The sequence below is a fragment of the Dromiciops gliroides genome, chromosome 3 (assembly GCF_019393635.1).
Source record: "Dromiciops gliroides isolate mDroGli1 chromosome 3, mDroGli1.pri, whole genome shotgun sequence".
NCBI classification, from domain to species: domain Eukaryota; kingdom Metazoa; phylum Chordata; class Mammalia; order Microbiotheria; family Microbiotheriidae; genus Dromiciops; species Dromiciops gliroides.
The window spans coordinates 662,059,553-662,131,323 of NC_057863.1; the positions used below are offsets into that span (position 1 = coordinate 662,059,553).

Here is a 71,771-nt window from a genome sequence, read left to right on the forward strand (position 1 = left end):
TTTCAGTCTTGGTCTGATTGCTCAAGGGTTACAATCTACACACAAAAACTAGCTAATCTGAATGCTGTAATGATTGGAATGACGCCACCTGCTGGAGACTTACAGTAGAAAAGCTCTACCATGAAGTGAAGGTCTTTGAGGACAAGACCAGGAATCTTTTCTTTGGTGTCACATTTGCTTGTGAGAGGAAGAAGAGGGGAGCCTGGCACTCTGACTAGGGGCTTTTTCCTGGGGACTGTGGAGGAGAGCGGAGCTAGAAATGTGCTCTCCCTTTAACAGATGGATGAATGTAGGCCTTTCTCTCTCTCTTTACCAAATTCTTATTCTCCTTAATAAATGCTTAAAAGTCTAACTCTTGCTAAAGCTTAAAATTTATTGGCGACCACTCAGATATTTTAGACCGACTAGCTAGAATTTTAGCCCTTAACATTGCAGTATTCCCATCCCTCTTCCTTATTCAGGCATAACTCAGGAGCAGACCTTATTGAGACCAGGGATCCTTGAACCATGTGATTTTGTAAGCCAGAGGGGGAGGAGGGGATCTGAGACCTTTGTCCTAAACACAGGCCAGGAGGAGTGTGATTGACATATCCTGATTGAGACAATGACCCATTTTCTCACACCTGACAATGAGAACAGCAGCATAAAGACAAAGCCTGGGGAAGGAGCATCACAAAGGAGAAGCCAAGAGGCCAGTTTGGCTGCTCAGGGCTGGGTGAAGAGGACTGTGTGTCCCCACCTTGGATGGTAGCTGGGGCCAGGTTCTGAAAAGCTTTCAAACAGCATCCAGAGGCATCCAGAATTGCTCACTGATTCTTCTCACCAATGCAATGGTACAGCAGAGTTCCAGGGGACTCATGATGGAAAGGGATCTCCAAATGCAGAAAAAACAAACTGTGGAGTATGGATCCTGATTGAGCCAGACTATTTCTTTTGTTTTTGGTGCTGTTGTTTTTATTTTTTAAGGTTTTTCCTTTTTGATCTGATTCTTCTCTTATGACTAATGCCAAACTATGTTTGATGTTATTATATAAAACTTATATCTAGGGGAGGGGGGAAGGGAGGGGATGGAGGAAGAAAATTTTGAAATTGGAAATCTTATAAAAAATGGTGAAAACTATTTCTACATGTAACTGGAAAATAATAAAATACTTTTATTTTTTAAAAAAAGGAAATGAGGGGAAAAAACGACAACAAAGAAAAAATGAAAGGCAAAAATAGTCAGTGAAACTGTGTAATACTTAGAGATAACAAAAGGCCACTATCAGACAAAAATTAAATGGATAAACAAGAAGCCTGAGAACCTAATTTGCAATGGGGACTTGGTGACAAGACAGAGGGAAGACTCAGGGATGGTTTCTAGGTTGCTAATGTGGAGGAAATCAACTGAATTTGGGGAAACAGCTTCTCCCCTGAAAGAGTTAGCCTGGCTGGCAAAGAAACTGAACTAACAGGACTATGTAAACAGAGACAGACCTCAGGGAAGCCTCCAATAACTGGGGAGTCACCAATAAGATCTTCTGAGGGCATTTACTAGAGACCCAGCTCCTCTGGCCCCACCAGATAGTCTGAGCAAGAGAAAACATCCCCATTGAAACAACCTCTGCAACTCCTGAGAGGAAGGTTAACATTCTCCCCAAATCACCTGACATCCTGTCTCTATACCCAACCATCCTGACTGGGATATGGTGGACTTGAGTCAGTTCAGACTCTGAGGCTGGGGTCTGGAAAGGTCCCAGCCCCCAGTCCCTGTCATTGTTAGACCATTCTGTCCATATTCCATCCCACTGCTAAAACACAAATTGACCACCCCCACCTTGCTCTGTGGCCAAGCAGGAGAGCTGTGTCCTGTTAGTGCAGACCCACCCTGATACCACCTCTCCCTTCTTCCATTCCTAAGCCCTAGCTCCAGGTAACATCTCTCCCTTCTTCCCCCACCCCCTTCCTTACACCTGTGGAGTGGTTTCACCCTGTCCCCTTCCTCTCCTCCCCAGCTCTCAGACCTAGTTGACCATGCCTCCACACTATGATAACAGGTATACTGGGTGAGACAGAATTGGACGTTAGGACGCGAGCTCACCCTGTGCATGAAGGGAGACCCCTCAAACTTCAATAAAAACCCAACTCATGAGCTCATCAGCATGCTTTTTTTTTTGTTTGTTTTTTGTTTTTTAGTGAGGCAATTGGGGTTAAGTGACTTGCCCAGGGTCACACAGCTAGTAAGTGTTATGTGTCTAAGGCCGGATTTGAACTCAGGTATTCCTGACTCCAGGGCTGGTGCTCTATCCACTGCGCCACCTAGCTGCCCCCAGCACGCTTTTCATCTCTTGCATGGGGTCACCCATTCTCATGAAAATGAAATAAATCTGGCTCTGATTGACTTGGTGGTCTCCTCAAATTATTTGGGTAAACTGAGATAATTGTGCCATACACACCCCAATGAGCAAAGTGGCTGCCCAGCCTCCCCAGATGGACTAAGGCTGTGTAAACCCCTATTTATGCTTCTACTTCCCTTTATTCTCTTGAGAAGCTCCCCACAGGGCAGCTGCCAGGGAGCTGATGCTAAGATGGGCCTGGAGGCAGGAAGAACTGAGTTCAAATTTGACCTCAGACATCTTCTGTGACTCTGGGCAAGTCACTGGACCTGCTTGTTTCACTTTCCTCAAGTATACAATAAAGAGAATAACTCCATCTACCCCAAAGGCTGCTGTGAGGATCCCATTTCCCAAGTGCTCAGCAGTGCCTGGCACCTGGGTGCTAGAGGAAGGCCAGGTCTTATTTTTTCTAATTTTTTGGTGGGATGAGGGTTAAGTGACTTCCCCAAGGTCACACAGCTAGTAAGCGTCAAATGTCTGAGGCCAAATTTGAACTCACATGTTCCTGAATCCAGGGCCAGTGTACCACCTAGCTATTATTATTCTTATTACTGTCCAGCTAGTTCCTTTCAGAGAGAAGACTGAGAACTACTTCAGAAATGCAGGCCCAGGACTGAGGGAGTTACCCCCATATGGAGGGAGGTAGGGCAGGGAGAAAAGGGAACTGAATCAGATCAGAGGGAGGACTTATGGATCCCCTGGTCATCAGTCCAAAAGGCAGGAGGAGAACCAGGACTGGTGACAATCTTCAAGGACAAGTGTTTATCCAATGGGGGGGCATGGTTGACAAGAACTATTGTTACAGAGAAGTCAGGAAAAAGCTAATGAAAGGAGTGGGGTCTTTACCAAAGAGACCATAATAATAATAACATAAAATAAAAAGACTTTGGGGCTACAAAAGCCACGGGGGGAAAAATTGCTGTTTTTCTCATAAGTTTCTACGGTATGGATGGACATCTCGGGTCTTTAAAAGAAAGTAATAAAGAAATTACAAACATTAACTGGAAAACTCACCACTTTATAAAAATGCACTATGTGAATTTACAGATAAGTTTTTTTCTTTTAAAGTGCTAAAAGTATTAGGCCTTAGAAAATTAAAATGTTCCATTTATTGTCTGCTAAGGCATGATAGAACCATCCCCCCCCCCCACCCAGTTTCAGGAAGCATGTGATTTTAAGGTTTCTGTGTAAAAGCATATACAACTGAATTAAGAACACCTGATTCGTAATTAATTGGTTTGGTTTAAAATTTTTTAAGAAATCCAAATATTGTTTGAAGGTATTACATTTGTAAAAATCCTTATGGGAGGCAGCTAGATGGTGCAGTGGATAAAGCACCCGCCCTGGATTCAGGAGTACCTGAGTTCAAATCCAGCCTCAGACACTTAACACTTACTAGCTGTGTGACCCTGGGCAAGTCACTTAACCCCAATTGCCTCACCAAAAACAAAAAAAATTTATGGTATAATTGTTGAATGATTGTATCAGCTATGGCAGAAAAGCAATTTCTCTTATATCTGGATGTCAAACAAAAATTCTGTTAAAATGGGAAATCTGAGTTTACCTATGTTTGATATTTAATCACCTTAAAAATGTTCCCACTGTTTTAAGGAATTCTGAAGGCACTACACCTATCCCAATTCTTCCATTTGTTATTAAGCATCTTATAGCAAAATCCATTTGTGTAATATTAACTTAAGGATGAAAAGCACGACACTATGGGACTCATGTTATTCTGAGTCTAACTCCAAGCATGATCATTGAGGAATACAACTTATTTGACATGCACTCTTGTCCCCTTAAGTTCTTTTATGTGTGCTTGTGTGTGAGGCAATTGGGGTTAAGTGACTTGCCCAGGGTCACACAGCTAGTAAGTGTTAAGTGTCTGAGCTTGTATTTGAACTCAGTTCCTTCTGACTCCAGAGCTGGTGCTCTATCCACTTCGCCACCTAGCTGCCCCACCCTTAAGTTCTTTTGGATTCTTGCCCTTGCCACTTTAAGCTCTCGTTAAAGTCTGTTCAATCCAGGCTCATGGCTTCAACAACATGGCAAAGCCATGATTTTCTTATACTATACAATAGGAATTCTCAGATGGGAAGTAAGAGATGGTTATTGCCCGAAGGTTTGACCACATTAATTATGTTCCTAAGATTTCTTTGTGGTGTGGATTCCCTTTTGTGCACAGCAAGAGTGGAGCTGCATCTGAACTTCTTTCCACACTGATTGCATTCAAAAGGTTCTCTCCAGTGTGGATTCTCTTATGCTTATGAAGACTGGAACTCTGTGTGAAAGCCTTTCCACACTGATCACATTCATAAGGTTTCTCTCCAGCATGGATTCTCTGATGTGCAGCAAGATTAGAGCTCATTGTGAAAGCCTTTCCACACTGATTACATTCATAATGTTTCTCTCCACTGTGGATTCTCTGATGTCAACAAGAGTGGACTTCATTGTGAAAGCCTTCCCACACTGATAAGGTCTCTCTCCAGTGTGGATTCTCTGATGTGCAGCATGACTAGAGCTGTGTGTGAAAGTCTTTCCACACTGATTACATTCATAAGGTCTCTCTCCAGTGTGGATTCTCTTATGCTTAGCAAGATTGGAACTCTTGTTGAAAGTCTTTCCACACTGATTACACTCATAAGGTTTCTCACCAGTGTGGACTCTCTTATGCTTAGCAAGATTGGAACTCTTGGTGAAAGTCTTTCCACACTGATTACACTCATAAGGTTTCTCTCCAGTGTGGATTCTCTGATGTGCAGCACGACTAGAGCTCTGTGTGAAAGCCTTTCCACACTGATTACATTCATAAGGTTTCTCTCCAGTGTGGATTCTCTTATGCTTAGCAAGATTGGAACTCTCTGTGAAAGTCTTTCCACACTGATAACATTCATAAGGTTTCTCTCCAGTATGTATTCTCTGATGTACAGCAAGACTGGAGCTCTGTGCAAAAGCCTTTCCACACTGATTACAATCATAAGGTTTCTCTCCAGTGTGGATTCTCTTATGCTTAGCAAGAGTGGACCTCTCTGAGAAAGACTTCCCACAGTGATTACACTCAAAAGCTTTCTCTCTAATGCGGGCTTTGTGATGGTTAGAAAGACCAGAAATCTGTGCAAAAGCCCTTCCACACTGATTATACTCATAAGGTTTCTCTCCAGTGTGGATTCTCTGATGTACAACAAGATGTGATTCCTGTGTGAAAGTCTTTCCACACTCATTACATTCATAAAACTTTTTTCCAGTGTGAATGTTCTGATGACTAATAAGATCTGAGTTTGAAGCAAAGGCCTTTCCACAATGATGACATGCATATCTTTTCATTCCATGGTCAAATCCAGCATGGCAAGGAAGAGATGAGTGAAGGGAGATGGTTGCTTTACATTCATTGTATTCAACAGGCTCCTTTCTACTGTGAATTTTCTGAAGAGTAATGAGCTTAGAGCTCTGACTGAAGGCCTTCCCATGTTTGTCAGCTACATAAGGCATTTCTCCAGTGTCACTTTTCTGATGTCTAATGAGATCAGAATTTAAATTCAAGGCCATTTCCAGATGATTACCTTGATCCATTTGCATTTGTAGAGACTTCTCATGAGCATTTAGTTGTTTAGGAAACCATTTATTATCTTCACTGTCCTGAACACCTTCATTCCATGAAGTCCTTCTCTTACTGTTATTTAAGACTGAAGACTGTGTGAAGGCCTCTCCAATTTCACCAAACTCCCAGATACTCTTAGTATTTTTATCCACCTTGGTATTAGAGCCACAGATGTCTCTCAAACTGAAGTCACAGGCACCATCACTCAGAAATTTATGCTGGCCAAGTTCTTCCACAAGAATGTCCACCTTTGTAGTCATCTCCTTCACTTCAAACCTGGTCTCTGCACCTGAAGGAATCAATTATGTATTAACAGAAAGACAGATACACCTAAATATGTTCTGTTCTCTAATGGCATAATGGAAACTCATACATATTCTACTTCCTCAGTCAAAATGAAGAATTTTCCATTTAAAACAAGCAAAATCAATCTTTGGAAACACCTGCAAGATAGCTTATTTTATTTTGTAAATAGTATTTTCTTTTTTTCCAATTACATGTAAAGGTAGCTTTCAAAATTTATTTCCCATTCAATTTTGAGCTTCCAATTTTTTCTCCCTCCCTCTTTTTCCTTTCCCCTCCTGAAGATGGCAATCAATCTGATAGAACTTATACATGTGGAACCATGCATATACATTTCCACATTGGTTATGTTGTGAAAGACACAGGACAAAAGGGAAAAACCACTGTTGGGAAAATTTCAAAGTCCCAGGGTTAGACAAAGAAAGTGAAAAGAAAATAGGTTTATTGAAAGAGGGATCCTTCCTCACAGTAAAGCTGGAGCTATCAAGACTTTCCACCATATTGGTTAGGCTTGGCTTTCCGACTTCTCCCCAGGTCTGATGGGTCTCTTATACCTCAGAAGTTACTATTTTAGCTATCTGACCTTTAAGCTGATTGGTTTCTATACTTAACCACAACTGGAAGTCAGGTAGTTGAATATTTGGTTTAAGTTTGTAGAATAGGCAAGTTAGCATTTGCCTTAGTTCCTTTCTATCTTCTTTTTTTTGATTCCTTTTTTTTTGGGGGGGGGGCAATGAGGGTTAAGTGACTTGCCCAGGGTCACAAAGCTAGTAGGTATCAAGTGTCTCAGGCCAGATTTGAACTCAGGTCCTCCTGAATTCAAGGCCAGTGCTTTATCCATTGTGCCACCTAGCTGCCCCCCTTAGCTCCTTTTAAAATCTATCTTACTTCATTATCATTTTACACTACTAAAGAATATCTAGGTCTTTTAAATCACATGTAGTAGTGTATAAACTGATTAGTACTACTGGTTTTTTGGGGGGTTGTTGTTTTTTTTTTTGCAGGGCAATGGGAGTTAAGTGACTTGCCCAGGGTCACACAGCTTGTGTCAAGTGTTTGAAGATGGATTTGAACTCAGGTCCTCCTGAATCCAGGGACGATGCTTTATACACTGCTCCATCTAGCTGCCCAGTACTACTGTTAAATCACTTATACTTAAGGGGTGGGGGAAAATCTCACACCATGAGAAAGAAAAAACAGGAAAAAAAAGTCAAAATAGTATGCCTCAAACTTTTTTCAGACTGCATATTTTTTTTCTGTGGAAGTAGAGAGGGGGCAGCTAGGTGGAGGAGTGGATAAAGTCACTTAACTGTCATTGCCCCACCCCCAAAAAAAGAAAAGAAAAGGAGGTGGAGAGTATTTTCCATGATGAGTCCTTTGCAGTTGTCTAAGAGCATAGTATTGCTGAGAACAGCTAAGTCTATCATAGTTGATCATAGCACAAGGTTGCTGTTACGTGTACAATGTTCTCCTGGTTATGCTCACTTCACTCACACTTAAGTATTTCCAGGGTTTTCTGAAATCTGCCCGTTCATCATTTTTAAAAATATGATAGGATTTTATTACATTTATATTTCACAATTCATTCAGCCATTCCCTAATCAATGGGCATTCCTTCCCTTTCCAGTTATTTGCAACAGCAAAAAAAGCATCTACAAATATTTTTGTACATGTAGGTTTCTTTTTTATGATCTTGTTGGCATACAGATTTAGTAGTGCTATTGCTGGATCAAAGACTGTGGAGTTTTATTGCCCTTTGGGCATATTTACAAATTGCTCTGCACAACTGTTGTGTCATGAAAATTTCTAAGTCTGAAGAAGAAAAGAAACAGTGAAGTCTCCAAGCTGTAGAAATATAGATTTATTGAGAGGGGGATCCTGTCTCACAATAAAGCCAGTGTCAGCTTTAGGACCCAGAGACATAGAGCAGTACTGGTCTAAGATTTTTACACCATTATGAGGCTTAAATGCTTATATACCTTAGTATTTTTAGACAATCTCCTCCCATTTTACAGTTCACCAAGAAACATAATAAAGTCGATCAAAATAATATACATCTCTGGGGCAGCTAGATGGTGCAGTGGATAGAGCACCGACCCTGGAGTCAGGAGTACCTGAGTTCAAATCCGGCCTCAGACACTTAACACTTACTAGCTGTGTGACCCTGGGCAAGTCACTTAACCCCAATTGCCTCACTAAAAAAAATAAATAAATAAAATAAAAATAATAATGTATGTCTTGACTATCAACTTTCTTGACATATTTCCATGAAAATGGGCAGTCTGACTTTTTAATGTCTAAAAAGACAATCAGAGAATCAAACAATTGTCTACAATAAATATTGTCAACGCTGTAGTCAATCTTGTCTTCATCTAACATTTTATAAGCACTGCTGCCTTATTTGCTCTATAAGGAATACTTAAACAGGTTAAATCACAATTTATACATTATATGAGGATTATTAAATCATAACTTGTAATATAAAATATTGATTAAGTCACTTATACCTTAAAAAAAATCCTATAACAAAGGATTGGGAAAAATTTCACTCAGTTGGATCAGTTCACAACCCCACCAACAATGCATTAGTGTTTTAATTTTCCCACATCTCCAACAGTTATTTTCCTTTTCTGTCCTATTAGTCAATCTGAGAGGTGTCAGGTGGTGCTTCAGAGTTCTTTGAATTGTTATCTCTCTAATCAAAAGTGATTCAGAGCACTTCTTCATAAGGGTATTTTTGAATCGCATTTCAGGATGTTCTCTATCTGTTTGGTCCTAAATTCTTCCTCTGTCCACAAATCTGAGAAATAACCTCTTCGCTCTCCTAACTGTTTGTGCTACCACCTTTATATCTAAATCCTGTGCCCATTTTGGCGGAATCTCGGTGTAAGTTGTGAGATGTTGGTCTGTGTCCAGTTTCTGCCACATCATTTTCCATGCTAACCAGCAGTTTTGGTCAAATAGGGAGTTCTTATTCTAGAAGCTGGAATCTCTTGGTTTCTCAGCCTGTAGATGACTAGATATAATCATTTACTCCTCCTTCTTGGATACCTAACCTATTCCCCGGATCCTGTACTGTACTTCTTAGCTATTACCGGATAGCTTTGATGACTCCTGCTTTTCCAATACAGTTTTAGTTCTGGTACGGCTAGGCCAGCTTCCTTTGAAATTCTTTATTGCTTCTCTTCCTACTCTTGACCTTCTCTTCTTCCAGATAAATTTTATATATTTCTCTATATATGTAGCATAATTATTTTTCTCATAGTTTGTTGTTGAAGATGACCAAGACATTGGGGAGATGATGTCATGTCTTACAATGAATTGGATTTAAGTGAGGAAAGACTATGCAAAGGTCACCAACCTAACCCTCTCCTCCAGAGCCACCTGGGTCCAGTGGATAGATATTCATCAGCACAACCGGAGATGGCCCCAAATGCAGTGAGGGCTCTTGGCCTTTACAATTAAAGTCTTTCTCAGGTCTCAGTTTGTCTGAGGCAATGCCTATTCAGTGGTTAAGGTTAGGTTGTTGTTTGTCCTTCATTCTCAAGAGGGCCATGACATCAGGTTAATGTCATGGGTCCAGTGGCAAGGCATATATCAACACCACTGGAGATGACCCAGGATATTCAAGGCTACTGGGGTTGAGTGACTTGCCCAAGGCCACACACTTAGTCAAAAAATAGAAGAGACAAGATTAGGGAGTGAAACCAGCAAGCTGCCTGAGCTCTCCCAAATTTCCCTCAGAAACAATGTTAAATTAAGCCTCTCAACACATTCTAGAGCTGCAAAGTCTGCCAAAATGATGGAGTGAAACAATCTTTGGGCTTAAGGTAACCTTAAGGAAAGGTCTACCTCACCAGGATAAAAGGGGAGCTCAACCCAGCTCAGAGGCTGTCTGGGCAAGCCTGCAAAAGGCTCTTAGCCTCAGCACAGATCAGCAGCTGGACCCTCAGTCTAAGCTCAGCAAGCTAGTGGCACAACAGGCCAGCTGTGACAGCCCTGGCTTCAATGCTGAAGGCCATTTGTCAGCTTGGGTATCTGCTCCCCCACAGGCCCAACAAGGCTGAGCCACTAGAGTACAGTCAGCAACTGCAGGGAACTGAGGCCTCAGAGCAAAATGCCAGTGACTGGGCCCATGGCCTCCAGCAAAAGAAGCTAGGGACAGTGCATATTCTACCCCAGAAGCAGAACTCTACCTTAAAAGGCACAAAAGAGGTTAAATGTGAATAACAGAAGAGAACCCTCACCATGAACAATTACTATCCTGACAGGGAAGATCAAAAGAGAAACTCAGGAGCACAACAGTGATAAAATACCTGCATGTGAAGCCTTAAAGGGGAAGAATTGTTCTTGATACCAAAAATCCCTCTTGGAAGAGCTCAAAAAGTTTTTATAATCTAAGTAAGAGATATAGAAGAGGGGCAGCTAGGTTGTGCAGTGGAGAAAGCACTGGCCCTGGAGTCAGGAGTACCTGAGTTCAAATCCAGCCTCAGACACTTAACACTTACTAGCTGTATGACCCTGGGCAAATCACTTAAACCCAATTGCCTCACTAAAAAAAAAAAAAAAAGAGAGATATAGAAGAACAATTGGGAAAAGAAATGAGAATTATTCCAGAGAAAAGTCAATAGCTTGGAAAAAGAAAATCATGCCTTGAAAAATATGGTTGGACAAATGGAAAAGAAGGTGTAAAAGCTGAGTGAGAAAAATAATTCCCTAAGAATCAGAATTGGGCATATGGAAGCTAATGATTCAATGAGACAATAGGAAGAAATAAAGCAGAATGAAAAGAATATAAAAGTAGAAAATATAAAATACCTTTTCAGAAAAACAACAGCCCAGGAATATATCCAGGAGGGACAACCGAAGAATAATGAGACTACCTGAGGAACATGACCAAGAAAAGAGTCTAACCATTATCAAGGAAAACTGCCCCAATTTCTTAGAACCAGAGGAAAATTTATTGATTGAAAGAACCCACTGATCACCTCCTGAAACACACAAAGCAATATTGTAGTCAAACTCCAAAATTAGCAAGTAAAGGAGAAAATACTGCAAGCCTACAGAAACAATTTAAATATCAAGGATTAATCAGAATTACAAAGGACCTGGCAGCTTCAACATTAAATGATCAGAGGGCTTGGAATGTGATATTCTGGAATGCAATGGAACTGGAACTGCAACCAAGAATGTACTACCCAGTAAAATTAAGCATAATCTTTGAGGGGAAAAGATGGAAATTCAATGAAGTAGGGGACTTTAAAGAACTTTTCTAAAGAAAAGCCCAGAACTGGGAATTCAATGAGAGGACTTTCAAGGATTTGTGATAAAAAGACCTGAGCTGAACAGAAAATTTGACTTTCAAATACAAGACCCTAGAGAAGCATAAAAAGGTAAACAGGAAAAAGAAACCATAAGCAATATTAAAAGGATAACTATTTTCTTTCCTACATGGAAAGATGATACTTATAACTCATAAAAATTTTCTCATTATACAGACAACTGAATGGAGTATATTTAGACAGAAGGCACAGATTTGAGTTGAACCCTTACTCTCATCAGAATTGGCTCAAAGAGGGAATAACATGCACACTCAATTGGGTATAATAATCTGTTTTACCTTGCAGGAAAGTAGGAGGGGAAGAGGATAAGAGGTGAGGGGTGAAAGAAGGGAGGACAGAATGGGGTGGGGGCAGTTAGAAATAAAACACTTTTGAGAAGGGATAGGGTAAAATAATAGAAAATAGAGTAAATATTGTGGAAATTTATTTTGATTTGGGGACCCTACCTTTGGGCTGAGATTAGAAAGCCTTAGGCCCTCAGGCTTTTCTTCTGTGTGGGAGAAGCTAGTGCACTCTCCCTCCGCTTCAGCTGAGCCAAAAAAGCCCTGTGGGCTCTACAAGACACCAGGTCAGACAGCTGGGGGAAAAAGCCCCAGCTCCCTCTGCCCTGAGCGGATCTATCCCAGAGATGCCAGGCTTGTCTAGGCCGGCCACTAGTGTAGCCCTGAAAAGGTCCCTGGGCACACAGAAGGGAGGACGGCCCCTGGAGCCCTGGGTGTGGTATGCACGGGACTCTCGAGCATCCCCACAGCTGCAGCCCTAGTGGGGCTGGCGGATTAGCTTGGTGTGTGTGGGGGTGCAGGGAGTCCCGAGGTTTGAGTGTAGAGAAGGAAGATATATAAACTGAGTTAGACGTGGAGGGAAGAATGGAAAGAAAAGGGCTGACAAGATTAAGGACGACTTCGGAGACTAGAGACCCTGAGAGTTCAGTGAGAAAGGGACGCTAGATAGGTAAGAGAGTAGTAAGGGGCGGCGGACTGATGGAGCAGACAGACAGAACAGGAGACGGTACAGGAGGTTGGAGAAAGATATAAAGAGAGGCGGCAGAGAGCACAGAAATGGTCAGCACAGGGTACAGGTTGGAGAAAGTGAGGATTAAGAGAACAGAAAGGCTGGAGCACTAAGAGACAGGGGAAGGAGAAAAGGCTAAGAGCAAGAAGGGACGGAGGCCAATACGGAGCAGGGGGACTCTTCAGTCACAGGAATGTTAGAAGAAAGTCTGTTGGTATGCAGGAGGAGGCTAAAAAATTCCAGGCGCAGCAGGTGGAAAGAGATACACTAGAACACAGTCAGGTTGTACATTTTATTTCCCTGTATTCTTTTTTTTTTTTTTTTGGTGAGGCAATTGGGGTTAAGTGACTTGCCCAGGGTCACACAGCTAGTAAGTGTTAAGTGTCTGAGGTTGGATTTGAACTCAGGTCCTCCTGGCTCCAGGACCAGTACTTTATCGACTGCACCACCTAGCTGCCCCTCCCTGTATTCTTAATTTTAAATTGTATCTCATAAATAAACCCTCTGCTGTTAAAATGGAAGAGGATTCTTAATCTGATGCTTATCAATTTTGGGAGTGGAGCAGTGTGGTGCAACTTCATAAACAACCCATATTAAATGAATAGCAGTCAGATTAAGTACCCCAGTCAGATTAGGTCAGTAAGTCAAAATATTTTTACAATGTCATGGAGAAGGAGTATGATGGAGGAAAACACAGCAGTAGTAACTGTGAAAAAAATCTGAAGGAGGAGACAAGAGCCAGGTAAGATGATGATGATAAAACATGGTAATTTGCTGGGCTACTGTGAAGAAAATTCTTTCTCAAGGATAATCTACTGTATAAATGTTATCTATTATTGTTTTTGCAATAATCAACCTGGTGGGTTTACTGTAAGGAAATCCCTCTTCAAAGTACTATATAAATGTAGTTTACTATTAAAAAAATAAAAAAGATGAGCAGGATGCTATCAGAAAAACCTGGAAACACTTACACGAGCTGATACAAAGTGAAAGTGTACTGTATACAAAATTACAGCAATATTGTAAGATAATCTCTCGTGAATGACTTAGATTTTTCCAACAATACAATGATCCAAAACAATTCTGAAGAACTATACAGAGAAAAAACTGATGGTATCCGAACCCAAATTGAAGCATAATTTTTGTTAGTTGCTTTTTCTAAAGGTTTTTTTGTCTGTTTTCTTTCACAACCTGACTAATATGGAAATGTTTAACATGACTACACATGTATAACTTTTATTGAATTGCTTGCATTCTTAAGGGGGAGTGGGGATAGAGGAAGAGAATTTGGAACACAAAGGTTAAAAATTGATGTTGGGGCAGCTAGGTGGCACAGTGAATAGAGCATCGGCCCTGGATTCAGGAGGACGTGAGTTCAGATCCCGCCTCAGACACTTAACACTTACTAGCTGTGTGACCCTGGGCAAGTCACTTAACACCAATTGCCTCACCAAAAAAAAACCCCAAAACACTGATTTTAATATTTATTTTTCCATGTAATTTGGGAAAAATGAAATTCTAAATAATTAAAAATAAATTTAAAACGATTTAATGGCATCTTATGCAGTTAAGAATTGCCATGGTGTGTTTGCCATATATTTTCCCCATGGAACAACAAGTAGATGCTTGTTTGAGGCATTAATATATTTCACTGTGTAGTGATTTCCAACCCTTATGATTAGGCACAAAATGATGTTATTATAAAAAGACATTTGGTTGGTATCACTGCTTCAAGTCGCTCATTCTAATCCCCCACCCAACTATCAAATTCATCTACTACAGGACACTTCCAATCATGTCACTGCTCACTTGATAAAACATCCTATTACCAGGATCAAATATAAAATCCTTTGCTTGATTCTTAAGGCCCTTTGTCATCAGCCCCTCTCTTACCTACCCACTCTTTTTACTCCTTACTTTCCCTCCACATGTGTAATCATCAGTGACACAGGTTTCTTTGTTTCTTGACCCGCAGCATCTGCTGACTACAAGTTCTCTCTGGATGCCCCTCTAGCTTGCTCTGGCTTCCCTGAAGCGCCACATAGAATTCCTCCTTTTAGAGTAAGTCTTCCCCAGTCTTCCCTACCCATAGGGCCTCCCCTCTCTTGATTATCTCCAATTCATCCTGAATATATTGGTTTTGTAGATAGTTGTTTACAAGGTGTCTTCCCCATTAGACTGAACTCCTTCAGAGCAAAGCCTATCTCTTGCCATTCTTTGTCTTCCTGATGAGGTGCTTAGCAGTGTCTGGAACATGGTCTGGGCTTAATAAATGTTCTGTTTTATCACTACAGGGGAACAGAAAGGCAAGGACTTTGACCTAGTCCCCTGTATTATAGATGAGGAAAGTGGGGCTGAGAGGATCAGTTCCTTGCCCAGGATCCCACTGCTGAAATGGGTCTAAAACCCACTTCCACGTCAGACCTTCCTGCCCACAAGTCTAGCACTCCCTGCACCACAACACTCAGAGACCTCTTATGAGAGCAACCCTCAAACACCTGCTTTTATGTCACTCACCTGGACAGGAGCTCCTTGCACCTTTTTCTTCTACCATCTCTGGTGCTTCCCCTTCCTGGAAAGGGGGAGGCAAATCTTCTCTAGAAACTGGAAATCCTGAGAATACAGAGTAAGGAAAGAATGAAGATAGAGAAAGATACAATTTACTCCTCTTGAGGGAAAGGAGACATGCAAGCAAAGATGACAGGATGGTTCCCAGGGTATGGCTTGTTGGGATCTCTGGAGGCAGACGGACATCACCCAGCCCACTGGGAATCAGAAAACTCCACCTTTATTCCCCTCTTTCCTAGAAGGACGACAGGCACAATGACTAGCTTCCATTACCTAGAAATTAGAGGCTGCTAGTAGTGCAGGGGTAAAAGCCCTGTGCCTGCAGTCAGAAAAACCAGTTTAAATCCCCGTTAGACCCCTGGGCAAGCTATGTAAGCTCTGTTTGCCTCACTTCTCTCAAATGTAAAATGGGCATAATAATACTAGAAAAATCATAGGGATATTGTGGAGACCAAATGAGGGTAATTATAAAACAGTGCTAGATATAAAGCACCCAGTGCTGGATATAAAGCAGGTATACAAAAATGGCTATTCCATTATCTTCCTTTCCCAACATCTGGACTGGAATTTGAGGGAACAAAGAGGGAAGAATCAGGACAAACTTGCTAGGCCTGGCAGGATGAGGAGCAGGGAGCTACCATGTCAGTAGCTCAGAGTCACCAGGGGCAAAGGTCCTTACCCACAGAGAGCAGGTTCTGGACATTCTCCAGCATGACCTCCTTGTACAGCTCTCTCTGAGAACGGTCCAAGAGGCGCCACTCCTCTTGGGTGAAATGCACAGCCACATCCTTGAAGGTCACCAACTCCTGAGCCATCAAAAGTCCCATCACTTACAAGAGAACAAGAATTCACAATTCATCTAGTCCAACCCTCATCAACACAGAGAAGAAACTGAAGCACAGAAGGGAGGGCCCCAAAGCTCCTTTAATCTTGATAAGAGTCAGAGAGAACACCTGACACCATGTCTAATCAGAGCCCAATGGAATGTGGAGAAAAACATTTACATTTGAACTGAGAATCATGATGGAATACTAAATGTTAAATAAAAAGAGTAATGTCTTAGTAAGAAACATTTTTCCCTATAGGCTCAGGGAGAAGGGATGTGCTCTCAGAGTGAGGTATAAGAGTCTGTGGAGAAGAAAGCAAGGTGATATGAAATCCAGCCTCATTGGAAGCGATATTTTGGGGGGCAGCTAGGTGGCGCAGTGAATAGAGCACTGGCCTTGGAGTCAGGAGTACCTGAGTTCAAATCCAGCCTCAGACATTTAACACTTACTAGCTGTGTGACCCTGGGCAAGTCACTTAACCCCGAACTGCCTCACTAAAAAAAAAAAAAAAAAAAAAAAAAAAAAAAAAAGAAGGGATATTTTACAGGTCATCAGGGATATTAAAGAAATTTATAAAGATTTTGTGACAAGTTGGCCAATATTCTGTACTCTGGGGGGAATAACATTATTAGTCATCACTGAGAAGAGCAAAGAAAAAAACCACCTCGTTAATTTCCTAAAAGGTTGAAATAAAGTCGTACTTGGATAATAGCATGAAGAGCATTCTTAAGTAATATTGCTGACAATGTGCCCTGAAGTGAGAGTTATGAGAATCTGTTTACAGAAAAGTGAAGAAAAGTTACATATTATAATATTGAGAGATTGGGGTAACATGGGGTATGATATGTTATAACCAAAATAAATCCTATTTCTTTGCTTTCTGATTGTTTTCACTAGTTTATGGAATATATTCATTCATGTTAATATTTAGTTATATAAGGGGGCAGCTAGGTGGCACAGTGGATAAAGCACAGGCCCTGAATTCAGGAGGACCTGAGTTCAAATTCGGCCTCAGACACTTGACACTTACTAGCTGTGTGACCCTGGGCAAGTCACTTAACCCACATTGCCTTGCAAAAAATTTAAAAAAATTTACTTATATAGAAAAAAAGAGTACCTATGATGAGGAAAGGAGAACTCATTCATTTATTTATTTAAAAAAAATTTTTTTAATGAGTCAGTTGGGGTTAAGTGACTTGCCCAAGGTCACACAGCTAGTAAGTGTTAAGTGTCTGAGGCTGGATTTGAACTCAGGTACTCCTGACTCCAGGGCCGGTGCTCTATCCACTGAGCCACCTAGCTGCCCCTGAACTCATTCATTTATAAAAAAATACATTTTTATATATATTTTTTTCTTGATTGGGGTTGGAGATTGAGCTAATTCATATATTAACTCTTTATGAAAAAGAAATTCTCTCCACTTACCCCTAAAACATTAGAACATTTAGGACCAAGAGTCAAGACAAACAGTTAAGAAGCAGAATGATGAATCCCAGACAAGAGAGCAGCTACATCTGCAAGTCCTTTGATACTTGGGGAGGTTTGTCTATTTGTCCAATCTGCTACATGCAGAACCTGAATTTGGCCAATGCAGTTGGTTTTTGATGCTCTTCCATTTCTAGTAGAATGAAAGGATGGACCTTTTTTAGAGGTTCTATTCTTTTGAAGCCATTCTTTTCCCTTTTTTTCTTGTTAGATCATATAGCTGAGATGGGGAGACTGTGTCTACATGCTCTGTGGAACTCTGAAACACACATGTCCATCACCCACTCTGGGAGGGTGTCACTCTCTTGAAAGAATAAATAAATAATTCTCAGTTTATGGTTTGCTTGTAACTTTTACTCCCTTATTCTGGCTGTCCCTACCAAGGACCCTAACAAATCTCCCAACAGGATCCCGGGAGATGTTTCTATGTCTCCAACACATAGCAGACTCCAAATATCCCTATCCAGGCTTCTTGCAGCTCAGTCCTCTTCTCCCTGACCCAGCGACACAGGCCTCCTGGCTGAGCCTTGACCAAGACTCTCCACAGCCTGACTCTGTGCCTTTCCAATAGCCGTCTCTCATGTTTGCACTGACCACCCTCCTCACCTGGGCCCCCTGCTGTCCTGGGAGGAGGGATCCCAAACCCTAAGGGATCATTAAACTTTGCCAAGGGAAAAGCCCCTCTGCCCTCTCAGGAATGTGGTGTGGCTGAGCACAAAGACCCTGGTCTGCAAGGAACAAAGGTGATGTACTGATAAGGATGGGTTATGCCACCCAGGCACTGCTTCCCCTTTGTTTCCCTCACGGCTGCTTTGCACACTGCTTTTGGTTGTAAACATACAAAAGACCAGGTCTTCTCCTACCCAGGGGGACAGTTTTCCCACAGTGATTCTGTCTCCTGGCCATATATGCCTCTCTCCTAATGCATCTCTATTTCTTTTACAAGATTTGTGATCAGCCTCCAATGTATGGATGAGCTAGCTGGTCCCCAGATCCAGGTCACGAGGCCCCCTCATTAAGGTGCTGAAATCCAGGAAAAGTCAACAGACAAGTAAAATGGAGGGCTGCTCATTTGGCTCTTGGATTCCCCAGGTGGGGTGTACACTGTGTTTTTTTCTCCGACAGGAACTTCAAACTCACTAGGCGCCCCCACTGTCTGGGGTCTGAATAACCAGGCAACTGCCCGATTTTGTTCTTTAAAATCAGAAAACCTCCTGACTGGAGAAATGCTTAGGTTTTTGTCAGCACCTACCTGGAAGCAGGTGTGGTCATCTGTCCCTGTGGTCTAGCCCAGGCCATAATAAGGGACAAGCAGAAAGCATTCCCTATGATCCTTCCCCCTGGGCATATCCTTAAAAAATGGGGGGGGGGGGATGGGGGAAATGGACTTAGATGCAAAGAAATGAATGATTTTCTATTGCCTCCAAACCTTTGGGTGAGCTAGACCCAGATCCAGGCCACCAGTCTGCCCCACACTGGCTTCCTTCACATCTCAGAAAAATCCTCACCTTCTGAAAATGAGCTTTTCCTGGTCCCTGACACTGCTTGGGCCTTCCCTCTGAGGGGGCCTCCCATTCATACTGTAGAGACCTTGTGTGGACCCAGCTGCTGCCCTGTTATCTCCCATGGAGACTGTGAGACCCTTGAGGGCAGGGATAGTTATTATTTAAATCTTCCTTTACATCCCCTGTAGGTTGGCACAGTGCTTGGCACAGAGGAGCCACTGTCTAAATACTCATTGACTTGACCTAAGAATGACAAGTGAGAGGGATTCAGAGAGACCAGGGAAGACTGGGGTGGCCTGAGGCAGAAGGAAATGAGCAGAACCAGGAGGACAATGTCTGCTCTGCTGACAGCCCTGCAGAGGACCATGTACATGTAACAGGATAAAGCTTCCTGGGCTCTGCTAGATTCCACCTTTGCTGATGCTGGTCAGGTCTGGGGATGGGCTGCACTCACCTGGGATGAGGGTCTCTGGGTCCCTGGGGCCATCCTCTCTGGTTCCAGGTTCTCTCCTTGGAATAGGCTTTGGTTGTCTGCAAACTGGCCTGGGGAGGGAGAAGGGTCTCAGAGTGGGAGAGACATTGTCCTTACCTCTTCTTCCTAGGGTGGACACTGGCCTACCTGGAACTACAGAGCTTGAAGTCTCAGAGCACTTAGAAAGGCCCTCCCCTCAGGGGAGAGACTCTAACCAGAACAGGAGGACAGCAGGGAGGGTCAGGGTCAGGCTTGGAACCGAACTTGGTCTGAAGAGGACTTGCCACCCTCTTAAACTGGGGTTCCTAATATATGTATCTGTTACTTATAAGTTAGAAGCTTTAGCACCAGTTTGGGGGCATTAAGCAAGTATTAAAGTATATTAGATATTAGTAAAGAGAGAACACATGGAGTTCAGAAAGTTCAGGAAGCCCTACATACCTAGGATAGAAGAGTCAGAACAAAGTGCTCTCACCACCTCAGAGTCTCAGGCCAAAAAAGAAGTTCCTGTGTCCCTGAGAACTGAAGCTCCCTCTGGATCCAGGTGAGAGGGGGGGGCCCCTACACACCACTCCAAGCTAATTGGCTAGCATCACCCAAATCCATTGGTTCACTGGACTTGAGGACAGTCCATGAGCAGATGAGGCCTAGGTCAGAGAACCCTCCCTCTGAGGGCCAGGTTCTCAGGTAGGTGTGGTTTCAATCAAGTCAGCTTGAAGTGAGTCAATCAGCAAAATCAATCCAATCAGTCTTAATATAATCCCCTCAAGAGGGGGGCCTCTGCATGTTCTAAAACCCAGTATTTTCAGCACTTGAAAGAAAAAATGAAAGGCAAAAAGAAGCAGTGAAACTAATACTTGGACATAACAAGAGACCACTAGGACAGAAATTAAAAGGATAAGTAAGAAAGAAGATTTAGCCCCTAATTGGCTACAGGGAGATGGGGCCAAGACAGAGGGAAGACTCAGGGATGGCTTCTAGGTTGCTAATGTGGAGGAAATGGCTAGGTTGCCAATGAGAATTTGGGGGAAACAGCTTCTCCCCCAATAGAATGACCCTGGAGGTCAAAGAAACTGAACTGTCTTACAGGATTATGTAAACAGAGAGAGACCTCAGGGAAGCCTCCAAAAACTGGGGAGTCGCCAATAAGATGTTCTGAGGGAATTAACCAGAGACCCACCTCCTGTGGCCCCACCAGATATTCTGAGCAAGAGAAAACATCCCCATTGAAACAACCTTTGCAACTCCTGAGAGGAAAGTTAACATTCTCCCCACATCACCCGCCATTCTGTCTCTATACCCAACCAGCCCAATGAGCAAAGTGGCTGCCCAGCCTCCCCAGATGGACCGAGGCTGTGTAAAACCCTATTTATGCCTCTACTTCCCCTTGTTCCCTTGAGATGCTCCCCACAGGGCAGCTGCCAGGGAGCTGATGCTACTTTACCTTCAGGCAGGGATTCCAGCTAGGTGGGCCTGGGGGCAGGAAGAACTGAGTTCAAATCTGACCTCAGACACTTTCTCTGTGTGACTCTGGGCAAGTCACTTGACCTTCTTGTCTCACTTTCCTCAATTATGAAAGAAGGAGAATAATGGCATCTACCCCAAAGGCTGCTGTGAGGATTCCATTTCCCAAGTGCTCAGCAGTGCCTGGCACCTGGGTGCTAGAGAAAGGCTAACTCTGATTGTTCTTATTGCTGTCCAGGAGGTTTTGGGGACCTCTGGGCTGAGGAATTCCCCAACACTGACCTAAACTTGCTGAAGGAACAACATTGATTGTCCTCTGCACCCCAGTGCAGTGTCTGGGACATACAGATGAGGAAACTGAGAGGGCAAAACATCAAGTCACTTAAGAGAGGTGATAGCCATGTGAGAGAGGTTTGGACTCAGGTCTAGCTGCCTGAGGTCCAGCACTACCCACTGTACCACCCAGCTAGTTCCCTTCAGAGAGATGACTGAGAGCTACTTCAGAAAAGCAGGCCCAGGACTGAGGGAGAGTTACCCCCATGGGGAGTGAGGTGGGCAGGGAGAAAAGGGAACCAAATCAGACCAGAGGAAGAACTTGTGTAACAGGCAGGAGAACCAGGACTGGTGACCTTCTCCAAAGGACAAGTGTTTATCCATCAGGTGGGGATGGTTGACAAGAACCATTGTTATTGAAAAGTCAGTAAAAAGCCAATGAAAGGGGCTGGGTCTTGCCAAAAACTAAAGACAAACTATCTTGCCTGTCTCTTACCAAAAAAATAATAATAGGGGCAGCTAGGTGGCCCAATAGATAAAGCACTGGCTCTGGATTCAGGAGGACCCAACTTCAAATCCAGCCTGACACTTGACACTAGATGTGTGACCCTGGGCAAGTCACTTAACCCTGCAAAAAAAAATAATAATAGTAATAATAAACAGATCAGATAAATTAATTTTATAACATCTCCTACCATTTGTTTCCAAACCTGTCCTTCTATGGAAAAAAAAAAGAAAACAGATCAGAGAACATGTATGTCTCCTAGAGAAAACAGATCAGAGACAGACAGGGAAAACATAGTACCAGTTTATTTGTCCCAAGAAGAAACAAACATGATTCATGCAGAGACCCCTTCCAAAGGAGCCCACAGACTCCCTCTCTTTCTGTTCACTGGTCACAGGGTGTTGTCAGTCTCATTAGCACAATACAAATCAACCAAAAGCATGAATGGAAAGAAAAGCAGACTTGAACTCAGGTCCTCCTGACTCCAGGGCTGGTGCTCTATCCACTGTAACACCTAGCTGCCCCAACAATTTCATTTATAACAAGTATGGAGGAAATATAGAACCACCAGGATAAGATGACAGGATTCCAAAAAGGAGTTTGGCAAGGATGCAAATGCCCAGACTTCCCCATAAGATAGGGAGTTATCTGCTAGCTATCTGGGCTCAGTTTGGAGCTCAGTTGAAGGACATTGTGCTTCTATTAATCCAGGGTTTCAGAAAATACTTTTGGATACTAAGGCACCTCCATCAAGCCCAGGTGATCCATACATTCATATTAACAATCTTTGGCAATGGGACCACTGCTTGTAGCTGACTGAAGGAACTCTGATTTCCAAGAGGTGGAAAAGGGAGCAGGGGGTGGAAAAGGGAGGGACCATCCCACACAGGGAATCTTTTCTGGGAAATCACCTGTGAAAAGGAGGACAGGGGATTGCTTAAGGATGAAAGGGTTAGGAAAAGGGTTTTTGTTTTGTTTTGTTTTTAAGATGGGGAGTTCTGGGCATTGCATGGTTTTTATATTAGCTGAGTGGACTGAGAGCTGAAAGATGTTGCTCATTTTCAGTCAGGAAGGACTCTTCCTGACCCCATTTGGGAGTTTCTTGGCAAAGCTATGAGGCTGGTTTGCCATTTCCTCCTCCAGTTTGTTTTACAGGTGAGGAAACTGAGGCAAACAGGGTTAGGTGACTTGCTTAGGATCACACAGTCAGTAAGTGTCTGAGGCCACATTTGCACTCAGGAAGACAAGTCTCACACACTGTAGCCCAGGTGCTCCATCCCCCCTGCCACCACCCAGCTGCCTCCTTGAAGGGATGACCTGAGTTCAAATTCCACCAAGACCTTGTTATGTTCATGCTGGGCAAGTGAACTTGAGACTCCTCTGTAATAATATGGCTTCTGTCACAGAAACAAAGTCCTTGAAGTACCCCACGCCCTGTATAACTGGGATGTTATAACATCCAATGCAACCCTCAATTCCACAAATTGGGAAAACTGGGCCATAGAATTGAACACAGGTTTGCTGCAGATCTCTCCATTCTTTTCCTACTCTTCCCCCTTCCAGGCATGTATCAGCTTTTCCCTCCCTCCCCCAAACAGAAAACCACCCCCAAGCTTGGGGGCTCTCCCCTCTCCCTCTTACCTTTCCCTTCAGGATGGCTCTCAGATCCCCCCTTCTGCAGGCCTGCCCTGGTTTTCTTCCTCCCTCCCCAGCTGCTGGTGCTTCCTCCTCTCAGAGACTACCTTCCACCTGTGTCCTCTCTACAGGCTTGATCTGAAGAATTGTGTACCTGTTGTCCATAGAGAGTCAGACTCAGGAAGGCCTGGCTCCCAGCCCTGCCTCAGACCCAGGCTGTCAGGGACACCTTCCCCTGGGCCTGGGATGTTGCCAAAACCCGGGCTAGCTCAGACATTCAGGGAGCTGGCATCACCTCCCAGGAGTCGGGGCACTCCGGCACCCCCCCCCCCGCCGTGATCTCCCCAATATTCGTAAATTATGTGGCAACCCCCTTATCCTCCCATTAGAGAGTGAACTCCCAGGACTAGGGCTGTCTTAGTCTTAGAATCTCCTGCAATTGACAGGCTGGAACTTGGCAGAGCTACAGTTTCAGAAACTGATCAAGGGGCTATTCAGGAGAAACAAAGGAAGACTCCCAAATGGGAGGGGCAGAAGGGGAGGGGACTGGGGCAGGAGAGATCCTGGGGGCGTCATTAGCATTTCTAAGGTTCTAAAGTCACACCCCCACCCGCTGCCCAGGGAAGGCTGAAGGGAAGAGGCCCCTAGTTTGTTATGGATGAAGACAAGAGGGGGAGCTTCCTGAACCCCTGGGCAGCATCTCTACCCACGTGTCCTCCTGCCTGACTCGGCGGGGGGTCAGCTCCTTGTCCAGCTCTTCCAAGAGGACTTTTTGGGCTCAGGACCGATTCCTCTTCCCGTCACGGCTTCACCAGCGGCACTTTTATCTGTCGTCCTCCCTCTCGCCCTTTGACCCACGTGAGACAGACCTTTCCTGAAGACCTTCCGGGTTGTCTTAAGCCAGAAGATCGTTTCACTCCATCCTTCTGTAGGTTTAATTTAAGGTAATTTCCAAGGGAGATTTCGGGGAGCTCAGGCAACTTCCGGGTTCCTCTCCGCCATCTTGGCTCCGCCTCCTACAACCTGGGAGGCGTGTCCATGGGCCGCTCCAGCCCCAAGCCCCTCCCAGTCTAAACTCCCCTTAGGAAGGGGATTGGAGAGGAAAGCCCAGGCTGAGAAGGGGAAGACAATGAAAGGGGATTCCAGAGTCCAGGAGTGGGTGGGGGTGAAGGAATAAGCAATGCCAATCCCGTTGACTAGAGCCAGTTTCAGAGATGGAAGGAGGGGAGATGACCCAACAATTCCCTCTGCTTTCTGGGGATGGTCTGTCACCAAAATGACTTGGATTTCTGGTCAGGGTTGCCAGCACCTGTACTCAGGTAGGCTCCTCAGGGCAGACCTGCTGGCTGGACCTTATTGCAAATTCTGGAATCTGTTCATTGGAGCTGATTTCCTTCCCCCATACACTGGGAGAGGTAAGAGGAATTGAGAAGCAAGCCCCAGTTCCCCTGACCCTTAAGAGGGAGCCACAAGTTCCCTGGCTCCTGGGACCCCGGTCCCTGCCCACAGGGCCCTTAGAAGTGAAGCTGAGCAGGGGCAGAAAGGGGTCACAGCCCCAAGGCTTCCTTAGAACCTCAGCATCTTCTACTTCCATGGCCAGCTCAGTCAAGAAGCCTGAACAGGCCAATCAATGAATAATGAATTAAGCATCTGCTGGGCGGTGCAGTGGTAGAGGACTTGGCCTGGAGTCAGGAGGACCCCAATGGCAGCAAGGAGAACGTTGGTGGTTGGAGCTGGGCTTCCTGCAGTCCCTCAGTGTGTCTGCAGGACTCTCCCAGTTCAGCCTGGGCCCCAGCCTGGGCCGGGCTGGGGGGAGGGCCAGATGAGCTGGCCAAGGGAAATAGAAAACTGAGCAGGGCCTGAGATGGTGCCCAAGGCTGGAGGCCACTTTTCATTGGCCAGCTCTCAAAGGCCCCTGGGCTAGAGGAGGGAAGAGACCTCAGAGCTCCAGGCCGGCATCTTGTCTTGGAGACTCTGCCTTCTCTGATTTCTTCTCAGGCTGGCCAGAGGTGACTGAAGCCAGATGGGGCCGCTCCTGGAATCTGTCCTCCCACCTCCCATAACGCCCATGATTGATGTTCCTGCTCTCCCCAGCCCTCACCCTTCCTGGCCATTCAAGGCCAAACTTGACTCCACCCTGCTCCTGCACGGCCCCTCCCCATGGGAATGGGATCCAGGGAGACATTCCTTTCCAAGCCAGATGTCTCCCCAGAGACATCTCCTCTAAGCCTGGGAGGAAGAGACAAAGACCTCTAGCCTGCTACCCCCTCCACTCACCCAGGCTCCCCTCTTCCCCACAAAACCATCACGAATGATAATCACTCACATTTATACTGCACATGAGGGTTTCTCAATCAGCTTTCAGCAAAACGTCATCGACTGTGCATACCCTTTGACCAGGAATACCACTACCAGGTCTGTATCCCAAAAAGATCATAAAGATGGGAAAAGAACCCACAGGAACAAAAATATTTATAGCACGTCTCTGGCGACAAAGAATGGGAAACCCAAGGAATGCCCATCAACTGGGGAATAGCTGAACAACTGGTGGTATATGAATGGAATGGAATACTACTGTGCTGTAAGAAATGATGAGCAGGGGGCAGCCAGGTGGCACAGTGGATAAAGCACTGACCCTGGATTCAGGAGGATCTGAGGTCGAATCCAACCTCAGACACTTGACATTTACTAGCTGGGTGACCCTGGGCAAGTCACTTAACCCCCATTTCCCCACAAAAAAAAAAAAAAAGAAGAAGAAGAGAAGAAGTAATGAGTGGGCAAATTTCAGAAAAACCTGGAAAGACTTAAGTGGACTGAGGCTGAGTGAAGTGAGCAGAACCAGGAGATCATTGTATGCAGTACAATACTTAAAACACCTCCTTTTCTTTCCTTTTTTTTGGTGGGGCAGTCAGGGTTAAGTGACTTGCCCAGAGTCACACAGCTAGTAAGTGTCAAGTGTCTGAGGCCAGATTTGAACTCAGGTCCTCCTGAATCCAGGGCTGGTACTCTATCCACTAAACCACCTAGCTGCCCCTTTAATTGATTTCTAATGATTGATCTTTTACACCAGGATGAGTTAATATGAGCTCTGGTAACCTTTTATTGCTTCTTACAACTGCCTGAGAGGAAAAATCACCCTATCTAGGCCTAAGCTGGGCATTAGTGAAACTCTCCATTTGAGGAAGAGGATCTCTGGGTCCCAGGGGCTGTTCTCTCTGGCTCCAGCGTCTCTCCTTGGAATAGGATTTGATTGTCTCCAAACTGAGCTGGGGAGGGAGAAGATCTCAGAGTGGGAGAGACAGTGTCTTTGCCTTTTCTTCCCAGGGTGGATGCTGACCTACCTGGAAGTCTCAGAGCACTTGCAAATGTCCTGCCCTCAGGGGAGAGACTCTAACCAGAACAGGAGGACAGCAGAGAGGGTCAGGCTTGGAAGTGAGCTTGGCCTGAACAGGAAGAGGACTTGCCACCCTCTCTAACTCCTTCCCTTTGGCCTCCTGCAGAGACCCAGGAGGCAGAAAGGGCTGGGGATCCCAGAGGGGAGGAGACCAGGCAGAGCCTCCAGGACCCCAGACCCAGAGCTCTACCTCCACCTGATACTAGGGGTGAGATATGCGGGTCAGGCGACTGTGACCTCATGGTGAAACTGGGCATGGCATCCTAGAACATTTGGGATGGGCCAGGCTTCCTTTATGGGTAGCAAGGGACCCCCCAGAGCCAGGAATGGAGGCAGGCTTGCTCCTGGCCAGCCAAGAGGACACTGACCAAGAGGTGAGAAGGGGAGAGTTAGGTGGCCTGGTGCGTAGAGCACTGGCCCTGGAGTCAGGAGGACTTTGAGGTGAGATTTGACACTTGCTAGCGGTGAGACTCTGGGCAAGTCACTTAACCCTACCTGCCTTACAACACCCTGGGCCACCTCCAGTCATCCTGATATCTATCTTGCCACTGGGGTCAGTCACCTGACTAGCCCTGCCTCACTTAAATCCAGTTCTCCGGAAGTCAGACATCTGTCACGGGCCTCTTCTAGAAGAAAGGACAAACGGACAAGAGAGGGGGAAGAAGAGGCCCGACGGAAAGGACGGCCAGCAGAAGCAGGAAGTGGGGAGGGGCCCTTGGTCTGACCTGCCTGGCACCTGCTTGTGCAGAGCTGGCTCCCGGGAGGCAGGCAGAGAGATCTCAGATCTAAGGGCTTTTGCCTCCAGCCAAGCTGCTCTGGGTACACCCTCCTAATCCCCAGAGCGCCCCCTGCCCAGCCCCCCCTCTCCTGGAATGACCTCTCTCCTCCCCCCCCCCCCCCACCTCCAAGGCTTCCAAACTTCACCCCAGGGACACAAGTGCCCCAAGGCCACCACCTACCTGGCGGGTCCGTTTGGAGGGCTGGGACGGGTCAAACCCAGTGCGGGGGGGGGTCCCCTCACCTGGCCCCCGTCTGGGCATTCGGCATCTATTAAAGGCACTGGAGAGAGGACACGTGTCCGTGCCAGGAGAGGGAAGCCCGGCTGTCCTCGACCAGGGACCAGCGCGCCAGGCCCGGGGCTTCTGCGCCGCCACGTGGTCCCAGCCCCGACTGAAATCCACCAACACCGCCCCTCCCTCCTGCCTCCCCGGAAGGGGCGGGCTTTCCACGCGGCTTCCAGCTGATTGGTCGGGGTGGTCTCCTGTGGTGAGCTCGCTTCCATAGGCTGAATAGCCCTTAGCCCTGGTCATCCTAATTGGGGGGGGGGGGTGCAAAAGAAAGCCAAAGGAAGGAGCACCCACGCATGCATGCATGCATACACGCACGCACACACATGCGCTGACATTCATGCACACACAGACATGCATCCGCACAGACATTGTCCCTCATTTTTCCACCCCCTGCTCCTTCTCCACCTCTTGGAAATCAGATCTCCTTGAGTTAGCGAAAAGCAGTGACCTCATTGCTGAAGACTCATCCCCTTTCATTGGCTTTTCCCTGACTTCTCTATAGCTGTGGTTGTTGCCAACCTTCCCCAGCCATTGGATAAACACTTGTCCATGGAGATTGTCACCCGTCCTGGTTCTCCTCCTGCCTATTGGACTGATAACCAAGGAATCAATAACTCCTTCCTCTGGTCTGATTTGGTTCCCTTTTCTCCCTGCCCACCTCACTCCCCATGGGGGTAACTCTCAGTCCTGGGCCAGCTTTTCTGAAGTGGTTCTCAGTCATCTCTCTGAAGGGAACTAGCTGAGTGGTACAGTGGGTAGTGCTGGACCTCAGTCAGCTAGACCTGAGTCCAAACCTCTCTCACATGGCTATCACCTCTCTTAAGTGACTTGATGTCTTGCCCTCTCAGTTTCCTCATCTGTATGTCCCAGACACTGCACTGGGGTGCAGAGGACAATCAGTGTTGTTCCTTCAGCAAGTTTAGGTCAGCATTGGGGATTTCCTCAGCCCAGAGGTCCTGAAAACCTCCTGGACAGCAGTAAGAACAATCAGAGCTAGCCTTTCTCTAGCTCCCAGGTGCCAGGCACTGCTGAGCACCTGGGAAATGGAATCCTCACAGCAGCCTTTGGGGTATTGACAAGCAGATCAAGCGACTTGCCCAAAGTCACACAGAGAAAGTGTCTGAGGTCAAATTTGAACTCAGTTCTTCCTGCCTCCAGGCCCATCTAGCTGGAATCCCTGCCTGAAGGTAAAGTAGCATCAGCTCCCTGGCAGCTGCCCTGTGGGGAGCATCTCAAGGGAACAAGGGGAAGTAGAGGCATAAATAGGGTTTTACACAGCCTCAGTCCATCTGGGGAGGCTGGGCAGCCACTTTGCTCATTGGGCTGGTTGGGTATAGAGGCAGGATGTCGGGTGATTTGGGGAGAATGTTAACCTTCCTCTCAGGAGTTGCAGAGGTTGTTTCAATGGGGATGTTTTCTCATGCCCAGAATATCTGGTGGGGCCGCAGGAGCTAGGTCTCTAGTTAATTCCTTTAGAATATCTTATTGTTGACTCCCCATTTATTGGAGGCTTCCCTGACTTCTGTTTCGGTTTACATAGTCCTGTAAGGCAGTTCAGTTTCTTTGACATCCAAGATAATTCTTTTGGGGGAGGTGTTTTCCCCAAATTCACTGGATTTCCTCCACATTAGCAACCTAGATGCCATCCCTGACTCTTCCCTCTGTCTTGGCCCCATCCCCTACAGACAATTAGGTGCTAAATCTTCTTTCTTGTTTATTCTTTTAATTTGTCTGTCTGATAATTGCCTCTTGTTTTCTTCAAGTATTCCAGTTTCACTGTCTATTTTTGCCTTTCATTTTTCTTTCAAGTCTCCTCTGTAGCCCTCCACTATTTTCCTGAACCACCTTGGAATACTGGCTGCAGGAAGAATTCGCTTTTCTGGACTAAGTAAACAGACCTCCCCGTATGAGCCACTTCCACACATAGGCCCTATCTAGGAACTTAACTGGATTGGTTTATTTAAGTCTATTGGCTTAGGGGCGAAAAGATCTAAGGTGAAGGTGATGGTCTCCTTCAGGCTGAAAATTCAGGCCTCCCCATATCACATCCACTCAGGAAATTACAGTGACTCCTGTAATATTGATGAGCAGGTCTAGATGCCTCTGGTTGCTATTTTCTCTGGTTGCTAATTCTCAGAAACTCAGCAGCGATGTGTCAAAGGTTCTTTATTTTCTTCTCATGAGAAGGAGGCACCCTAGTGTGCAGCTAGTGGGTACAAAGAAAGGGAGCTCACAGGCCCTGTTTTATACCCTAGTCCCTAAAGCAAATGGACCCTCCCCATTTTCATCATTGGTCTGTTTACTCAAGGGTTACAAAAACTAGCTAATTGGAACGCAGTATTCCCACCCCTCTTCCTTGTATGGGTGTAACTCAGGAATGGACCTTATACTTCCTTATATGGACACAACTCTGGAGGAGACCTGATTGAGACCAGGGTTCCTTGAAACATGTGAACTTGCTAGCCTGAGGGGGAGGAGGGGGATCTGAGACCTTTGTCCTATAAACAGGTCAGGAGGAGTATGACTGACTGTTATATCCACATTGAGAGGAGACAACTACCCATTTTCTCACAGGGGGTTGTCTTAGAACCCCAGGAAGCCCAAATTAGGATAAGACCTCCCATATACCTCCTTAAGGAGGAGATTAAGACAATGAGGAGATAACCTACTTTTTCTCACTATAAATATAACTATTTCCATCTCCCAAATTGAGACACCTTTGGGTGCTCTCCCTGCAGTCAGCACAGTGTTTTAATAAAACTTGGGAAACTGAGTCACTGAGTGTTCTAATTCTTTGGGATGCCTCATGATCAATCTGATCAATTAAAGCCCCCCTCACCCCCACATCACAGCTAAAGTGGTACTTAGGGAAAATTTTCTATCTCTAACTGCTTACATCAATAAAATAGAGAAAAAACAGATCAATGAATTGGGCATGCAACTAAAAAAACTAGAAAAAGGACAAATTAAAAATCCCTAACTAAACACCAAATTGGAAATCCTGAAAATCAAAGGAGAGATTAATGAAATTGAAAGTAAGAAAAACATTGAATTAATAAATAAAAATAGAAGCTGGTTTCATAAAAAAAAACACAATAAAATAGATAAATCACTGATTAATTTAATTAAAAAAAAGGAAAGAAAACCAAAATACTAGTATCAAAAATTAAAGGGGTGGGGCAGCTAGGTGGCACAGTGGATCGAGCACTAGCCCTGGATTCAGGAGGACCTGAATTAAAATCCAGCCTCGGACACTTAACACTTACTAGCTGTGTGACCCTGGGCAAGTCACTTAACCCCAATGGCCTTACCAAAAAAAAAAAAAAAGCAAAATTAAAGGGGCGAACTTACCATCAATGAAGAGAAAATTAAGATAATTATTACAAAACAAAACAAAAAATTTAAAATTTAAAAAGACAATTATTAGGAACTATTTTACCTAATTATATGCCAATAAATCTGATCTAAATTAAATGGATGAATATCTACAAAAATACAAACTACCCAGATTAACAGAAGAAGAAATAAAATATTTAAATAACCCCATTTTAGAAAAAGAAATTGAACAAGCCATCAGTGAATGTCCTAAGAAAAAATCCCCAGGACCAGATGGATTCACAAGTGAATTCTACCAAACATTTAAAGAACAATTAATCCCAATACTTTATGAATTATTTGAGAAAATAAGTGAAGAAGGAGTTCTACCCAATTCTTTTTATGACACAAATATGCTGTTGATACCTAAAACATGCAGAGCAAAAGCAGGAAGAAAATGATAGACCAATTTCCCTAATTATCAATGCAAAAATCTTAAATAAAGTTTTAGCAAGGAGATTATAGCAATTCATCACCAGGATAATACACTATGACTAGGTGGGATTTATACCAGGAATGCAGGGCTGGTTCAACATTATGAAAACTACCAACATAAACAATCACATCAATAACTAACCAAAATCATAGGATCATCTCAATAGATGCAGAGAAAGCTTTTGACAAAATACAGCAGCCATTCTGATTAATAACACTAGAGAACATAAGAATAAATGGAGCTTTCCTTAAAATAATAAGCAAACATTATATGTAACAGGGATAAGTTAGAGGCATTCTCAACAAGATCAGGGGTGAAACAGAGATGTCTTTTATCACCTCTATTATTTATTATTGTACTAGAAATGTTTGCTTTAGAAATAAGAGAGGAAAAAGGAATGAAAGGAATTAGAACAGGTAATAAGGAAACAAAACTATCACTCTTTGCAGATGATATGGTGTTATACTTAGAAAATCTTAGAGAATCAACTAAAAAGCTACTTGAAATTATTAACAACTTTAGAAAAGTTGCAGAATACAAAATAAACCCATAAGAATCATTAGCATTTTTATATATTACCAACAAAGTCCAGTAACAACTGTGGCCAATATAAAATACTTGGGAATCTGCCTGCCAAGACAAACCCAGGATGTATATGACCAGAACTATGAAACACTTTTCACACAAATAAAATCAGAGCTAAACAACTAGAAAAATATTAATTGGTCATGGGTAGGAAGAGCCAATATAATAAAAATGACAATCCCACCTGTTTATTTAATGCTATAGCAATCAAGCTATCAAAAATATTTTATAGATCTACAAAAAATAATAAAAAGGTCAAGGATATGGGAATGAATTTTTTAAAAATGTGAAAGAAGGTGGTTTAGCAGTACCAAATCTCACTGTATTATAAAGTGGTAATTATCAAAACAATCACTGGCTAAGAAATAGAGAGATGGATCAGTGGAATAGAATATGTACAAATTACACTATAGTAAATGACTATAGTAATCTAGCATTTGATAAACCCAAAGATCCAAGCTCTTGGAACAAAAACTCATTATTTGACAAAACCTCCCAGGAAAACTGGAAAACAGTATGGCAGAAACTAGTGTAATGATTGGAATGATGCCACCTACTTGAGACTTGCTGTGGGAAAGCTCCACCATGAGGAAAATGCTTCAGAGGCATTGTGGCTTTTCCTTGGCGTCAGGAAATGACGTTTGCTCATGGGTGCTGTCTATCAAGGCTACCAGCCAATCAACTTGAGGAGCCTCCTATGGTCTGGGAGGAGACAGGAAGGAGGAAAGGGAGCCTGCGCGGAGGGCTCTGGGACTTTTTGGGTTCCTGACTGGATGGTGGTGGCGGCAGAGGACTTCACAGGAAATTTGAGGAAAGATAGGAATGCCAGGCTGTTGGAATTCTGTTCTCAATCTTTTTCTTTCTATTTTCCAATAAACCCTTAAAAATCTAAACTTGTTTTATCAGTGATTTTAGTCAGTTTCCCCCAAAACTGGGGGAACAGATTAGAATCCACATTTAGAATCTTAAATTACACACTAGGTATAGACCAAAATCTCACACTGTAAATTAAAATAAGGTCACAATGAATACATGATTTACACACAAAGGATGATGCCATAAGCAACTTAAGAGAGCACGGAATCATTTATCTTTGAGATTTATGGGCAAAGGAAGAATTTAGGACTAAAGAAGATAGAGTAAAGCAATGTATAAAATAGATCATTTTGATTATATAAAATTAAAAAGCTTTTGCACAAACAAAACTAATTAAACCAAAATTGTAAGGAAAGCAGGAAACTGGGAAAGAATTTTTGAAACAAGTATCTTTGATAAAGGCCTCATTTCTCTCTTTTTTTTTTTTCCAGGGCAATGAGGGTTAAGTGACTTGCCCAGGGTCACACAGCTAGTGAGTGTCAAGTGTCTGAGGCCGCATTTGAACTTAGGTCCTCCTGAATCCAGGGCCAGTGCTTTATCCACTGCACCATCTGGCTGCCCCCTCATTTCTCAATTATATAGAGAAATGAGTCAAGTTTGTAAAAATACAAGCCATTTCCCAATTGATAAATGGTCAAAGCATATAAACAGGCAGTTTTCAGAGAAAGAAATCAAAGGTATCTATAATCATATGAAAAAATGCTCTAGATCACTATTGATCAGAGAAATGCAAATTAAAACAACTCTGAGGTACTACCTTACACCTATCAGGGTGGCAAATACTACAAAAAAGGAAAATATTTGATGTTAGAGGGGATGTGGACAAGCAGGGACTCTAATCCACTGTTGGAGTTGTGAAAAGATCTAACCATTCTGGAGAGCAATTTGGAATGATGCCCAATTATAGAACTGTGCATACCCTTTGATCCAGCAATACTATAACTAGGTTTATATGCCAAAGACATCCCCCAAAAGAGAAAAAGACCTATTTGTACAAAAATATTTATAGCTAAGAATTGGTGGCTAAGAATTGGAAATCAAAGGAATGCCCATGAATTGGGGAATAGCTTAACAAGCTGTGGTATATGATGGGGATGGAATATTATTGCGCTATAAGAAATGACAAGCAGAATGATTTCAGAAAGGCCTGGAAAGACTTCTATGAACTAATGTACAGTGAAGTGAGCAGAACCAAGAGAACATTGTGCACAGAGACAGCAATACTGTTTGATCCAAGACAATCCCAAAGATTATTGATGAAACATACAATCCACCTCCAAAGAAAGAACTGATATTGATGGAACACAGACTGAAGCATGCTATTTTTTACTTTCTTTCATTTTTTCCTTTTATTTAAATTTCCTTGTACAAAATTACCAATATGGTAATGTTTTACATAATTGTACATGTATAACCCATATCTGATTGCTTACCATTTCAGGGAAGGGGGAGGGGACAGAGGGAAGGAGGGATAAAATTTGGAACTCATAACGATAAATAAAAATGGTTATTACTTTTAAAAATGAATGTTACCCCAGACACTTGACACTTACTAGCTGTGTGACCCTGGGCAAATCACTTAACCCCAATTGCCTCACCAAAAAAAAATTATATATAAAAATGAATGTTAAAAATTGTCTTTACATGTAATAGGAAAAAATACGATACTTTTTGAAAGGGAAAAAAAGAAACAAGAGATTCCTTATTCCATGGGTATTTTAATTAATGGTACTTCTTTTAAAGACTGAAACAAGATTTCCCCTTGTTCTTTCTCCCATTTTACATCCTTCCCTTTTTCTCTTTATCCATTCTCTTATATGTTCTCATTCCAGGAGACTATGGTGTTAAATTTCCTTTTCTTGTTAGCCTTTGACTTGATTAAGATACACCACATATCCCCCTCTATAAGTGTCTTTCCTTCCTTTTTTTTGTCTCCTCACATTCTGTAATTTAGTTTCTTTTTAAACTTTGTTTAAAACACCAATTTATTGAATATATAAGTTTATTTATTTATTTATGTATTTTAGTGAGGCAATTGGGGTTAGGTGACTTGCCTAGGGTCACACAGCCAGTAAGCGATGTGTCTGATGCAGGATTTGAACTCAGGTACTCCTGAATCCAGGGTCGGTGCTCTATCCACTGTACCACCTAGCTGCCCCGAAGACATAAGTTTAACTTTTTTTCCCTTTTTTTTTGGTGGGGCAATGAGGGTTAAGTGACTTGCCCAAGGTCACACAGCTAGTTAAGTGTCAAGTGTGTGAGGCAGGATTTGAACTCAGATCTTCCTGAATCCAGGGCCAGTGCTTTATCCACTGCACCACCTTGCTGTCCTGGATTATTTACTTTCTCAGGGTGGGAAGAGGGAGGAATGAAGGGATAGAATTTGGAAGTTAAAACTTTAAAAGAAAATGTTAAAAACAATTTGCTATGCCTCTCAGAATCCCTGAATTCCCTTAAAAAATCTCTAAAAGAAGACCTAATTCTTAACTGAGAAATAGGGTTTCCTACTAATCCAAGCAGATGTCCAAGTGGATACATGTATGTGTGGATGCACACTCCTTTTGGCTTCATTTTTCCCTCCCAATTTTTCCCTTTCCTTTTCAGTAGTTAACAAGAACCAAGGGGATTTCCCACTCGGCTTTAGTGCCTGGGAGAGGAGTGTCAGTCGCTGCCCTTAGGCCACACTTCCCAGCACAAAAAATTTATTCAACCACTGAGCCCCTCCCTGCCCACCTCTCCCCCATAAAAGATAAGGTCCTGGAGGGAGGGGACTATCTTTACTTTTTTTTTTTTTTCTGGGCAATGGGGGTTAAGTGACTTGCCCAGGGTCGCACAGCTAGTAAGTCAAGTGTCTGAGGCTGGATTTGAACTCAGGTACTCCTGAATCCAAGGCCAGTTCTTTATCCACTGCGCCACCTAGCCGCCCCTATCTTTACTTTTGTAAAAAAAAATGCCAGAAACATCATTAAGGATTCCGTTTTGGAATATTGACCTCTGCCATACCCCCTCCCCTCCAATAGGAATTTTATATTATGGCTCTCTGGCCTCTATTCTGGTTTCCTGCCATGGCTGTTCTCCAGGACTCATATGTCCTGCTTTCTGCACCTCTCCCCTTCTCATGAGAACCTGTGTTTGTGAAAAGGGAAATAATAGGACCTCCCAGTAGATGGATTCTAATTGCTTAATCTTGGAGGAAAATGTGAAGATTTGTGTAAGTGACTAGAGAAAGTTTATAACATGTGCTTTAACATATACCCTGGGACCCAGGCGTCCTGATATCCTGGCCTCAGGTCCTCATTAGGATCCAGCTGTCTTCCAGGGAGAAAACATCCCTTAGGAAATAAAACCAAGACAGAAGCAAATGCCCCTTCAGCATTAGGACTGGGGTATGGAAAGTCAGGAGTGGGGATGGGCCAAGGTGAATCTTTTCAGTTTGGAGGAGAGTTAAGGAGGGGTGGGCAAGTCTGGAGCCCTGACTGCAGAGAAGAAAGTGGGGTGGGAGAGGAGGAATCAGGGGAGGGGCATGGCTGGAAGAACCAGGAAGCCTGTAGGACCGACATATCATTGTGAAGAAGAAGGGGAGTCCTGCAGGACAGAGCTGGCAGACCTGGATCTCCTGTTGAGGACAGTTGGAGTCAAAGAGCCAGGTAAAGGAAAGAGGGAGGAACGATAGAGGAATGGGGGAAGGGAAGCCTAGGAAAAGAACAGCCAGGTGGGTGTTGGCCCTAGTTGTGTCCCTGGGGTCAAGTCTGGGGAGGAGAGAGGTCATTCGGGAAAGAGGGAGGGCAGGGCAGGGTGGGACTCTAGGTGATTGGGCAGAACCACCCAGAGCAGGTTGGCTAGCTGCAGGAGCTTTCGGAACTGAAATCTCTCTTCCTTCTTCCTTTGGTCCTAAGATGTCTCTGCCTTCTTCCTTCTGAACTGACATCTTTCTGCCTTGTGGGAGTCAGCTGTGCACATGGAGGTGCCAGGTAGGTCTGAACAAAGGCCCCTGTCCATGCCGAATTTCTGCTGGCTGCGCTTTCCACTGGGCCTCAACATCCCCCTCGGTTCTCTTGGGGAGGAGAGGTTCTCCCTCCAGGTTCTGGCTCCTGGGCCTGCCCTAGCTTCTTGTCCAGGCTCCCTGTCACATCCCAAATGTCTGAGGGTGCCATCCCCAGGCTTACAATTGTGCCCCAGTTGACCGATCCATATATCCATCCCCAGATGGAAAGAGAGCTCTGGACCTGGGGTCAATGCTCTGGCTGGTCTCATCCCCTCTGGCATCCCTAGCCCCTTCTGCCTCCTGGGTCTCTGCAGGAGGGTGGGGGAGGGACATGAGGGCAAAGAGAAGGAGTTAGAGAGGGTGGCAAGTCTTCCTGTTCAGACCAAGTTAACTTCCAAGCCCGGCACCCCCTGTTGTCCTCCTACTGTGTTGGACACTCTCCGCTGAGGGTCAGCAGGACCTTTGTAGTAAATGCTCTGAGAGAGCACCTTCTGTAATTCCAGGTAGGCCAATATCCAACCTAGGAAGAGAAGGAAAAGACAAGATCTTTCTCCCTTCTCCCTCCCCAGGTCAGCCTGCAGACCACCGAAGCCCATTCCAAGGAGAGAGCCCGGAACCAGAGAGGATGGCCCCAGGGACCCAGAGACCCTCATCCCAGGTGAGTGCAGCCCATCCACAGACCTGACCAGCATCAGCAAAGGTGGGATCCAGCAGAGCCCAGGAAGCTTTATCCTGTTACATGTACATTGTCCTCTGCAGGGCTGTCAGCAGAGCAGACATTGTCCTCCTGGTTCTGCTCATTTCCTTCTGCCTCAGGCCACCCCAGTCTTCCCTGCTCTCTCTGAATCCCTCTCATTTGTCATTTCTTAGGTCGAGTCAATGAGCATTTAGACAGTGACTCCTGTGCCAAGCACTGTGCCAACCTACTGGGAATGCAAAGGAAGGTTTAAACAATAATAGGCCCTGCCCTCAAGGGGCTCACTCACAGTCTAAGGGGGGAGACAGTGTCAGCAGCTGTGTCTACACAAGATCTATACAGTGTGGATGGGAGGCAGCCTCAGAGAGAAGGCCCTAGCAGGGTCAGGGAACAGGAAAAGCTTGTGTTCAGAAGGTGAGATGTGAGCTGAGATGGGAAGGAAGCCAGGAGGGGCAGGGGAGGAGGGAGGATATTGCAAACATGAGAGACTGTCATCAGGAAGGCACAGAGTCAGGAGGTGGAGGGTCTTGGTCAAGGGTCAGCCAGGAGGCCAGAGTCCTTGGGCCAGAGAGGAGAAGAAGACCAAGGTTTCAAAAGAGTGGATGGGGTTTGGAGGTCAGTTATCTGGTGTCTGCTATGTGCCAAGAATCCTATAAATATTATCTCCTTTGATCTTGTTGGGAGTATGCTCAGGGTCCTGACTAGTGATGGCCAGTATAAGGGAGCAAGATCACAGCCAGACAGTAACTGGCTTCTTTATCCACTCAAGGATGTGAAACACTCCCTGAGTGGGTGATGGACATGTGTGTCTCAGGATTCCACAGATGACATAGAGACAGTGTCTCCTCCTGAGCTCCATAACCTATCCTCTGGGTAGGATGGGTGAGGTGTTATGGGAGGCTCAGAAAGAAGTTTTAGGTAGGAATAGGTTGGAGCCCAGAGATAGGAAAAGGTTCATTTTGTGTGTGTGTATGAGGCAATTGACCATGATAAATCATGCCTAGTTTCACCTCAAGTCCTCAGTATAAGAATAGAGAAATAGTCCCATACCACTCAATTATCTAGTTAAAACTTTATTTCCGACTTTTAGGACATTTATTAGATCCTTCCTTTTTCTCTAGTCTTTCCTCAGTGATCACTTGTTGTTTTTTTTCTTCTTCAAGAATACACAGTACTTGTCAACTCCTCACAAACTTTTCATAGAACTTTCTTACTGTATCACTTATGACACTTCTGGTAGGGAGAAATCTCCTCTACAAATTCTTATGTCTCTCTGATAGAGCATGTACCTTCTTCCCTAATTCCATTTGAAGAAGAATTGTATAGTAAGAGCATTTTCCCAGCTTTTTATTATTCCCATTTCAAATAGAAAATACCTTCCTCATTGAGCTCTTAAGGACTGGTTTAAAATCATGTGACTTTTGATGGTTTAGGAGTTGGTGACATTCAAGGATGTGGTTGTGGATTTCACCAAGGAGGAGTGGTGCCTGTTGGACCGTTCTCAAAAAGAACTATACAAGGAGGTCATGCTGGAGAATGTGCAGAACCTGCTCTTCCTTGGTAAGGACCATTTCCTCTCTTTTCTTGGTGTTAATTATTAGGCCAAAAGTATCACAAGCAGCAGAGAATGGATCCATACTCTGGTGTGTTTCAACCTCAGAAGCTGCACTGATTGCACGGTTATCTGCATTCACCCATTCTCCATCCACTTTAGTCTTGGCCAGTAGCGTTTTCAAGTTAAATAATTTACCATCAGTCAGGTAGCTGATGATACAGAAGATCTGGTTTCATGCTCACAGGAAAAAAGTGAAATTTAAAAGCTACTCCTATTTCAGAGAGAAAGGTCAAATGGTCACAAGCTCAAAAGAAGAGTTCTTGGAAGAAATTAAGAAGGAATTTTTAAAAATCAAAGAAGAGATTGAGGAAAAATTAGGGAAAAACATTACAGTAATCCAAGGAAATCAAGAAAATTTTGAAAAGAAATTCAACCAATTCAAATTAGACATTCCAAAGCTTTAGGAAGAAAACAGCTTTTTAAAATAATTTTTTAAATTACTTTTTCCATTTTAATAGTATTTTATTTTTTGTAAGATTTTGATTTCCAAATTTTTCTCCCTCCCTCAATTCCCTCCCTCCTCCCTAAGGTAGCAAGCCACCTAATATAGGTTATAGAGTAGGATCTTGTTAAACACATCTGCACACATTAGTCATGTTGTGAAAGAAGCATCAGAATGAAAGGGAAAAACCACAGGAAAGAAAAAAACAAAAAACACCCCCCCCCCCCAAATTGAAAATAGTCTGCTTCAATCTGCATTCAGACTCCATAGTTCTTTTGCTGGGTGTGGAGAACCTTTTCCATCATGAGTCTTTTGGAATTGTCTTGGATCATTGCATTGCTAAGAAAAGCCAAGTCCCTCATAGTTGATCATTGCACAGTGGCTCAGTGGTTAAAGCACTGGCCTTGGAATCAGGAAGAGCTGAGTTCAAATCTCAACTCAGACACTTACTAGCTGTGTGAGCCTGGGCAAGTCATTTAACACCAATTGCCTTTTTTTTTTTAACTTTTGCAGGGCAATCGGGGTTAAGTGACTTGCCCAGGGTCACACAGCTAGTAAGTGTCAAGTGTCTGAGGCCAGATTTGAACTCAGGTACTCCTGAATCCAGGGCCAGTGCTTTATCCACTGTGCCACCTAGCTGCCCCCCAATGCCTTTAAAAAAAAAACATCTGGGTCTACCTCTAGTGATCCAGATGTATATCTTGCCACTGGACCCAGATGGCTCTGGAGGAGAGAGTGAGGTTGGTGACCTTGTACAGACCTTCCTCACTTAAATCCACTTCAGCACAAGTCATGACATCACCCCAATGTCATCATCCTCTTCGAGAACAAAGGACAATGTCATTTCCCCCCTCTGTCATATTAGCCCATTTGATAGGTGTGAGGTGGGATCTCAGAGCTGTTTTGATTTACATTTCTCTATGCAATAGTGATTTAGAACATTTTTTCTTTTGAGGCACCTTCTTTTATTTATTTACTTATTTTACCGTAGAATAGTATTAGAGAATAATCCCTCCCCTCTTCCCTCCCCAAGGCCACAAACAATCTGATACAGGCCATACATGTATGATCATGCAAAACGTCACCATACTTGTCACTCTGTACAAACAAACTTAATCATAAAAAAGAATGTAAGAATGTGAAAAACAGTATGCTTCAGTCTGTTCTGTCAATATCAATTCTTTCTTTAGAGGTAGATAATATGTTTCATAAATAGTCCTTTGAGATTGTCTTGGATCATTGTATTGTTGAGAATAGTCAAGTCATTCACAGTTCTTCATCAAATATTATTGCTGTCTCTGTATACAGTGTTCTCTTGGTTCTGCTCACTTCCCAATACATCATTTCATACATGTCTTTCCAAGCTTTTCTAAAGTCATCTTGCTTGTCATTTCTTATTGCACAATAATATTCCATCACCATAATATACCAGAGTTTGTTTAGCCATTCTTCAATTGATGGGCATTCCTTTGATTTCCAATTCTTAGCCACCACAAAAAGAGCTGCTAGAAATATTTTTGTACAAATAGGTCTTTTTCTCTTTTTGGGGATGTCTTTGGGATATAAACCTAGTAATGGTATTGCTGGATCAAAGGGTATGCACAATTCTATAGCCCCTTGGACATAGTTCCAAATTTCTCTACAGAATGGTTGGATATTTCACTATTCCACCAACAGTGGATTAGTATCCCACATCCCCTCCAACAACCAATATTTTCCATTTTTGTTATATTTGCCACTCTGATAGGTGTGAGATGATACCTCAGAGTTGTTTTAATTTGTATTTCTCTGATCAATAATGATCTATAGCATTTTTTCATATGATTATTGATACCTTTGATATCTTTGTCAGAAAACTGCCTGTTCAAATCCTTTGACCATTTATCAATTGGGGAATGACTTATATTTTTATAAATTTGATGCAGGGACAACTAGGTGGCACAGTGGATAAAGCACTGGCCCTGGATTCAACCTGGATTCAGGAGGACCTGAGTTCAAATCCAGCCTCAGACACTTGACACTTACTAGCTGTGTGACCCTAGGCAAGTCACTTAATCCTCATTGCCCTGCAAAATTAAAAAAAACCCAATCTTTTGGGGGGGGGCAGGACAATAAGGGTTAAGGGACTTGCTCAGGGTTACACAGCTAGTGAATTTCAAGTGTCTGAATCTGGATCTGAACTCAGGTCCTCCTGAATCCAGGGCCTTTGCTTTATCCACTGTGCCACCTAGCTGCCCCAGAGATATTTGTTTTAAAAATTCTTTCCCAGTTTTCTACTTCCCTTATAATCTTGGTTACATTAGTTTTGTTTTTGCAAAAGCCTTTTAATTTTATATAATCAAAATGATCTATTTTACATTTAATTTTATTCTCTATATCTTCTTTGGTCCTAAATTCTTCTCCTGTCCATAAATGTGACAGATAGACAATTCCATACTCCCTTAATTTTCTTATGGTATCCTTTATGTGTAAATCATGTACCCATTTTGACCTTATTTTATTATACAGTGTGAGATGTTGGTCTACACCTAGTTTCTGCCATACTGTTTTCCGGTTTTCCCAGCAGTTTTTGTTAAATAATGAGTTTTTGTTCCAAAAGCTTGGATCTTTGGGTTTATCATATATTAGATTACAATATTCATTAACTATGGTATAGTTTCTATCTATTCTATTCCACTGATCTACCTCTCTATTTCTTAGCCAGTACCAGATTGTTTTAATAATTACCACTTTATAGTAGAGTTTGAAATCTGAGACTGCTAGACCAGCTTCTTTTGTATTTTTTTTATTGATTCCCATAATGTCCTTGAACTGTTGTTTTTCCAGATGTATTTTGTTATAATTTTTTCTAGTTCTATAAATTTTGTTTTCATATTTTGATTGGCATAGAACTAAATATTTTAACTTAGGTAGGATAGTCATTTTTATTATATTGGCTCTGCCTACCCATGAGCAATTAATATTTTCCCTATTGTTTAAATCTGACTTTATTTTTGTGAAAAGTGTTTTGTAGTTGCTGTGTTTGTCTTGGGAAGTAGACTCCCAGGTATTTTATATTGGCCATAGTTATTTTAAATGGAATTTCTTTCTATCTGCTGTTGCTGAACTTTATTGATAATATATAGAAATGCTAATGATTTATGTGGATTTATTTTGTATCCTACAACTTTGATAAAGTTGTTAATAATTTCAAGTAGCTTTTTAGTTGATTATCTAGGATTTTCTAAGCTTAACATCATATCATCTGCAAAGAGTGATAATTTTGTTTCCCCATTACTTACTCTAATTCCTTTAATTTCTTTTTCTTAGCTTATTGCTATAGCTAACATTTCTAATACAATATTAAATAATAGAGGTGATAATGGTTATCCTTGCTTTAGCCCTGATTGTATTGGAAAGGCTTTTAGGTTATCGCCACGACAGATAATACTTGGTGATGGTTTTAGATAAATAGTACTTATAGGGGGCAGCTAGGTGGTGCAGTGGATAGAGCACCGGCCCTAGAGTCAGGAGTACCTGAGTTCAAATTTTACCTCAGGCACTTAACACTTACTAGCTGTGTGACCCCTGGGCAAGTCACTTAACCCCAATTGCTCCACTAAAAAACAAAATAGTACTTACCATTTTAAGGTATGCTCCTTTTATTCCTATGCTCTCTAGTGGTTTTGTTTTGTTTTGTTTTGTTTTTGCAGGGCAGCTGCCACCTAGCTGCCCCCTCTAGTGTCACAGATTATATGCCCTTCAAAGAGGAGGTGTTCCTGAGGGATGCCTAATCACATCTGATTGGTCAATTTAATTTGGAGGTAGATTGCATTTAAATGAAGGGGTTATACATGTGCTACTATGTAAAACATGACAACATCTATCCTTTTTTATAAGAAAACTTGAATAAAAGAAAAAATGAAAGAAAGGGGAAAATAGCTTGCTTCAGTCTATGTTCAATAAACATCAGTTCTTTCTTTGGGGGTGGATAGTATGCTTCATCATTAGTCTTTGGGGATTGCTCAGACCAAATTCTAGTGTTAATAATAGTAATGGGTGCTGTATTTTGTCAAAGGCCTTTTCTGCATCTATTCAGATAATCATATGATTTCTATTGCTTTTGTTATTGATATGGTCAATTATGTTGATAGTTTTCCTAATATTGAACCAGCCCTGCATTCCTGGTATAAATCCCACCTGGTCATAGTATATGATCTTTGTGATATATTTCTGTACTCTATTTGTTAGCATTTTATTTAAAATTTTTGCATCAATATTCATTAGCAAAATTGGTCTATAATTTTTTTTCTCTGTTCTGGATTTTCCTAATTTGAGTATCAGCACTATATTTGTCTCATAAAAGGAGTGTGATAGGACTCTTCATTTATTTTTTCATATAATGTATATAGTATTGGGATTAATTGTTCTTTAAATGTTTGGTAGAGTTTACTTGTAGATCCATCTGGTCCTGGGGATTTTTTCTTGATGCTGAATGTAATGTGGAAAACCCTGTGTTGGCACAGCTTTCCCTCCAAATTAGTAACCAACCATTCTCCCATGAGGGGTCAGTGTAATCTGTTGACAATAATTCTGGTACTCTTCTTGCCTTGGGGCTATTGCTTTTTTTTTTTTTTTTTTAGTGAGGCAATTGGGGTTAAGTGACTTGCCCAGGGTCACACAGTTAGTAAGTGTTAAGTGTCTGAGGTCCGATTTGAATTCAGGTACTCCTGACTCCAGGGCCGGTGCTCTATCCACTGCGCCATCTAGCTGCCCCAGGGCTATTGCTTTTGTTCAATGTGAGTGTTTATCTTGGAGTGAAAATATCTATGAGTCCAGTGTTCTGTGGCACATATCTCCTTTGTCACTCTCACATCATTTCTGTCTCTTCTCCTTATTGTGATAGTCTATTTAATGCTAATGTTTGTTGCAAGAGTGCATCCACAAAGTTTTCTTGCATTTAGGTCAGTGATGAGAAGCTCATGTGCTGCTTAAAAACATAAGACACAGTTTCTGGGTAATTTGATCATTTTGCTAATATGCTGGCAAGAATAAAAGGAGGTCATTTGGAAGTCTCTCTCAGACTGAAGACCCTTAATGGTAGTGGGGTCACAGATTATATGCCCTTCAAAGAGGAGGTGTTCCTGAGGGATGCCTAATCACATCTGATTGGTCAATTTAATTTGGAGGTAGATTGCATTTAAATGAAGGGGTTATACATGTGCTACTATGTAAAACATGACAACATCTATCCTTTTTTATAAGAAAACTTGAATAAAAGAAAAATGAAAGAAAGGGAAAAATAGCTTGCTTCAGTCTATGTTCAATAAATATCAGTTCTTTCTTTGGGGGTGGATAGTATGCTTCATCATTAGTCTTTGGGGATTGTTCAGACCAAATTCGTTCTTATCAACATTCCTAAAAGTATACAGCCATGACCAGGGCCAAGGAGAGCATCTTAGCTTATAGGTTTATAGCCCTAAAAAGAGTTGACTTTATTTTATTAAGGACTTTGGAATGGGGGAAGTCAGGATGATATTTCCAAGATATTAATTACAAGATTAATTTCTCACAGTCATGAGCATCATAACTCAAGTAACCATTTCTACTGCATATACACATATCTCTATATTTTTTGCATTGATTGTTTTCTTCAGATGCAGAGACCAGGTTTGAAATGAAAGAGATGACTAGAAAACTGGGAACTTTTGTGGATGAATGTGACCTGCAAAGATTCGTGAGTGATGGGCCCTGTGACTTCAGTCTGAGAGAAATCCATGATTTTAATATCAAGGTAGATAAAAATCCAAATAATGACTGTGAATTTGATGACACTGGAAAGAGATTCAGACAGTCTTCTATCCTAAATCACAATAAGAAAATGACCTTGGGAAATAAATGTTTTCAGGATAGTGCATCTAACAATTGCTTCACTGAACAGGTAGAGTTTTTTCAGCCCCTGGAGAAGCCTCCTGAAATGCAGATGTATCTATGTAATCCTTGGGAAATGGCCTTGAGTTGGAGTTCAGACCTTATTAGACATCAGAAAAGTGATACTGAAGAAACATTTTATGTAAGTAATAAAGGTGGGAAGGCCTTGAGTCAGAACTCTAAGCTCAATCATCAGCAAATTCACATTAGAAAAGAACCTGCTGAATATAATGAATGTGAAGAAACCTCATTCCATCACTCATATCTACCTTGCCATCCTAGTTTTCACCCTGGAATGATGAAATATGGATGTCGTCAGTGTGGGAAGGCCTTTGGTTGGAACACAGATCTTGATAGACCTCAGAATATTCCTACTGGAGAGAAGTTTTATAAATGTAATGAATATGGGAAGGCTGTCCGCTACCAATCACTACTTATTGGCCATCAGAAAATTCAGAGTGGAAAGAAGCCTTATGAATGTAATCAGTGTGGAAAAATTTTCATGAAGAAATACAATCTTGGTTTACATCAGAGAATCCACACTAGAGAGAAACCATGCAAATGTAATCAGTGTGAAAAAGTTTTTAGATGCAGCTCTCATCTTGCTGCACATCAAAGAATCCACAAAGGAGAGAAGCCTTATGAATGCAATCAGTGTGGAAAGGCTTTCACAGAGACCTCCAATCTCACTACACATCAGAGAACCCACACTGGAGAGAAACCTTTTGAATGTAATCAATGTGAAAAGACTTTTGCACAGAGATCCCATCTTGCTAAACATCAGAAAATCCACACAGGAGAGAAGCCTTATGAATGTAATCAATGTGGAAAGGCTTTCACACAGAATTCCAGTCTTGCTAAACATCAGCGAATACACAATGGAGAGAAACCTTTTAAATGTAATCATTGTGGAAAGTCTTTCACACAGAGCCCCCATCTTGTTGCACATCAGAAAATCCACACTGGAGAGAAGCCTTATGGATGTAATCGATGTGGAAAGACTTTCAGATTCAGCTCCAGTCTTGCTAGACATCAGAGAATTCACACTGGAGAGAAACTCTAGGAATGTAATCAATATATAAAGAGTTTCAGATAGAACTCCAGTATTGTTGGACATCAAAAAGTCCACACTGAAAAGAATCTTTATGAATTTAATCAATTTGCAGTGATTTCATGCTAAGCTCCAATCTTTTGGGGGGGGGGCAATGAGGGTTAAGTGACTTGCCCAGGGTCACACAGCTAGTAAGTGTTAAGTGTCTGAGGCCAGCTTTGAACTCAGGTCCTCCTGAACCCAGGTCCAGTGCTTTATCCACTACACCACCTACACTTACCTCCAATCTTGTTAAATATTGGAAAAGCCACATTGGAGACAAACCTCATAAAAGTCATGAACATTGAAGAGCTTTTACTTAGTACTCTTAGCATATTGAATAAAAGTATACACACTTGAGAGAAACCTTAGAATATACCAGGGTGTTAATGCTTTCAGGCAACAGTCTTTTCTTTCCCTTCTTGGAATTCATAGTAGATAGAAATCTGATCATTGTTTGAATAAGGAAAGGTATTCAAATGGAGTTCAGAGCTTCAGTTTTAGAGAAATCATTGAGAGGAGCAGTTCCCTATGGAATCAGTGTATGAAGGCTTTCAGCTAGAGATCACCTCTTACTTTCTACCAGGGGATTCACTGTGGACAGAAGACTTTCAAACGTGCTGACAGGAGGCCATGCTTTTCTCTGAAAGAGGCTGATCAGTAGACAACCTGATTCCTACTGGAATGAGGATAGATATCAAGGCAATGCTTCCCCTGGAGCTCATACATGACTGTACTCTTGAGCAATCATGCTGGAGATAAAACTTAGGGATCCTAGGGGCAGCTAGGTGGTGTAGTAGATAGAGCACCGGCCCTGGAGTCAGGAGGACCTGAGTTCAAATCCATCCTCAGACACTTAACACTTACTAGCTGTGTGACTCTGGACAATTGCTTCACCCCCCAAAAAAACTTAGGGATCTAATTACCAAGGGAAGGCCTCCTGCTGCAGCACAGACTTCAACAGAGGTCTTCTCAACTATGCCTTTCTCTTTACCAAATTCTTATTCTCCTTTATTCTCCTTAATAAATGCTTAAAAGTCTAACTCTTGCTAAAGCTTATAATTTATTGGCGACCACTCATTAGATATTTTAGACAGTTTAGCTAGAATTTTAGCCCTTAACAGATGGCTGACCACGAAGAGGAAAGCTGAACCTCACTTCTGATCTTTCCGTTGGGTAAGAAATTTCCCCTACTCTAACCCTTTAAATCCGAAGTACTGCTGAATTGCCAGGTGTTTTCCCTTTAAATTTTTTCAAATGGACCTTTTAAACTCCCTAATTACCCTATTTTTGATTTTAGTCTGTTTAACCAGACAAATGGGAGATAAGATCATGTTAATGCTTTGTTTTTGTGGATTTTCTATTTTTCTTATTATTTTTGTTAAAAGAGCCAGCAACTTACTCACACAAGGAAATATCTCTTCCTCTCCCAACCATGCTTTTTCAGAGAAACCTGAAGAGATTCCTGAAGCTTTTCCCAGTTCTAATACTAATTGTTACTTTAATTTTGCATGCCTGGAGGCAATGACCCACCCTCTAGAAGCTTTTAATCCCCTAGCACCTGGAGGCCAAGTGGGGGAAGAGGAATCCAGGCCTGAGTTAAAAATCAAGTCTGATTCAAATTGCGCTGGTCCCTCCCCTCCTCTCCAGACCCCACCCTCTACTCCTCCCATGGCCAAGCCCATTGCTTCCCCTGCCTGGGAAGTCCAGAGAACTGATGCGCATGCTCAACTTTCTCTAACTACATTTGCAGCTTCAGGCTCAGCCCTTCCCCAGCCTGGCTGTGCTTCTGAGACAACCTTAGAAAACCCTTTAAATTCCAGATATGCTCGTTTTGTTCATAATTTTGCTAACCTGCTTTTGTCTTTAATTAGTAATCTTATAAAGCATTTGTATGGTGAAAAGACTGACAGACAATATAGAGGGGTTAAAGAAGAAAAACTTAAGCTGAATAAGAATGACAATCATCAACATAGTTCAAGACTCCACTTCTTTTGCCATGGAAGGGTATATATTTTACAGAAATGTAGAAGTAAGCAGCAAGGTATTGATATGAGTATTGGGGATTTTAGATATCGGAATCAAAAGTGTTCTGAATTCACTCAGAGTAATAGTATCAGTTCAGAGGTTACATAGGATTTCTATGCTATTACATATACATTTTGAAATGAATGCTATGGGTTTATTTTCATAGAGATTTTCATGCTTTTGAGATTGTGTCTTATACTTAGTTTTTAAAACAAGGAGAATATTTGTAAAAGCTTTTTATAGTCATGTGATCAAGTTTATATTTTATAATACTCTTATTAAGTTCATATTCATTTAGATTTCCCTAGTTTGAATTTCATTGTCTTTTATTGTTCCATGTGTATTTTTTTTCTATTTATTCATCTCTCTAATTTTGAAACATTGCAAGATGGTTTTGATTTCATAATACAATGTTAATTCTAGGAGTATTGTGCTCCCATATTCTGAGTTGTTTGTTTTTGCTATTTTTTTTTCTCAACTGATTATTTGATCAAACTCTTTAAAGCATTTCCCTGGCAAATTGGTTGCCATGGCAAGTGTAAATTGATTCTAGAAGTATTATATTTGATAAGCATATTAAAAAAAATACAAAAAAGAGGGGAACATTTGTAAAAGTTTTCTTTTTTCAAAAAAAAAGTTTTCTTTGAGATTGTGTTGTGATTTAACTTGTATTTAAATATGTTCTGATTTTTCACAAAAGTAATTGTATACTAAGTAAAAAAAAGGGGTATTATTTGAAATTGTTGCATAATTATATATTGTGTTCTGAGTCAAGATGTATTCACATTTTTTGCAATCATTTATTATCCTCAATTTTTAAATCCATATGAGATTTGGATTATGGGAACTTATCATTTAAGACATTAATTGCCTTTATTCTGAGTTATCAGATGCCAGTTGGCCAAGATGCCATCCAATCACAAGAGGAATACATGCAAGAGCAGACACTGAACTGTCACATGAGGGGAGACATGCATGAAGTCAAGGTATGGCCAAGGGAATGGCTTTTGACTAATGTTGAGGTTGGATTCTCTTGGTTTAATATTTTGTTTTATTTTTCCCCACAATATTGTACAGATGGCTGGAAGTATTCATCCCACCCATCTCACTTCTACACCTGGCTTCTATGCTCCCTCCTATATGCCTGATGCCATGGATATCTCAATCCCATGCATCTGATTAAGTCTGACTCAGTTTCCTCCAATATGTTCGGTGGTATGGACATATATTCCATCCACCTATTTTAAGCCTGGCATACTGCATGGACAGTACATATTGCTCAAGTGTGGGAATGCTCATATCCCATCATTTCTCTGTTCTTTTATGGTAACCCCCATAATTATCTCAGGTGTCATGATAAATAACAGTGTTGAATTTGGCCTTGACACCTGTTACCAATTATATTAGATTTTCTAATTTCTCATAATGGCATGAGGATAATTAGGCAGATGATGCAAAAAGTGATGAAAGAAAGATAAAAATTATTTTTAAAAATTAATATCGCAGCAATTGTCTTCTCAATTACTCTCCATAAGGGGGGACTATAATAATAATATAATTTTAAAGAATGGTTCAATTTTTGTTTATTGTATGTTTCACGTGTTAACAACTAAGATTCTGTATTCCCTTAGACATGTTTTTGAGAACTTTCATTGTTTGATTTGATTATTGACAAAGCTATTTTAAAGTTGTGTTAAGCTCAATTTTGTAGGAAGTTTTCCTGGCTGATTACCAGCATCCACACATCAACCCCTGAAGAGACTTCCATTCCACGACTACACCTAGAGGACATCTGAGAAAAGACTTTCAGAGACTTTAAATGAACAGTTTTGATTTGTTGTTTTTGTTGTTTTTTTCTCTTTCTGTTATAATATACACCATCTGTAACATGTATTCTCTGCAGAGGCCCTCCCTTTGCAAGACCAATGTCAAAGCGTCGGTTCATGAGGACAAAAAAAAAATCGCCCCTCTGGACAAAACTTTCCTCTCTTCCTTTTCTATATTGTTGTTCACATATTATTAGTTAGCAATAGTTATTATATTGTTTTTACTGTTCCGTCAAGGAAACATTTTGTTTCTTGAGGAACAGGGGGGACTGTAACGATTGGAATGACGCCACCTGCTGGAGACTTACTGTAGAAGAGTTCTGCCCATGAAGCGAAGGTCTTTGAGGGCAAGACCAGGAGTCTTTTCTTTGGCGTCAGGAAGTGACGCGGGCTAGTGGGAGGAGGAAGGAAGAGACTGGCGCTCAGTCTGGGGCTCTTTCCTTTGGACTCTGGTGGAGAGCAGAGCTAGAAATGTGCTCTCCCTTTAATAGATAGGAATCTATGCCTTTCTCTCTCTTTACCAAATTCTTATTCTCCTTTATTCTCCTTAATAAATGCTTAAAAGTCTAACTCTTGCTAAAGCTTATAATTTATTGGCGACCACTCATTAAATAGTTTAGACAGTTTAGCTAGAATTTTAGCCCTTAACACAACAGAAGAGACCTCATTAAACATCCCAAATTCCACCCTGCACATAAAACCTCATAAATGTAAGGATTATTCTTTGAATCCTAATGTTTGTCATCACTCCTTAATATTACAGGGCATTCATAGAGTATCATACTAGCACCAAAATTCCTTGTATAAATGTTTTGATAACTGTTTAGACATTAATTTCTGTAATATTTTCTTTAAGCCACTAGGAGGAGCAGTAGATGAAGTCTTGTGTTTGGAATCCCAGGACCTGAATTCCAATTCAGTCTTTGGCACTTCCTTAACTGTATGTCCCTAGGCAAGTCATGTAACCTAATGGTGCCTGAGTTTCCTCCTCTGTAGAATGGAAATAACCTCAACCTCCCAGGGTTGAGGTGAGAATTAAATTGAATGATATTTGTAAAATGCTTTGCAAACATTAAATCATTATGGGAGCACGGGGCAGCTAGGTGGTGCACCGGCCCCGGATTCAGGAGTACCTGAGTTCAAATCCAGCCTCAGACACTTGACAATTACTAGCTATGTGACCCTGGGCAAGTCACTTAACCCCCATTACCCCGCCAAAAAAAAAATCATTATGGGGGCAGCTAGATGGCACAGTGGATAAGCACCGGCCCTGGATTCAGGAGGACCTGGGTTCAAGTCCGGCCTCAGACACTTACTAGCTGTGTGACCCTGGGCAAGTCACTTGGCCCCAGTTGCCTCACCAAAAATAAAAAAAATTTAAAAAATCATTATGGAAAAACTAGCTATTTTTATGATTATCATTCCTTGGAACTTTAGTCCCACAGTGAAATGAGGTGGCTAACACATAGACACAGTTTGCTCACATTTCTTTTAATTCACAATCATGTTCAGAATACAGTAGAAGAAGCCATTACTTGTAATGGACAGGGCAATGGCTTTAGAATCAGGGAAAACTTGAATTCAGATACTGACTCAGATGCTTCCTAGCTCTATAAGTCTGAGCAGGGAGCAACCTCTCCATGCCTCACTATACTTATCTCTAAAATGAAGAGGTTGCACTCAGTGACTTCAATAATCCCTTCCAACTCCAAATGTGTTCTCATCAAAGGTACATTTAAAAAAAAAAGCTTAAGCAAAAATGGCCCAAATCAATGATTAGTTAAATGCAAATTAAATTACCTCTCAGGCTCTATCTCACCCTCATGCAAGTGACAAAGATGAAAAGAAAAAAAATTAGAAGTGCTGGAAGAGTTCTGGGAAAATAAACCAGGGCAGGTAGATGGCGCAGTGGATACAGCACGGGTCCTGGATTCAGGAGGACCTGGGTTCAAATCGGACCTCAGACACTTGACACTTACTAGCTGTGTGACCCTGGGCAAGTCACTTAACCCCCATTGCCCCACAAAAAACAAACAAACAAAAAACCCAGACCCATCAATTTACTGTTGCTGAAGTTGTGAAATGCCCTCCAAATTACAAAATCTTTGACTCAGTGACACCACTAGAGGACATATGCCTTTCAAGAAAGGAAAGGGATGCAAGTGTACAAAAATATTGATAGCAGCTCCTTTTGTTTATGTCAAAGAACCAGAAAATAAGATGTGATATCCAATAAATAGGGCAACAGTTGAACAAATTTTGCTATGTGAATGTTAAGGAACAATAAAACACAGGCAATTTCAGTGAAACCGGAAGAGTTGTGTGGACTAATTCAGACCACAGAGAATTGTTGTTAACAGTAACAACAACTTGGCAAGAAGTCCCACCTATTATTCTAATGATCAACCAGTATGATGATATAACCAGGAATTTATCAAGATCTGTGCATTCTGCCTCCGTCCCAAGAGGTGATGGATATAATAAAAAGTTCATTTTGGGTAATGGACAGTGTGGCCATTTGTGTTCCTTGACTCTGCTTTCATTACAAATGTTTTGTTGGTTGGTTTTTTTTCAGGTTTGGGTGGGAGAAGATAGCAGTGGGCCAGGTGCCTCCTGAACAATAGGGTTGTCCTGCCCCTGATCCTCCCAATTCCAAAACAATAAAGAAGGAAATAGATGTAATGATAGAAGCAGTGGAACAGAAGGAATGAGAACAGCTTTGAGAGTGTTGTTTTGAATCCAATATCACTCAAAAAGGAAGTCAAAATATGCATATTTCTTTCTTATTTAAACCATTTCCTGTTTTATAGTATGTATAAAAATGTTCATTTTATTTCCATTTTGTGAATGGAAAACTTTAAAAACATCAAATATTGATGGTTTCCTGTTTGTTTTTTTCACCTATTTTATTCTACTGGCTCTGCCTACCCATGAGCAATTAATATTTTTCTACTTGTTTAGATCTGACTTTATTTCTGTGAAAAGTGTTTTCTAGTTCTGGTCATATATATATAGTTGGTGTCTTTGTCTTGATAGGTAGACTCCCAAGTATTTTATATTGAACACAGTTATTTTTAATGGAATTTCTCTTTCTATTTGTTGTTATTAGACTTTATTGGTAATATATAGAAATGCTGATGATTTGTGTGGCTTTCTTTTGTATCCTGCAACTTTGCTAAAGTTGTTAATAATTTCAAGTAGCTTTTTAGTTGATTCTCTAGGATTTTCTAAGTATAACATCATATCAACTACAAAGAGTGATAGTTTTGTTTCCTCATTACCTATTCTAATTACTTTCAAAGTAGGGGGATGGATTTAATTGATCAAATTGATCATGAGGCAACCCAAAGAATTACAAGACTCAGTGACTCAATTTCCCAAGTTTTATTAAAATACTGTGAGGCAGGGGCAGCTAGGTGGCGCAGTGGACAAAGCACTGGCCTCAGATTCAGGAGGACCTGAGTTAAAATCCAGCCTCAGACACTTGACACTAGCTGTGTGACCCTGGGCAAGTTACTTAACCCTCACTGCCCTGCAAAAAAAAAAAAAATACTGTGAGGCCACAGGGATACCACCAAGGAGAGAGGTGTCTCAAATAGGAAGAGGAAAAATTATAATATTTATAGTGAGAAAAGTAGGTTATCTCCTCATTATCTTAATCTCCTTCTTGTGAGAGGTTCACATCTTCTTTTGGACTTCCTGGGGTCCTAAGACATCCTTTAAGGCAGGCACTTTTCTCACTAGGGGTGTGTTTTGGGGGTTTAAACATCATAAGGTGAGCCTAAGGACACATTTGGTCTTTTCTGTGCATGTTCATAAAAACATGCTTAGACTTGTCAGAGCCAGAGGGTCTTTCTGTTTGTAGTATCTCTTTACTTCAAGGTCTGGTTTCTAGGTGTCCTGTCATCTAGGAATATTAATGGCTATTAATAGTTAATGATTGGGCAGCTGGGTAGTGCAGTGGGTAGAGCACCGGCCCTGGAGTCAGGAGTGCCTGAGTTCAGGTCCGGCCTCAGACACTTAACACTTACTGGCTGTGTGACCCTGGGCAAGTCACTTAACCCCAATTGCCTCACTTAAAAAAAAATAGTTAATGATCAGGGGCAGCTAGGTAGCCCAGTGGATAAAGCACTGGCCCTGGATTCAGGAGTACCTGAGTTCAAGTCCGGCCTCAGACACTTGACACTTACTAGCTATGTGATTCTGGGCATGTCACTTAACCCCCATTGCCCTGCAAAAAAAAAAAAAAAGTTAATGATCCCTGGTTACTGTCTAAGCTTCTGTTGATAGTATTGGTTGATAGAGACAAACTCTCTTGGTTATTGTATGAACACAAACCTTAATTTCTATGTTTACCCTTTTGCTACTATTGATAACTCAAGTTTTGGGTTATCCATTAACCCCTTTTAGCCTCCTCCATCACTTTCATTTCTTTTTCTTTTCTTATTGCTAAAGCTAACATTCTTTAATATAATATTAAATAATAGAGGAGGTAATGGGTATCCTTGCTTCACCCCTGATTATAGTGGGAAGGCTTTTAGCTTATCCCCATTGCAGATAATGCTTGCTGATGGTTTTAGATAAATAGTACTTATCATTTTAAGGTAAGCTCCTTTCATTCTTATGCTCTCTAGTGTTTTTATAATAGGAATGGGTGCTATATTTTGGCAGAGGCCTTGTCTGCATCTATTGAGATAATCATATGATTTCCTTTGGTTTTGTTATTGATATGGCCAATTATGCTGATAGTTTTCCTAATACTCAACCAGCCCTGCATTTCTGGTAGAAATCTCACCTGATCATAGTGTATGATCCTTGTGATATATTTATATAATCTTTTTGCTAGTATTTTATTTAAAATTTTTGCATCAGTATTCATTAGTGAAATTGGTCTATAATTTTCTTTCTTTGTTTTGGATTTTCCTGGTTTGGGTATCAGCACCAAATTTGTCTCATAAGTAATTTGGTAGGACTCCTTCACTTATTTTTATTTTTTTCAAATGATCTATATGGTTTGGGGATTAATTGTTCTTGAAATATTTTATGGAATTCACTTGTGAATCCATCTGGTCCTGGAGATTTTTTCATGGGAAGTTCATTGATGGCTTGTTCAATTTCTTTTTATAAAATTGTGTCATTTAAATATTTTATTTCTTCTTTTGTTAATCTAGGTAGGTTATATTTTTGTAGGTATTCATCCATTTCATTTAGATTGTCAAATTTGTTGACATATAATTGGGCAAAATAGTTCCTAATAATTGTCTTAATTTCCTCTTCATTGATGGTGAGTTCACCTTTCATTTTGATACTAGTTATTTGGTTTTCTTCTTTCCTTTTTTTTTTTTAAAGATTTATTGATTTATTTATTTTTGGGCAGGGCAATGAGGGTTAAGTGACTTGCCTGAGGTCACACAGCTAGTAAGTGTCAAATGTCTGAGAGGAGATTTGAAGCCAGGTCCTTCTGAATCCAAGGCCAGTGCTTTATCCACTGCATCACCTGGCTGCCCTCTTCTTTCCTTTTTTTTTTTTTTTTTATCAAATTAACCAATGGTTTATCTTACTGATTTTTTTCATAAAACTACCTTCCAGTTTTATTTATTAATTCAATGGTTTTTTTACTTTCAATTTTTAAAATCTCTCCTTTGATTTTCAGGATTTCCAATTTGGTGTTTAGTTGGGGATTTTTAGGTTGTTCATTTTCTAGTTTTTTTAGTTGCATGCCCAATTCATTGATCTGGTTTTTTTTCCCCTATTTTATAGATGTAAGTGGTTATGGATATAAATTTTCCACAAAGAACTGCTTTGGCTGCATCCTATAAATTTTGATATGTTGTCTCATCATTGTCATTTTCTTTAATGAAATTATTGATTGTTTCTATGATTTGTTCTTTGACCCACTTGGTTTTTTGTTTTTTATTTTTTTTCCTTACAGGGCAATGAGGGTTAAGTGACTTGCCCAGGGTCACACAGCTAGTAAGTGTCAAGTGTCTGAGGCCAGATTTGAACTCTGGTCCTTCTAACTCTAGGGCCGGTGCTCTATCCACTGTGCCACCTAGCTGTCCCTCTTTTTTTTTTTTTTTCAGTGAGGCAATTGGGGTTAAGTGACTTGCTCAGGGTCACACAGCTAGTAAGTGTTAAGTGTCTGAGGCTGGATTTGAACTCAGGTACTCCTGACTCCAGAGCCAGTGCTCTATCTACTGCACCATCTAGCTGCCCCCTCCAATTGGTTTTTAATCTCTCTTTCAATTGTCCATTATTGAATGTAATTTTTATTGCACTATGATCTGAAAAGGATGTGTTTAGTATTTCTGCTTTTCTGCATCTGGTTGTAAGGTTTTAATGCCCTAATGCGTGGCCAATTTTTGTGTCTGTCCCTTGTAGAGAAAGTATATTCATTTCTATTCCCATTCAGTTTTCTCCAGAGATCTATCATATCTGACTTTACAAGAATTTGGTTCATTTCTTTAACTTCTAGTTTATTTTTTGGTTAGATTTATCTAGTTCTGAGAGGGGAAGGTTAACGTCCCCCACTAAGATATTTTTATTATCTATTTCTTCCTGTAACTCATTCAACTTCTTTTTTTTTTCAGCTCAAAACATGTTTATTCAGTGCTTACTGTGTTCCTGGCACTGTTCTGGGGTCAGGGAATACAAAGGCAAAAATCAAACAGCTTTGACCTTCAGAAAGCTTACATTCTATGGGGGCGGGGGGAAGGAGAGCATATAGAGAAATAAATACAAAGTAAATTCAGAATTCTTTGTTTTAAGTTGCCACACATAATATGCTTGTTTTATAGGTGAGGACAGTGAGGCTCAGAGAGGGTATGGGACCCCCAAATAGAATCATTATTAACCTCAGACACTACCTGCTTTAGCCCCTATATTTTATTTTTTTAAAAAATAAAAGTATTTTTATTATTTTTCAGTTACATATAGAAATAGTTTTCAACATTTGTTTATGTAAGATTTCCAATTTCAAATTTTTCCCCCTTCCTTCCCTCCCTCCCCCCTCCCCTAGACAGGAGGCAATCTGATATATACATAATAACATTAAACATATTTCTGCTTTTGTCATGTTATACGAGAAGGATCAGAGCACAAAGGAAAAACCTCAAATCAGAAAACAAACAGCACCAAAAACAAAAGAAATAGTATGGTCCAATCAGCATCCATATTTTACAGTTCCTTTTTTTTTTTTTCCTGTATTTGGAGAGCCTTTTCCATCATGAATCCTTTGGAACTTTCTTGTTCCATTGGATTAGTGAGAAGAATCTAGTCCAACACAGTTGATCAACACATAATGTTGGGGCAGCTAGATGGCGCAGTGGATAGAGCACCGGCCCTGGAGTCAGGAGTACATGAGTTTAAATCCGGCCTCAGACACTTAACACTTACTAGCTGTGTGACCCTGGGCAAGTCACTTAACCCCAATTGCCTCACTAAAAAAACCAAAACACATAATGTTGATGATACTGTGTATAACGTTCTGGTTCTGCTCATCTCACTCATCATCAGTTCATGCAAGTCCTTCCAGGTTTCTCTGAACTCCTCCTGCTTATCATTTCTTACAGCACAATAGAATTCCAATACATTCATATACCACAACTTGTTCAGCCATTCCCCAATTGATGGGCATCCCCTCAATTTCCAATTTTTTGCCACCACAAAAAGAGCAGCTATAAATATTTTGAACATGTGGGTCCTTTCCCCTTTTTTATGATTTCTTTGTGAAAAAAAAACAAACCCAAGAGTGGTATTGCTGGGTCAAAGGGTATGCACAGCTTTATAGTCCTTTGGGCATAATTCCAAATTGCTCTCCAGAATGGTTGGATCAGTTCACAGCTCCACTAACAATGCATTAGTGTTCCAATTTTTCCACAGCTTTTCCAACATTTATTATTTTCCTTTTTTATCATATTAGCCAATCTCATAGGTATCAGGTGGTACCTCATGATCATGATCACCACCATCAGTCGTCTATAAAAGTGTTGTAGGGAAATTGAGTAGGGGGTTTGGGGTTTGGGAAGGAGTTGGGGTTCTTAGGAATTCCTCTTTAAAGAATTACACCCGGGGGGGGGCAGCTAGGTGGCACAGTGGATAGAACACCGGCCCTTGAGTCAGGAGGACCTGAGTTCAGATCCTGCCTCAGACACTTAACACTCGCTAGCTGTGTGATCCTGAGCAAGTCACTTAACCCCAATTGCCTCACCAAAAAAAAAAAAAAAAAAAGAAAGACAAAAAAGAAAACTGTTCATATCCTTTGATTATTTCTCAATTGGGGAATGACTTGGATTCATATAAATTTGATTTAGTTCCCTATATATTTTAGAAATGAGGCCTTTATCAGAGGTACTGGCCCTAAAAATTGTTTCCCAACTTTCTGTATCTCTTCTAATTTTGGATGCATTGCTTCTGTTTGTACAAAACCTTTTTAATTTAATGTGATCAAAGTCATCCATTTTTCATTTCATAATATTCTCTATCTCTTGTTTGGTCATAAACTGCTCTCTTTTCCAAAGATCTGAAAGGTAGACTATTCCTTTTTCTCCTAATTTACCTATGGTATCACCTCTTATGTCTAAATCATGTACCCATTTTGACCTTATTTTAGTATAAGGTACAAGATGTTGGTCTATCCCTAATTTCTGCCATACTATCTTCCAGTTTCCCCAGCAATTTTTGTGAAATACTGAATTCCTATCCCAGAAGATGGAGTCTTTGGGTTCATCAAACAGTACATTACTAATGTCATTTATTACTGTGTCTCCTGTGCCTAGCCTATTCCATTGGTCCTCCACTCTATTTCTCAGCCAGTACCAGATAGTTTTGATGACTGCCACTTTATAGTAGAGCTCCAGATTTGGTACAGCTAACCCACCTTCCTGTGCATTTCTTTTTCATTATTACCCTTGATATTCTTGACTTTTTGTTTTTCCAGATGAATTTTGTTATTATTTTTTCTAGCTCTATAAAATAATTTTAGGTAGTCTGATTGGTATGGCACTGAATAAGTACACTAATTTAGGTAGAATTGTCATTTTTATTATATTTGCTCTGCCTGTCCATGAGCAATTGATATCTTTCCAATTATTTAGATCTGATTTGATTTGTGTGAAAAGTGTTTGGTAATTGTGTTCATGGAGTTCCTGGGTTTGTCTTGGCAAGTAGACTCCTAAGTGTTTTATACTATCTACCATTACTTTAAATGAAATTTCTCTATCTCTTGCTGCTGGACTTTGTTGGTCATGTATAGAAATGCTGATGATTTATGTGGATTTATTTTATATCCTGCTACTTTGCTAAAGTTGTTAATTGTTTCAAGTAATTTTTGAGTTGATTCTCTAGGATTCTCTAAGTATACCATCATATCATCTGTAAAGAGTGATAGTTTTGTTTCCTCCTTGCCTATTCTAATTCCTTTTTCTTCTCTGATGGTTAACATTTCTAGTACAATATTAAATAATAGAGGTGATGATGGACATCCCTGTTTCACCCCTGATTTTATTGGGAAGTCCTCTAGCTTATCTCCATTACATATAAATGGTTGCTGATGGTTTTAGGTAGATACTGCTTACTATTTTAAGGAAAGCTCCACCTATTCCTAAGCTCTCTATAGAATTAATCAATAAAACTAAGAGCTGGTTTTATGAAAAAAAAAAACACACGCAATAAAATAGATAAACCACTGGTTAATTTGATTTAAAAAAAAGAAAGAAGAAAACCAAATTACCAGTATCAAAAATGAAAGGGGTGGGGGCAGCTAGAAAGCATAGGTGGCGCAGTGGTTAAAGCACTGGCCCTGGAGTCAGGAGTACCTGAGTTCAAATCCGGCCTCAGACACTTGACACTTACTGGCTGTGTGACCCTGGGCAAGTCACTTAACCCCAATTGCCTCACTAAAAAAAAAAAATGAAAGGGATGATTCTACCACCAATGAAGTGGAAATTAAAGCAATAATTAGGAACTATTTTGCCCAATTGTATACCAATAAATTTAACAATCTAAATGAAATGGATAAATATTTACAAAAATACAAACTGCCTAGGTTAATTGAAGAGGAAATAAAATCCTTAAAGAAGCCCATATTAGAAAAAGAAATTGAGGGGCAGCTAGATGGCACAGTGGATAGAGCACTGGCCCTGGAGTCAAGAGTACCTGAGTTCAAATCCAGCCTCAGACACTTAACACTTACTAGCTTTGTGACCATGGGCAAGTCACTTAACCCCAATTGCCTCACTAAAAAAAAAAAAAAAAGAAAGAAAAGAAAAGAAAAAGAAATTGAACAAGCCATTAATGAACTCCCTAAGAAAAAATCCCCAGGGCCAGATGGGTTTACAGGTGAATTCTACCAAACATTTATAGAACAATTAATTCCAATATTATACAAATTATTTGGAAAAATAGGTGAAGAGGGAGTTCTACCAAATTCGTTTTATGACACAAGTATGGTGGTGATACCAAAACCAGGCAGAGCAAAAACAGAGAAAGAAAATTATAGACCAATTTCCCTAATGAATATTGATGCTAAAATCTTAAATAAGATATTAGCAAGGAGATTATAGCAAGTGATCACCAGGATAATACACTATGACCAAGTGGGATTTATACCAGGAATGCAGGGCTGGTTCAACATTAGGAAAACTATTAACATAATCAACCACATCAGTAAGAAAACCAAAATCATATGATTATCTCGATAGATGCAGAAAAAGCTTTTGACAAAATACAGCACCCATTCCTAAAAAAAAAATACTGAAGGAGAATGCTTAACTGGTTCTGACTGACTCTGGGCCCAGGGCTCTATCCATTTAGCCTTGGCTGCTATGTCAGTGAACCTCAGTTTTCTCATCTGTAAAATGGGGGGTCTGGATGTAGTGAACTCTAACTAAGCCCCTGTCAGGTTTCAAAGATATGTGTATTCCTGGGGGCAGCTAGGTGGAACAGTGGATAAAGCACTGGCCCTGGATTCAGGAGGATCTGAGTTCAAATCCAGCCACAGACACTTGACACTTATTAGCTGTGTGACCCTGGGCAAGTCACTTAACCCTCATTGTCCCGTGTAAAAAAAAAAAAAAAGAAAAGATATGTGTATTCCTGTGATCTGGAAATTGGCTCAGAAAACAAAACAAAACAAAAACTCATGTACATTTAGAGTTGGAAAAACGTCAGTAAATGATCTTGGCATTACTACTGGCTGTAAATCTGTGACCCAAGCTGTTCCTTAATGCCCTTGTGATCCTGGGTAAGTCATGGACTGCTCTGAGCCTTGTTCCTCCGAAGAAACAGGAGGGCACAGAGCTCTGAGGTCCTTTCTAGCTCTAGCCCAGTGTCCTCTGACAGCTGGGCACTCAAAAAGTGGCCTCCAGCCTTGGACACCATCTTTGGGCCTCCTCAATTCCCTGATTCCCTGCTACTGTCTGCCATTGGGCAGCTAACCTGCCCTTCCCCACCAGCCCAGCCCAAGCTGGGCCCAGGCTCAACTGGGAGAATCTTTCAGACACATTTAGGGGACCTGAATGAAGCTGAATTCCAACCACCAACTTTCTCCCTTGCTCGACTTTTCCCAGGCTCAGTAGATTCCTGTGGTGTCTTTGCTCTCCACTCCATGCCCTGCCCTTCTCTCAGGGACTTTCTCTGACCTCCTAGTCATTGTCTCTTCCCATTGTTAAAAGAAAAAACCTGGGGGTGTCCCTTGCTACTTGTAAAGGAAGCCTGTCACATCCCAAAGATCCTAGGGTCCCTTCCCCAGTTTTACCATGAAGTCACAGTTGCCTGACTTACATATCTCATTCGTGGTATCAAATGGAGTTAGAGTCCTGGGTCTGGGGTCATTGAGGCTCCTCCCCTCCGGGATCACCAGCCCCTTCTGCATCTTGGGTCTCTGCAGCAGGGTGGGGGGAGGGGCATGAGGCCAAAGGGAAGGAGTTAGAGAGGGTGGTTAGAGAGGGTTCACTTCCAAACTGGACCCTACCTGCTGTCCTCCTGTGTTGGTTAGAGGGTTGGAGTAGGTGAATTCTGAAGTCTTTTCATGTGACTTTTTTTTTTTTGCAGGCAATGGGGGTTAAGTGACTTGCCCAGAGTCACACAGCTAGTAAATGTCAAGTGTCTGAGGCCAGATTTGAACTCAGGTCCTCCTGAATCCAGGGCCTGTGCTTTAACCACTGCGCCATCTAGCTGCCCTTCATGTGACTTTTGATAGCTTAGGAGTTGGTGACATTCAAGGATGTGGCTGTGGATTTCACCCAGGAGGAGTGGCGCCTCTTGGACCATTCTCAGAGAGAGCTGTACAAGGAGGTCATGCTGGAGAATGTCCAGAACCTGCTCTCTGTGGGTAAGGACCTTTGCCCCTGGTGACTGTGAGCTACTAACATGGTAGCTCACTGCTCCTCATCCTTCCAGGCCTAGCAAATTTATCCTGATGCTTCCTTCTTTGTTCCCTCAAATTCCAGTCCAGATGTTGGGAAAGGAAGGGAATGGAATAAGCATTCATACATGTCTGCTTTATATCTAGCACTGGACAAAATGTATTTATACACACATACACATTATCATTTTATCTCCACAATATCCCTATGATTTTTGTAGTATTTTTTTTATGAATTTTTTTTTTGGTGAGGCAATTGGGGTTAAGTGACTTGCCCAGGGTCACACAGCTAGTAAGTGTCAAGTGTCTGAGGCTGGATTTGAACTCAGGTCCTCCTGACTCCAGGACAGGTGCTTTATCCACTGCTCCACCTAGCTGCCCCTTTTTGTAGTATTATTATTCCCAATTCATAGTTGAGGGAATTGAAGCAAAGAAAGGTTACACAGCTTGTCCAGGGGGACACAGCTACCATGTGTCTGATACTGGTTTGACATGGCCTTTCTGACTCCAGGCCCAGACCTGTTACCACAGTACTACCAGCAGCCTCCAATCTCTAGGTAATGGAAGCTCGGCAGTGTTCCCGTCCTTCTAGGAAAGAGCAGAATAAAGGTGTAGTTTTCTGATTCCCAGTGGGCTGTGTGATGTCAGTCTGCCTCCAAAGATCCTAACAAGCAATATACCATGGAAACCATCCTTGAGACAGCCTGGGAACCATCCTGTCATCTTTGCTTGCATGTCTCCTTTCCCTCAAGAGGAGTAAATTGTATCTTTATCTTCATTCTTTCCTTACTCTGTATTCCCAGGATTTCCAGTTTCTAGAGAAGATTTGCCTTCCCCTTTCCAGGAAGGGGAAGCACCAGGGATGGTAGAAGAAAAAGGTCCAAGGAGCTCCTGTCCAGGTGAGTGACATAAAAGCAGGTGTTTGAGGGCTGTTCTCATAAGAGGTCTCTGAGTGTTGTGGTGCAGGGAGTGCTAGACTTGTGGGTAGGAAGGTCTGACATGGAATTGGGTTTTAGACCCATTTCAGCAGTGGGATCCTGAGCCCCTGAGCCCTAATTTCCCCATCTTGAATACAGAAGAGCAGGTCAGACTCCTTGGTTTTTCAGTTCCCTTGCAGTGATATTTTTTTTTTTTAGTGAGGCAATTGGAGTTAAGTGACTTGCCCAGGGTCACACAGCTAGTAAGTGTTAAGTATCTGAGGCCGGATTTGAACTCAGGTACTCCTGACTCCAGGGCCAGTGCTCTATCCACTGCGCCACCTAGCTGCCTGGTGATAAAATTTTAATGCTATAAGAAGTCATTTTGAACTTTGAGGCATAGAACACTCCTGAAAGCATCTCACATGGGCTGAGGGTATCCAGTATTAAAACTTTCCTAGTCTTTCTTCCAGTCAATAAATATTTATTAAGCACATACTATGTTCCAGTCACTATGCTAAGCAGCAGGAATACAAAGCATGGCAAAGGAGAAGCCTTGCTCTCAAGGACTTCAGTCCAATAGGGAAGACAACATGGAAATAATTATCTACAAACCCACTATACTCAGGATAAATTGGAGGTAATCAAGAGAGGGAAGGCCCTAAGGGCAAGGACAACTGGAGAAGACTTACTATAAGAGGAGTACTTTTCAGGTGGGACTTCAAGGAAGTCAGAGCAAGCATGTGGGGCAGCCAGAGAGAACGGAATCAATAGATGTTGCTGGTCAAGAAACAAAGAAACCTGAACGACTGATTATCATACATGTGGAGGGAAAGTCAGATGAAAAAAGACTGGGAAAGTAGGAGAGGAGCAGATGATAAAGGACTTTAATAGACAAGCAGAGGATTTTATATTTGACCCTGCTAACAGGGAGCCAATTGGAAAGAGTGTTTATCAAGTGGGCAGTGACAGGGTCAGAAGTGTCCTGTAGTAGATGAATTAGGCAGCTGGGTGGGGAATTACGTGGATTGTTAAGAGACTTGAAGCATTGATACCAATGAGAAGTCTTTTTTTGAATAATATTGTATGCCTAATAATGATGGTTGAGAATTCCTACACAATGAAACATATTAATGCCTCAAACATACATCTACTTGTCCTTCCAGGGGAAAAAATATATGGCAAACAAAACTTGGCAATGCTTTACGGCATAAGGTACTAAAAATAATTTTTATTTAAAGTTTTGAGTTCCAAATTCTATCCCTCCCTCCCTTTCCACAGGCAGAAGGCAATCAGATGTTATTCATTTGCAATTATGTAAAACATTACCATATTAGTCATTTTGTATAAGAGAACTCGAAAGACAAATAATGAAAGTGAAGAAGAGCCTGCTTCTGTCTGTGTTCAGTCACTATCAGTTCTGTTTTTGGAGCTGGAGTTTGCTTCATCATTATTCTTTGGGATTACTTTGGATCATTGTTTTGCTGAGAATAGTTGTCATTCACAGTTCTTCATCAAACAATATCACTGCCACTGTGCACAATGTTCTTCTCATTCTGCTCATCATTTCATGTAAGTCTGGCCAGCACTTTTGGAATTCATCTTCTTCCTCAGTTACAATCTTCTCTCCAAGACACTGGCGCCAAATGCTAGCCAATCGGAATACAATATAGCCAAAGGGCAGCCCTCTAAACTCCTCCCCCATGTGACCAGCCCTGGGTCTCTCTCATCATGTGATCCTAATTGCTGGGGAGGGGGAGGAAAGGAGCCATTAGTAAGCACCCTTATCCCAGCTGAGATTCACCTCCCAGACATTCCCCAGACAAAATCAATCAGCCTTTGAGGGGGGCCCATATTTTTCTCATACCACTATTCTGGTTCTCTCCCCGTGGTCACCCACAGTATTGCAATAAAACTTGGGAAACTGAGTCACTGAGTCTTGTCATTCTTTTGGGACGACTCACAACCAATCAGACCCCAAATTCCAGCGCACATCACTTGGACTTCTCTTGGGGAGATGGCACTGCACGGAGAGACTTGGTTCTCTGAGACCCCTATCTCCTGGAGCAGGAGAAAGGCAAATCCTTTTAAAGAGTACCAAGGATGGAGGGACTGGATGGGGTCATTATCTGACTGGGGAAAGTTCTCTTATTGGGGGACTGATCGCCTGAGGGAGAACCGTAGCCCACTGCTGATGGCTGGGGGAAATTGGCCAAGAGGCAGCTCCAATCTCTGGAGCCATCTCAGTCCCCTGCTCCACTCAGGCAGCAGCCACACCTAGCCTGATCTCCCCCAGGGGTGGGGGAGAATGGAATGTTCAGTCGGCATCCTGTGCAGCTTATCTCTTTAGGTGTGTCTGTCCTTTGGTTTAGCTTCTCCAGGAGAAGGTTCCTTGATTTCCCCAGAAAGCTTCTGAGCTAACCCATAACATTTTTTAACATAGGAACGAATGAAAGAAAAGTCCTTTATTTGGTTCTTAATGACTAGATTTCAGGATTTGCAATAAGTGCTAAGGATTCCAGGTCTGGGGAGCAGTTGTGCAAAAGACACTCCCTGCCCTCACAGAGCCAATAGTCCAATGGGGGAGACAACACACAAATAAGGACAATAGCTACCACTGGAATGAAGAGGGGTTGGGGAAGGCTTCCCGAAGAAGGGGGGATTTTAGTTAGGACCTAAAGGAAGCCAGGAAGGTCAGTGGTCAGAGCAGAGGATGAGGCCTATTCCAGGCATGGGAGACAGCCAGAGAAAAAGCTGGGCACTGAGAGATGGAGGGTCTAGTTAGTGAAGCATCTGGGAGCCCAGTACAGGTGGGGGAGAAAAGTGGAAGAAGATTGGCAAGGTAGGAGAGGGCTAAGTTATGGAGGGCTTTGACTGCCAAACAGAGCATTTTGTATTTCCTCCTGGAAGCAATAGGGAGCCACTGCAGTTCACTGAGGGGAGGGTGGTCAAACCTGCACTGTAGGAAAATTAGTGTGGGGGCTGATGGACTGGAATAGGGAGAGACTTGAGGCAGCCAGATCCCCTCCCCTAGTAACTATTTTTTTTTAAGTGAGGCAATTGGGGTTAAGTGACTTGCCCAGGGTCACACAGCTAGTAAGTGTTTAGTGTCTGAGGCCGAATTTGAACTCAGGTACTCCTGACTCCAGGGCCGGCGTTCCATCTACTGCACCACCTAGCTGCCCCCCCCCCCCCCAGTAACTATTGACCTACTTCAGGTGTGAGGTTGATGTGGGCTGGAATTTGGGGTCAAATTGATTGTGAGTCATCCCAAAAGAATTATAAGACTCAGTGACTCAGTTTCCCAAGTTTTATTGTAATACTGTGGGTGACCACAGGGAGAGAACCAGAAAAGTGGAAAGAAAAAAAAGTGAAAGAAAAGACAGTTATATTTATAGTACAGATAAATTGATTATCAGTCCATTATAATAATCACCACCTTGGGGAGGTATAAGGGAGGGCCTGTCCTTCTGATTATAATATTCTCCACCTAGGGGTGTTACAAGGGAGGGCTTATCCTAATTTGGAGTTCCTGGGGTCCTAAGCCAACCCCGAAGTGGGCACCTTTTCCAGTGGAGGTGTGTTTTGGGGGTTTACATGTCGTAAGGTGCATCTGGGGACAAATTTGGCCTTTTCTGCGCATGTTTCTTTCTGATTCCCATGGCTAGTTTCAAAATAGAATCATTTTTCATTAGAATTTCTATAAGTTGTCTTTTTCCTTTATTGTCATTTTGACCTGACCTGTTCTGGTCCATTATGGATGTTGATAACTATGGGTACCAGAACCTAACATATCCATTAACTGGGATCTGACTCCCTTTTGGAGCTCATATCTGAATTAGAGCTTGGGTCTTAGGTTTTTCTATTAACCCTTTTTTGCTTCCTATATCAAGGTGATGGTGTTTGTTGTTATGATGAAAGCTGATTGACAAACCTTAATGTGCAGTATAAATGTGATTAGAATTCATGATTATTTTATGGGGATGAGGTGGGCCTGGGTAAGTGATAGGGGGGAAAGGCTAAAGGTCTTTGTCCCCTCCTTCCAGACTTAGAAGAATAGCTGAGATGTCTCTGGGGAGTCCTAAATCTGTTTCAGTTTTGGGGGGTGTATGAGATCAGATACCCAAACTCAAAGGAAGGAGGGGTCTGCTTGGAGACATGTCTGCATTATTGGGGCAGGGGTGGCAGCAGTGAACCCGGGCCAGCAGACTGACCCAGGCTGGGTAAGGAGAGCTTTGGACATTCAGTCCTCCCCCCACCTCCCTCCCACCCACCTGGGCTAGGAGGAAGCTAAGCAGGGTGGAGCCAAGTTTGGCCTTGAATGGCCAGGAAAGGTGAGGGGGTGGGGCAGAAGAGGCATAAATAATGGGAGGGTTTGGGGCCAGATTTTTGGAGCAGCCATTATCCACCTTCTTTCAACTCTAGCCAGACCCAGAAGACATCAAAGAACCTGGAGTGTTTGGCCAAAAAAAGTAAGTCCGGGTCTCAGGTGCTCCCCTCCTCTTCCCCCTCCCTGATTTCCACAGTCCCTCAGGTATTTGCCCCTCCTCCACACCTCCTCTGGTAGATAAACCACCTCAGGATCCAGAAATGAAGCATTTTTTAGAATCTTTTTGGCCTGTGTCTCCCCTCCCCAAGCTGTCCTTCTCCCTTCCTCCCATGAGAGAACTCTTCAGAGGCCTGCCCCTTCCACCCATGATAGGAGGCTGCCTGGTAGAGAGAGGGGAAGAGGGCTGCATTTGGAATTGGGCCCTGGGTTCAAATCCAACCCCCTCCCCCTCGGGTCTCACTTCTAGACTCTAGTAATCATACAATCTATTTCATTTGTGATCTCCTTTGATTCTCACAGCAACCTTGCCAGGTAGGGACTATTATCCCCATTTTACAGAGGAGGAAACTGAGGCTGAGAGGTGCAGTGATATTCGCAGGGCCTTACTGAAGGAGAATTCTTTTTTTTTTTAAATAAAAGTATTTTATTTTTCAGTTAAATGTAGAGATAGCTTTCAGCATTTGTTTATATAAGATTTCCAATTTCAAATTTTTCTGCCTCCCCTCCATCCTCCCCTCCCCCAGACATCAGGCAATCCTATATAGGTTATATTATATATGAATATCTATACATATACATATCTATACATATATATATATGCACATACACATACATAACAACATCAAACATATTTCTGCATCAGTCATGCTATAAGAGAAGAATCAGAGCAATAAGGAAAACCTTAAAATAGAAAACAACAACACCAAAAACAAAAGAAATAGTATGATTTAATCAGCATCCATATTCCATAGTTTGTTTTTTTTTTTACTTCTGGATTTGGAGAGCCTTTTCCATCATGAGTCCCCTGGAACTTTCTTGTACCATTGGACTGGTGAGAAGAATCTAGTCTATCACAGTTGATCAACACATCATGTTGATGATACTGTGTATAATGTTCTTCTGGTTCTGCTCATCTCACTCATCATCATTTCATGCAAGTCCTTCCAGGTTTTTCTGAACTCCTCCTGCTCATTGTTTCTTACAGCATAATAGAATTCCATTACATTCATATACCACAACTTGTTCAGTCATTGCCCAACTGATGGGCAACCCCTCTATTTCCAATTCCTTGGCACCACAAAAAGAGTAGCTATAAATATTTTTGTACATGTGGGTCTTTTTCTCTTTTCTATGATCTCCTTGGGAAAAAGACCCAAGAGTGGTATTGCTGGATCACTGTGTATGCACAGCTTTATAGCCCTTTGGGCATAATTCCAAATTGCTCTCTAGAATGGTTGGATCAGTTCACAGCTCCACCAACAATGCATTAGTGTTCCAGTTTTTCCACAGCTTCTCCAACATTTATTATTTTCCTTTTTTGTCATATTAGCCAATGTGACAGGTGTCAGGTGGTACCTCAGAGTTGTTTTAATTTGCGTTTCTCTAATCAATAGTGATTTAGACCATTTTTTCATATGGCAATAGATAGCTTTGATTTCTTTATCAGAAAACTGCCTGTTTGTATCCTTTGACCATTTCTCAATTGGGGAATGACTTGGATTCTTATAAATTTGATTTAGTTCCCTATATATTTTAGAAATGAGGCCTTTATCAGAAGTACTAGCCATAAAAATTATTTCCCAGCTTTCTGCATCCCTTCTAATTTTGGATGCTTTGCTTCTGTTTGTACAAAACCTTTTAAATTTAATGTAATCAAAATCATCCATTTTGCACTTCACAATATTCTCTATCTTGAAGGAGAATTCTTAAGCGAGTCTGACTGAGGCTGCTAAGTCACTGAACCTCAGTGTTCTCATCTATAAAATGAGGGAACTGGATGTCATGACCTTTAACCAAGCCCCTGTCAGGTTTCTTTCTTTCTTTCTTTCTTTCTTTCTTTCTTTCTTTCTTTCTTTCTTTCTTTCTTTCTTTCTTTCTTTCTTTCTTTCTTTCTTTCTTTCTTTCTTTCTTTCTTTCTTTCTTTCTTTCTTTCTTTCTTTCTTTCTTTCTTTCTTTCTTTCTTTCTTTCTTTCCTTTCTTTTCTTTCTTTTCTTTCTTTTCTTTCTTTTCTTTCTTTTTCTTTCTTTTCTTTCTTTTCTTTCTTTTCTTTCTTTTCTTTCTTTTCTTTCTTTTCTTTCTTTTCTTTCTTTTCTTTCTTTCTTTCTTTCGGCAATGAGGGTTAAATGACTTGCCCGGGATCACACAAGCTAGTAAGTGTTAAGTGTCTGAGAACAGATTTAAACTCAGGTCCTCCTGAATCCAGGGCCAGTGCTCTATCCACTGCACCACCTAGCTGCCCCCAAAATTTACACCCTCTTGCACACAAAATCAATTAGAATAAAACAATAGTTTATTTAGGGCCTAGGGAAAGGAAACTAAGAGAGAAATTCTTGGACCTCTTGTCATGGGGAGAAAGCTTGGCACAGAGCTTGGCTCGGAGATACCTATCTCCTCAAGCTGCAGACAGCCAGATACTTTTGCTATGGGCCCAGGCCACCCCAGAACTTTTCTGGGGTATGTCAAAGAACCTTCTCCTTGAGAAACTAAACCAAAGGACAGACACACTTAAAGAGATAAGTGGCACCAGATGGGGACTGAGCTAGCTTCAGAGAGGAGGAGAAATCTGCAGCCACCCCTCACCCAACTCCTCCAGCCACCACCAGTGGGGGATGGTCCTCCCTCACTAAGGGAACTTTCCACAGTCAGGTGATCACCTCATTGGACCACCATGGACCTCTATAAAAGTACCTGCCTGTCTCTTGCTCGAGGAGATTGGTATCTCAGAGCCACACTCTGTGCCATGCCTTCTCCCCATCAGATTTCTCTCTTGGGTTTCCCTTCCCCAGCCCCTGAATAAACTTTTATCTTGTTCCATTGGATTTGTGTGCAAGAGGGTATAATTCTTTTTTTTTTTTTTTTAGTGAGGCAATTGGGGTTAAGTGACTTGCCCAGGGTCACACAGCTAGTAAGTGTTAAGTGTCTGAGGCTGGATTTGAACTCAGGTCCTCCTGACTCCAGGGCTGGTGCTCTATCCACTGTGCCACCTAGCTGCCCCCCCCCCCCCGCCGTGTAATTCTTTAAAGAGGAATTCCTAAGAACTCCAACACCTTCCCAAACCCCAAACCCCCTACTCAATTTCCCCACAACACTTTTATAGATGACTGATGGTGGTGATCATTTATCTGACTGTGGAAAGTTCCCTTATTGAGGGAAGACCATCCCCCACTCATGGTGGCTGGAGGAGTTGGGTGAGAGGTGGCTGGGATCTCTCCGGCCATCTCTCTCTCCTCCCAGCACAAAGGCAGCAGC

The 71,771-nt window shown here is 42.0% G+C and overlaps 2 protein-coding genes across 5 annotated transcripts; one reads left to right on the top strand and one right to left on the bottom strand.

Moving 5' to 3' along the window:
- Positions 1–2,197: 2,197 nt before the first annotated feature.
- LOC122747022 (zinc finger protein 883-like) lies at positions 2,198–24,405 on the bottom strand. Of its 4 annotated transcripts, none has more exons than XM_043993226.1 (7): positions 24,070–24,405; positions 23,370–23,517; positions 21,919–21,941; positions 19,469–19,557; positions 15,877–16,003; positions 15,147–15,242; positions 2,198–6,262 (listed from the first exon to the last, which is right to left on the bottom strand). In XM_043993226.1, the coding sequence occupies exons 4-7, from the start codon at positions 19,499–19,501 to the stop codon at positions 4,740–4,742; spliced, it is 1,779 nt and encodes a 592-aa protein (XP_043849161.1). In that variant the 5' UTR covers positions 19,502–19,557; positions 21,919–21,941; positions 23,370–23,517; positions 24,070–24,405; the 3' UTR covers positions 2,198–4,739. The 4 variants fall into 4 exon arrangements, with proteins under 4 accessions (XP_043849161.1, XP_043849159.1, XP_043849160.1 ...); XM_043993224.1 differs by having other exon boundaries at positions 24,074–24,404; XM_043993225.1 differs by lacking the exon at positions 21,919–21,941 and having other exon boundaries at positions 24,074–24,404.
- Positions 24,406–36,622: 12,217 nt separating this feature from the next.
- On the top strand, positions 36,623–46,811 carry LOC122748412 (zinc finger protein 397-like). The gene is made up of 4 exons (XM_043994051.1): positions 36,623–36,746; positions 37,654–37,742; positions 39,215–39,341; positions 46,096–46,811. The coding sequence occupies exons 1-4, from the start codon at positions 36,623–36,625 to the stop codon at positions 46,809–46,811; spliced, it is 1,056 nt and encodes a 351-aa protein (XP_043849986.1).
- The last annotated feature ends 24,960 nt before the right edge of the window (positions 46,812–71,771 follow it).

Bases quoted from the DNA above. Each gene is read 5' to 3' on its own strand.
- LOC122747022 (XM_043993226.1), bottom strand. From the start codon at position 19,501: ATGGCCCCAGGGACCCAGAGACCCTCATCCCAG. The intron at 15,243-15,876 runs GTAAGGACCTTT...CTGTATTCTCAG, and splicing joins CCAGAACCTGCTCTCTGTGG to GATTTCCAGTTTCTAGAGAA. The intron at 6,263-15,146 runs GTGAGTGACATA...TGATTCCTTCAG, and splicing joins TGCAAGGAGCTCCTGTCCAG to GTGCAGAGACCAGGTTTGAA.
- LOC122748412 (XM_043994051.1), top strand. From the start codon at position 36,623: ATGGCTGGAAGAACCAGGAAGCCTGTAGGACCGACATATCATTGTGAA. The intron at 37,743-39,214 runs GTGAGTGCAGCC...TTGATGGTTTAG, and splicing joins CCCAGAGACCCTCATCCCAG to GAGTTGGTGACATTCAAGGA. The intron at 39,342-46,095 runs GTAAGGACCATT...GTTGGAACACAG, and splicing joins GCAGAACCTGCTCTTCCTTG to ATCTTGATAGACCTCAGAAT.